Below are 70959 nucleotides of genomic sequence, written 5' to 3'. Positions count from 1 at the left end.
TAAAATTAGATTAGCTAATTTATTGCCTATTGTTATTCAATTCCAAATAAGTAGATGATTTTTTTGCTGATTTGTTGGGATAATAGAATACATTCTAATTTAAATACCTTATGTCAAGGGATATTACCGATTTCATTAAAGAGATATGAGTGGGAAATCATATCATACATACTTATAAAACTAGCATTTTTTCTTGAATCTCATGCATTTGAAACCCCCTTTTTTAAATTCCTTTCACCACATTTATTTGAAACTCCCATGACTTTTCAATTTCTTTACAATAATATTATAAATAAGTTAAATAATGTTCTATAAACAAGAAAGGGTGTTTTATTATAATGCCTTCATTCCACATCGATGGTGAGAGTAAACAAGAGAATGTTTCATCTTCTATAAATAGGAAAGGTTTTGAAATGTTTCAAATGGGACCAAACCATGAGAACTTCCTCATGCCTACCTTTGTAGGATTTTGAAGGTATTATTTGGTGAGATTGTCTATATTGGCAAATGTCCAGTTACTTTTAGAATTCCAAAAATGGTTTTGAACCGAATTTTTTCAGGTTTAAATCGTGTTTCAGTTAGAAAAAAAATTATGTAGTTGAGTATATTGAGTTGAACCGGAGTTGGATCAATTTGGACCGATAAAGGAATCATTTTCCTTTCACAACAAACATTTGAAACTCCCATGATTTTTCAAATTATTTCTAATAATATTATAATTAAGTTACATAATTTTATATAAATATAAAAAAGCATCTACCTAAACCTAAAATTATAAATGTTTGAAAAATCACTTGGATTTAAAAGCACGAAATATATACAAACCGGGTTTCACAAGAAAAAAAATATGTAGTTTGGTATATTTAGTTGAATCGGTCCAAGTTTGATCTATTTGGACCATAAAAGAAGAATTTTCCTTTCACTACATACATTTGAAACTCCCATGATTTTTCCGATTGTTTCCAATGATATTTTTAAAAAGTTACATAATGTTATATAAATATAAAAAAACATCTACCTAAACATAAAATTATAATTGTTTGAAAATTCGATTTGATCAAAAACACGAAATATATACGCAGATTATATTTTATAAATGAATTCTTTTTATAATGAACTTTTGAATCTTGAAAATACATATAAACAAACTTTCTATATTAAGTACCTAACTAAATTTATGATTTTAGAATTGAACAAAAAGTTATTCAATAAAAACATACTTTTTTGGATAGCAACTTATGAGATTATAGAAAAATGGAACTATTGAACAATAAAGAAAGGGTAAACAAGGGAAATGGTGTTTTACTAAATAAGTTGAATAATGTTTTATAAACAAGAAAGCGTGTTTTATTACAATGTCTTCATCCCATATCGATGGTGAGAGTAAACAAGAGAACGTTTCCTCTTCTATAAATAGGAAAGGTTGTGATATGTTTCAAAGGGACCAAACCATGAGAACTTCCTTATGCCTACCTTTTTAGGATGTTGAGGGTATTCTTTGGTGAGATTGTCTTTATTGGCAACTGTCCATTTAAGTTTTAGAATCCCGAAAATGGTTTTGAACAAGATTTTTTTAGGTTCAAACAGAGTTTCAGTTGAAAACTCGTTATGTAGTTTGGTATATTGAGTTGAATCAGTCTGAGTTTGATCAATTTGGACCGATAAAGGAAGCATTTCCTTTCAGCACATACATTTGAAACTCCCATGATTTTTCAAATTGTTTCTAATAATATTATAAATAAGTTACCTTAATATAACATTATAATTGTTTGAAAAATAAATTTGATTCAAAAACACAAAATATATAGTCGGGTTTCAATAGAAAAAACGTTATGTAGTTTGGTATATTAAGCTGAATCGGTCCGAGTTTGATCAATTTGAACCGGTAAATGAAGCATTTTCCTTTCACCACATATATTTGAAACTCCCATGATTATTCAAATTGTTTATAATAATATTATAAGTTACATAATGCTATATAAATAAAAAAAATCTACCTAAACATAAAATTATAATTATTTGAAAAATCACTTTGATTCAAAAGCACGAAATATATACTCGATTATATTATATAAATTAATTCATTTTATAATGACATTTTGAATCATGAAAATACATATAAACAAACTTTCTATATTAAGTACCTAACTGAATTTATGATTTTAGGATTTAAAAAAAAAGTTATTCAATAAAAACTTAATTTTTTATAGCAACTTACGAGATTACTGAAAAATGGAACTATTGAACAATAAATTTTTGGATAACGTTTTATTTTTATTATTTAATATTTTATTTAACAAAATGAAATTATATGTAAATAAAAAATGAGTTTAATTAAAATGTCTTCATCCCACATTGATCATGAAAGTAAACAAGACAATGTATTCTCCTCTATAAATAGGAAACGTTGTGAAATATTTCAAAGGGACTAAGCCATGAGATCTTCCTTGCATCTAACTTTGTACGACATTGAGTGTATTCTTTGGTGAGATTGTCTTTGTCGACCAGTGACCAATTAAATTTTAGAATTTCGAAAATGATTTTGGACCGTATTTTTTAGATTTGGATCGAGTTTAATATGGATTCGAGTCTCTTCTGGCTGAGTTACCCAAACTCGTTTCCATTGGCGGCCGAGTTTAAGTAACCTGTAGAGTATTTGGTTGTGTTAGCCAAGTTTTACAACCCTATATGTAATACAATTTAAAGTTTTAACCTTATAAAAGACGTCACTATTATTATATGTTCTACATAATTATATTAATATTTATGATACAAAACATTTTTTTTTTACTATTTAAGATAAAAAGTTGTCTCTATTATCATATGTTGTACAAAATGATAAAATTTAAGATAGATAAAAAGATGTCTCTATTATTGTATTTTCTACATAATGATAATATTTAATATAAACGTTTTAATTTAATATGAAATTATTATTTAATAGATAACAATAACGATTTGTTTATTTTTAAAAATTATTTATTTTCTATTTTAATCATATAACTTTGTATATGCAAAACAACTTCAAGTTCCAACCTTATCTCTTATAATATAGTTCAACATAATAACAATACTAAAAATCATATTTTATATTTTTTATGAAATTATTATTAATTGTTAATAACAATGATTTAGTTATTTTTAATATAAAACATTTTTTATATCCCACGCAACGCGCGGGCATTCGCCTAGTATACTTATAAAGCTAGCATTTTTCCTTTAACCTCATACATTTGAAATCCCCATAAAAATTTGCAAACACCTCATGCATTTGAAACCTCTTATTTTAATGAATACCACTCCAAAGTCTTTTAATAATGATTAACAATTCAAAGGTTTTATAACATATATAATATATTTAATAAACAATTAATGGATACTCTACTATAAAAAGGCCAATCTTTTTTAGTAGACACACAAATACAAATCACATACAAAATTCACAAAGAAAACAAGTTTAAAGTTTTTTGTATTGGTTTGAGGGCTTTGCACAATTTTTCGAGCCATGTTATTATGTTGAAGTTTTCAATTTATAAGTTTGTTATATACCAATTCTTTTTTGTATTTTCTTGATTTAAGTATTCTTTTAAGAATACCATTGTATGTTGTGGTTGAAATTTTAATGTAATTAGATTAGATTCATGTTATTGATCATATGTTATGGAATGTGATATATATATATATATATATATATATATATATATATATATATATATATATATATATATATATATATATTCAATTACCTATTATATACATGTTTGTATGTTCATGTTGCTTTAAAATAATAATTAATTAAAAATCATGGATATGTCATATTATCCATATTATCCATGTAAGCCTTTTTAAAAATGTAAATTGTCTATCTTATCACTTTATATTTTAGTATTTGTTTAACATTTTAATTATAATAATAAGTGTTTTTTAAAAGTTTCTTTCACTTATTAATAATAACAAGTGGTTTTAAAATTAATAAGCAATAATTATAAATAATAAAATCAAATTACATGGATATGTCATATTATCAATGCAAGTCTCTTTTGAAATACAAATTGTCTATCTTATCATTTTATTATTTAGTGCATGTTTCCAATTTTAATAATAATATTAAGTGTTTCTTAAAACTCATCTTTAACTTATTATCAATAATGAGTGATTTAAAATTAATGAATAACAATTTTAAATGATAATAACATCAAATTATAAATTACATTTAGCTATAAATAAATTGTAATTTAAATGAACATCATTATTGAAATTAGAAAATAATCGTATAAGTAAAAATATAATTAAAAGATAATAATAATTATTATTAAATATAATAATTAATAGATAATTATATGTAATTCTATTAATGAGGAACGTGGGTTGATGTCAATGAATATTATTGTTCAAACTAATAGAGATTATATATATATATATATATATATATATATATATATATATATATATATATATATATATATATATATATATATATATATATATATATAAATTAGTGTAAATATATTATCTCAAAGTTAATGTCAATAACATAACCATTTTTAAACATATATTTTTCAATATTTTTACAATATATTTTTAATTTTCGCTGCGCAACGCACGGGAATTCGTCTAGTTTTGTATAAAAATACAGGATATTGTGCCACGTGGCAAACCATAGTTGTAAAAATATGACATGTGGATAAAGAAAGAGTCTTTTATTAAGAATAGAATATATGTAAAAATATTCAATTTTTAGGTTCTTATACACTTTTTTTTTTGTTTCATTGATTATGTTATTTAAAATAAAAATAAAATCGCTACCCTCTGTGTAATCATCTTAGATTGTGTAGGATTAGGTTAATTTGATTTTATATATATATATATATATATATATGAGTTTCAGATAGTTTTTTTCTTTTTCTAAAGTTCCAAGTCCAAACCTACTGAGATAAAGTAAATATCGGTGAACATATGTCTGGGGCTAGCATATTATTCAAAAGAACAAAAGAATCGCTACCCTCTGCTTCATTTGAACATACCATGTCTCTCATGTTAAGTGTTGACCTCTGTATAATTTACTTGTATAGTTAATAGATTATTTTGCTATGAACAAATTTAGGTGTTTATTGAAGATTTAGGATTTTACTCCATCCTTTGAAGTAAAATCTATCTAATTAGTTTTATGGAGAGGATGATGATTTTACCTTACTGTTATCTTTTGTGATTCAACTATTTGGAACGGCAGAAAAGAAGATGAGTATTGGGTTGACTAACACGTAAGACCTCGATATTTTGGAAATCTCTATCTTAATATTGATTATTCTCCATGTGAATAAACCTTTATATGCAAATGTCATATAAGATATCTTGGCATTTCCAGTAGCATCTTGAAGATGGTATGGTCTATAATTATGGTTGGATATTCCTTTATTAAAACTCTTGTTATATTAAATTTGTTATTTATTAGTTTATTAAATATATTTTAACATGAGGGATGTAATGGTCTGTACACTTTTCTTTCTTTTTTAAATCCTATTATTAGACTAATGAGATTCAATAATTTAATAGGCTAATGTTGGATGCTCAGATCCGTCCATGTGAAGACCACAAAATATTGATGACATAAAAAGGGTAAAAGGGTAACAAAGTAACACATATGTCTTTATTTCAAAATATTTACTATATCTAGCTTCTTTACTTATGAATCTTTCTATTTTGGGTGATAGGTACAATATACATGGAGTTTCACTAAACTACCTGGGATAATCCTTACTTCTTTCATAGAAAAAGTTTTATCTTGTAACACCCGGTCTCAGGTACGCATTTAAATTCAAGTCAAATTCCATATTTTACTCTTGGACTCAGCGAGTTAGGGGTTCAACTCGTCGAGTAGGTGTTGGATATAGTGTCTAAGTCTATAACTTTATTTGGTATGTACTTGACCCGACCCGGCATGTTCCATTTAGGTTGCATGGCATTGCAATACTTGGATAGACTAAATGAGATAATATGGCACTTATGATTATTAATATATTATAAGTTCTAATATATTAATAATAGTGTTATTTAATTAGTATTGATCAAGTATTAATCTAGTATTAATTTGGTGATCAAAGTGAGACTAATTAAATATATAGGGTTGATTATGACAATCATCAATTCTTTTTTGGTGGATTAATGATCCATGGTTTGTGGGTTATGGATGTAACCATTTGGAGCTCCATGGATAGTCCATGGGAGTTACAAACCCATGGGTCATGAGAAATGAAGAGTCATGACAATTATGGGTCTTCTTAATGAAACCCTAATTGTGACACCACTATAAAAGGAACCCTTTGGCTAGCAAAATGGTGACCTAGTGTTACTAGAGAGGGCATAACCGATTTTGAGTGCTAGAAGTATTCTCTTAAGTTATTCCAAGTTTTGTGGTGTTGTGTGAATCATTAGAGGCACAACATTTGGGGTGCTAGGTTCACAAAGTCTTGAAGGAATCCAAGCAACATCAAGGTATGTATTTCTACTAGTTTTATATTTTATTTATTCCCCATGCCATGCTAGTTAGTAAATAACCTTGAAAAAGAAATTTGCATGTATATAGAGAAAACATAGATTCAAGGTTATTAGGGTTGCATGTACACTTAGGAAGTGTTAGAATGCTAAAAACCCATCAGTGGTATCAGAGCCTAGGATTGTTTTCTGTATACTTGATGCAAAACTGCTTGAAAATCGAAAAAACTGCTCATTGTCGACTGGACTCGCCGAGTCCATGAACAAATTCATCCTACTCGTCGAGTAGGATCATGCACTCGACGAGTAGGTGCGTGCTGGGCAGTCTTTTCGTGTTTTGTTGTTGGAAATGGATTAAAATCATTATCCCAATCTGTTTTGGACTTGTAAATCTGTTTTTCAAAATGATAATGATTATGTTAATCCATTTTGCATGACTTTTATCAATTTTCAAGTATTGTATATGTTAATATGATTCTTGAAATTGCTTGACATGAGTTTGTGTTCTTATGAGATTTTAGAAGATCATAGGAATTATGTGTAACCTCCATGTGTGTTTAATTCATGATCTTAATGACAATGATGGTGTTCATAACTTGTCCTCAAGTTATGGATAACCAAAAGTCACTTCTTTAAATTGTGATTAAAGAACTAAAGAGGTTTCATAAAATGAAGAGTCTTCATTTTTATGAACCATTAAAACTCATAAGTTACAAATTGAAGAGACTTGGAATAGTATCAATTCTTGCCCTCAAGTTTTGAAATTTGAAAAGTCTTACACTTTAATACTTTAATTCCAAATTAAACCTTAGATTTTTAAAAAGTTTAAAAATCAACACTTATACTATTATTATAATTTTACTATATAGATATGTATAAGAATATGTCATTCTTACCGTTAGTAGGCCTCATTCACGAAGCCGATCTATAAGGGGGGCATAAGGTTGTTGCCTATAAAATGGTGACTTAATGGGTGTCCACTCTCACCCACCGCTTCCTTGATCGGTGGAGGGTCGTTAGCCGAACGGGTAGAATATGACTTTAAATTCTCATTAAAAGTATAATGAATTATAAAGTAACTATACATTATTAATTCCCAATCTTAGTTACTTTAGGAAAATGTGAATTTGGTGTTAGCCCATAAAATTACACTTTGTACCTTACCAAGTCGTTAGTGGAGCGTGTGTGGTTAACCGGCACACTAACATGGACTAGTAAGAGTGGCAAAGGGTAACTTGACTTTATTATAGATCGGTGGAGCGTGTGTGGTTAACTGGCACATCGATTAGGTAATATTGTTCAGGGTACCAAGTCAATTTGTATGGTTATTCACACCTTGTTTGTGATCCTCGACATCCCAGTCACAAACTTGAGAGGGCACATTCGAGATTCAAACATGTCATTGAAAAGTTCAATGTATCTCAAAAGATACAGGAGTTTCAAAACCAATAAAACCTAATAATAAAATATTTCGTTCTTATGGTGGAAATTGGTAAATCGTCATTTACCTACCTTCAAATATTTTATAGTGTGGATTACGGCATCCCTCTTCCACCTATAAATAGTTTGTTGGATCCTAGCCTTAATATTTCATTTGGGTGACTTATTAAGGACTCTTAATGTAATGAAACTTATCTTCCTTTTATTCCGATGTCTTCCAATAACATTGCTGGCTCAAACCCGACAGGCTCCTTTTCCCTAATGAACTTGTGTGGTAAGGTCATCTTTGATGGATCCAACTTTAATGAGTGGATCAGAAACATCAGGATGATTACCCGCTATGAGGACAAAGAATATGTCCTTGACAGGGAGCTTAAGGTTGTTAATGAAGCCACTGCTACTCCAGAAGAGCTTGCGGAGTTCATTGCACATGAAAAGGATGTCACCAAGGTGTCCTGCATCATGATGGACACAATGACTCCGGAACTCCAAAAATCTTATGAAGATTTCTACCCCTATGAGATGCACCTAAATCTGATGGAAAGGTACCATCAGAGCACGCGTCAAGAGAGGTATGAAATCATTTCCTCCATGATAACTGCAAGGATGAAGGATGGTGAACCCATCACCGGTCACTTGCAGAAGATGCAGAGGTTCGTTGACCGGTTGCTAAAGCTCAATGTTGACTTCCCTGAGGAATTGGCGATTGACATCATTCTCCATTCCTTACCTCAAAGTTATGATCAGTTTCGTATGACTTATCATATGAACAAGGAGGAAGTCACACTTAGCAAACTTCAAGGACTCTTAAGGACAGCTGAAAATGGCCTTAAGGGTAAAGCGGTTGCTACTTCTACTCCTTTAACAGCCCCTGTTCTTGCAATTGGGCAAGGGAAGGGTAAGAAGAGGAAAAACCCTTCGAAGGGTACCAAGGGTAAGACTCTTGATGGTTCCTCTTCAAGTGGGACAAAGAAAGGTACCATTACTCCTTCTTCAAACCCAAAGGAAGCACAGTGCTTCTATTTCCAAGATAAGGGACACTTCAAGCGAAGCTGCACCAAATATCTGCAAGATGTAAAGGATGGGAAGGTTAAACCCACCCATGCAGGTATGTACACAATATTGTCTAACAACTCATCTAATGCTAATTCTTGGGTGCTTGATACAGGGTGTGGTATTCACATTTGTACTGATTTGCAGGCACTAAGAAGAAGTGAGCAAGTGGAGCACAGGAAGATAAACTTAGTCATTGGCAACAGGAAAGCGTCACCTGTTACCAAGATAGGAGTTTATTCTTTATTACTTAATAATGGGTTAATGTTAGATTTGAATAAGTGTTGTTACTCGCCCGAAATGGCGAGAAATATTATTTCTTTTCACGGCTTGTACAAACAAGGTTTTACATTTTCATTTGATAATAAAAATGGTGCTATTAATGTTTATTACAATGATGTATTTTACTTTAAAGCAATACCTTGTGATGGTGTATATGAAGCTGTGAATGTTGTAGACAATTTAGGAAATAATGTGTTGTATATTGATTCTTCTGATAGCTTGGATAAAGCATCCTTGTGGCATTATCGTCTTGGACATGTTAACAAGAAGCGCATAGGCCAACTCCAAAAGGCTGGAGTCTTGGAATCATTTGACCTCAAGTCAGATGATAGTTGCGAGTCTTGTTTACTTGGAAAAATGATAAAGTCACCCTTCACAGGTACTTGTGATAGGGGTGAAGGTTTGTTGGACCTCGTACACATTGATGTGTGTGGTCCCTTCAGAGTTGCTACAAGGGATGCTAATCGTTATTATGTGACTTTTACTGATGATTACAGTAGATATGGATATATTTACTTAATCAAGCATAAGTCATAAACCTTTGAAAAGTTCAAAGAGTTTAAGCAGGAAGTTGAGAATCAATTGGGCAGGAACATCAAGATGCTCTGATCCGATCGGGGAGGAGAGTATCTTAGCATTGAGTTCCTTGACTATCTTAAGGAATGTGGGATTGTCTCACAATTGACGCCTCCCAGGACACCAAAGTTGAATGGTGTGGCTGAGAGGCACAATCGAACCTTGTTGGATATGGTTCGTTCCATGATGAGTCAAGCTTCGTTACCAATCTCTTTCTGGGGGTATGCCTTAGAGACTGTCGCCCATATCCTTAATCTAGTCCCTACTAAAAAGGTTGCCAAAACACCTCACGAGATGTGGACTGGGAAAGTGCCCAATTTGGACCACATCAAGATTTGGGGTTGTGAAGCTTTTGTGAGGCGTGAGACTCATGACAAGCTTGAGCCCCGAAGCGAGAGGTGTATTTTCATCGGTTACCCATAGAGATCCTTTGGTTACCTCTTCTACAGACCTAGTGACAATGTGGTCTTTGTAGCAAGAAGATGAGTCTTTCGTGAGAGAGAATTCATAAGCCAAGGGGACAGTGGGAGGCAAATTGACCTTGAAGAGCTTCAAGAGTCAAGTGGTGAAGGAACCTCAAATGCTATCAGCCAACCTGAGGAGGAAACTCCTGTTGAGCCGATAGATGAGTCTGTACCTCCAAGACGTTCCACTACGGTGAGGAACACACCTGAATTTTATTATGGTTATCACATCACCACTGAAGGTGATACATTTATCAGTGATAGTACACTGATAGATTTGGATGAACCTAATAATTATAAGGAAGCCATGGCAGGCCCTGAGTTTGCAAAATGGAAGGAGGCTATGGACAACGAGATTCAGTCCATGTATGACAATCAAGTTTGGAACTTGGTTGACAATGTACCAGGCCGTAAGACAGTTGGGTGCAAATGGACCTTCAAGAAGAAGACCGACATGGATGGGAAAGTACACACTTATAAAGCGCGACTGGTTGCGAAGGGCTTTACTCAAACTCCGGGAGTTGACTATGATGAGACCTTCTCACCAGTAGCTAAGATTAAGTCGATTAGAGTATTGTTAGCCATAACTACATTTCATGACTATGAAATATGGCAAATGGATGTCAAAACCGCTTTCCTTAATGGGAAGTTGGCTGAGGATGTTTACATGGCTCAGCCAGAGGGTTTTGTCGATCCAAAATACCCTAATAGAGTGTGTAAGCTTGAAAAATCCATTTATGGATTGAAACAAGCATCTCGCAGGTGGAATCTTTGCTTTGATGAGAAAGTCAAAGAGTTTGGCTTTTCTAGGAGTGAGGATGAGTCTTGTGTGTATGTCAGGGCTAGTGGGAGCATAGTTAGCTTCTTGGTGTTGTATGTGGATGACATACTTATCATAGGAAACGACATCCCAACTTTGCAGGAGGTTAAGGCCTGGCTTGGGAAGTGTTTTGCTATGAAGGACCTTGGGGAAGCTGCCTATATCCTAGGGATAAGGATATTGAGAGATAGGAGTAAGAGACTAATTGGACTTAGTCAAAGTACTTATGTGGATAAGGTACTGAAGAGGTTCAGTATGCAAGATTCCAAGAAAGGAGAATTACCAATCCAGAGTAATGCCAAGCTAAGTAAGACTCAGAGTCCAAGTACAGAGGCTGAGATAGCTGAAATGAGTCAGATACCATATGCTTCCGATGTGGGCTCGATCATGTATGCTATGACTTGTACTCGCCCTGATGTGGCCTTTGCTTTGAGCATGGTCAGTAGATATCAAAGGAACCCTGGCAAGGCACACTGGACACCGGTAAAGAACATTATCAAGTATTTGCGGAGGACTAAGGACTGGGTCCTTACCCTCGGAGGCAGTGATGACTTGAGAGTGGAAGGATATAGTGATGCTAGCTTTCAAACTGATAGGGATAATTTCCGCTCTCAGTCAGGCTGGGTCTTTATCCTAAATGGAGGAGCCATTACTTGGAAAAGTTCCAAGCAGGAGACAGTAGCTGATTCGACTTGTGAATCAGAGTACATAGCAGCAAGCGAGGCAGCAAAAGAGGTGATATGGCTAAAGAACTTCATCGGAGACCTTGGAGTTGTAACAACTATAAAGGAGCCAATGGAAATTTTCTGTGACAGTGAAAGTGCAGTTGCTTTGGCGAAAGAACCAAGAGATCACGGGAGATCTAGGCACATTGACAGAAAATACCATTTCATCAGACATAGAATAGAAGAAGGACAACTCGTGGCAAAGAGGGTATCATAAGATGAGAACCCGACAGATCCCCTCATGAAGGGACTGAGCAGGGTTAAGCATTTACAGCAAGCAAGGCGCATTGGGCTGAAGGATGATATTAGTTTCAACAATTAGATTCCTGAAACTTGTAAAATGTAATTGACATTTGATGATAAATAAAAGTTGTTATTTATTTATGATTAAGGTGTTACTATCTTGTGTTGATTGTTTACTATGTTTCAATTTTGCATGTTTTTACTTCCAGAATAATCATGTTATTATTCAAACCATCCACAGTCGGTCAAACTTTGGAAGTAAGTATTGATTCAAGACTGTCATGAATTTGGCTTGTATGATTTGTCTAAAGTGCTTTAGACAATGCAATGGTTACTACAACATTCATGAGTACTCATAAGGGCTGAGTATTGGATTCAACCCACGCTCACTTGCATCACTTCATGGAATTTATCTCGAGTGATCGTGAGACGGTAATATCATATAAATCTTCTAACCTAGAGATATGAGTTGTTGACTGTGAGTTGGTTATTCATTGATTGTACGAAAACACATTGGTAACTCGATGTTATAAAACGTGCCTTTGTGAGTAATTCAACAAGTAGTTAGTACAAGCATATAAGTCGAAGTTTATCTGTTCCTTCTAGAAATAGAAGCGATATCTGGGCCCCTCGATGATTTGGTTTTGACCTATGTACCGGGCACGGTCAGAACCTAATTGATGTGATCACTTATCTTAAATGGCGTATCATAATCATCTCAGTTCCGAGAGACTTTGAAAGAGCTACGATTGCTAGTCGGATTTTGAAGTCATATTTGCAAATATAGTTATTAGACTTATCCAAGTGGGAGACTGTTGGATATAGTGTCTAAGTCCATAACTTTATTTGGTATGTACTTGACCCGACCCGGCATGGTCCATTTGGGTTGCATGGCATTGCAATACTTGGATATACTAAATGAGAGAATATGGCACTTATGATTATTAATATATTATAAGTTCTAATATATTAATAATAGTGTTATTTAATTAGTATTGATCAAGTATTAATCTAGTATTAATTTGGTGATCAAAGTGAGACTAATTAAATATATAGGGTTGATTATGACAATTATCAATTCTTTTATGGTGGATTAATGATCCATGGTTTGTGGGTTATGGATGTAACCATTTGGAGCTCCATGGATAGTCCATGGAAGTTACAAAACCATGGGTCATGAGAAATGAAGAGTCATGACAATTATGGGTCTTCTTAATGAAACCCTAATTGTGACACCACTATAAAAGGAACCCTTTGGCTAGCAAAATGGTGACCTAGTGTTACTAGAGAGGGCATAACCGATTTTGAGTGCTAGAAGTAATCTCTCAAGTTATTCCAAGTTTTGTGGTGTTGTGTGAAGAATTTGAGGCACAACATTTGGGGTGCTAGGCTCACAAAGTATTGAAGGAATCCAAGCAACATCAAGGTATGTATTTCTACTAGTTTTATATTTTATTTATTCCGCATGCCATGCTAGTTAGAAAATAACCTTGAAAAAGAAATTTGCATGTATATAGAGAAAACATAGATTCAAGGTTATTAGGGTTGCATGTACACTTAGGAAGTGTTAGAATGCTCAAAAACCATCAGTAGGATCGACTCCGGATCGGAGGATTAAGTGACCTACTCGACGAGTAGGAGCTGTATGGGTGAAACCCTAAATTAGAGTGTTTGCAACCTATTTAAACATCTTATGAGGCTTCCACACCCAGCCTCCATCACCTCCAGAGCATTACACCCGAAACCCTAATCCTCCATCAGTGAACTTGAGCTTTCTTGGTTGTTTTGAGTGTTTCTTGGTGTGTTTTGAAGATAAAGCAAGAAGTGGAAGATAGAAGACCCAAGGGAGAAGGAGTAGATCCAAAAGCTACACCTCATTTGCCGTCTTTTCTGGTAATCAAGCTTACAACTTGGTCTTCTTCCTCTTAGAACTATTTGTCCCTATATTAAAAGGGTTTTGGCTCAAAACCTTGGTCCTTGATGTTTGGGACGTCCCAAGTGGTTCATATCTACATGGCATAAAGATGCAAGCTTTATGGCCATGATATCCCCATGCATCCTATAGACCTTTTTTTTGGGTCCTTTAAGCTAAAAGTCCCATGCATGTACGTAAAGTTCATTACTTTACGTGTTATATCGACTTAAGGAGCCCAGATCTACCTTTTGGATGAGAGTTGTAGATTCTAAATTGAGTTATGGACTTGGAAAATGGTCGACTCGGCGAGTCTGGGGTTTGGTTCCCCAACCTGTTGCGATTCGCAGGAACCCAGTTAAGTTTAGAAGGGATGTAGATGATCCCAGAGGAAGGACTCAATGAAATAGTCATAGTTATGGACCTGGAAACCATGGGACTCGGCGAGTGCATGAATGTACTCGGCGAGTCCAAGGCAATCTCCCAACCCATGAAGACGGACTCGGCGAGTTATTCATACAACTTGGCGAGCCACAGACTAGTAGCACTTATAATGAAGATGAACTCGACGAGTTCAAGGTTGAACTCGACGAGTCAGTTGAAGATTGTCCCGATATCAGTTGAAGATTGTCCCGATATCAGTTGAAGGAGAACTCGTCGAGTTCTTGCTAGACTCGATGAGTAGAGTCAGCTTGGGGGTAAGGGAAAGAATAGGGACTCTACGAGTTGGCGGGCCAACTCGGCAAGTCGAGTCAACTGGATGTTGACTTTGACCAGGATGATTGACTTTGGCCAAGGGTAAAATGGTCATTTTACCCTAAGATCAGTTATCAGTTTTTGACTAAGTGTCTTTATGGAATTTATAGCCGAAGAGTCGCCGGAGCAGCAAACAAAGATTTCTCACCGAGAGTTGCAGCAGTCAGTCACACGAGGTGAGTTTTTCCTCCAGTAGGAACGGGTCTAAGGCACCCATTTAAGTAGTAGAGTATGTCGGGGTGAGCCTGATGCTGGGGTTAGCCCAATGCAGTTTATATGCTTCCAGACTTCGGTTTGATGCTAGGGCGGTCTCGAGAAGTAGTTATGTATGCTTGATGTCTTTGTGATTCATGCATGTTTATGTGTTATGTGTTATACGTTCTGGGCTTCGGTCCGATGCCGAGCAAGCCCGATGCAGTATACGTGATTATGTTATATGTTATGTGTTCTGGGGTAAGCCTGATGTATGCTAGTTTATGAGTTATCTGTTGTTGTTCCGGACTTCGGTCCTATGCCGAGGCAAGCCTGATGCAGTTTACGTGATTAAGTTATGTGTTTATGATATATATATATACACACACACACACACACACACATATATATATATATATATATATATATATGTTATGTTGAGTATGTGCTAGGGTAAGCCCGATGCCCGATGCGGTCGGATGCCGGGGTGAGTTCGATGCCGGACAAGAGTCTGATGTCGGGTAAGCCGATACCGGGATTCATCCCAATGCAGTTGGGAATTGTGACATCCCCATTTTCACGGCCAGAAAAGACCGATTTTGTTTATGCTTTATAAAAATCAGAGTACCTCTTTTAATAAAAATGTTGCGGAATTTGTTCCCAGTAATACATGATAAATACGTTATCAAAGCATTTCCGAAGAAAAGTATTTTTATTCATTTTAAAACATTTGGGATGTCATCGTCAATACAGAAACATAAGCATAAATAGAACTTACATTCTTTGTCATTAGTGATTTATATCTCCATAATCTCTCAGTGTAATGTGACATCATAACAACACCTATGACATAAATAAACTGAGTGGGTCAGGTTAGGAAACTTGGTGAGTACATAGGGTTTTCAACCCACAATAATATAATTATTATGTTTAAACAATCAAACAATCAACCCAATTACCCATCCCCATTATCTTCTTTATTCTTAAGGATCTACCCTAAGAATCAGCTATTCCTCGTTCATTTATTCCTAAGGATCATCCTAAGGAATCAACACGAAGTCCATCGTTGCCACAGTTTACACAACAGGCACTAAGTCTGCATAGTCGCCAGGAGTTAGGCATCAAGTCTGCATGATCGCCAAGGTTTACACAACGGGCACTAAGTCTACATAGTCGCCAGGGTTTAGGCATCAAGTCTGCATGATCGCCAATGTTTAGGCACCAAGTCTGCATGGTCGCCAAGGTTTAGAGTACACCGGGTGAACACATCGTTCACAACACCTACAGGTTGCGAGCCTGCTAGTGTTCCACTGGACTGTCTACAATAGTCTGTGGTTGTCATCCATACTTTGCTGAATGACGGGGCCACGTTTGGGAAAAGGATTCTCACATCGTCCACATCTCACCCTCACCCTCACCTCGTGGTCTATAACACCTCTCAACTCATCATCAAACTTATATTCCATCTATTTCATCTACCCATGTTTTACCCCAACATTATCGTAGATATAAAATACATATACAATTTAAATCATTTAAAACATGTATAAAATCGTTCATCTAGCATCGACAGCAAGTATTCACATAATATGCACACATATCACGTAATTTATATAAAATACTTCATATCTATGTGTAAGATGAAAGGGACCATGCACTCACCTGAAAGGTGGTGACTCAGCATTCGGACAGCGCTTCGATACTCTCAAAACAATTTTCCTTCGATAAAACCTAGTACCAATACCACTAGGGTTTAGTCTAACGATAACCGCGACAAATTAATAGTCTGACTATTATTATTATTATTATTATTATTATTATTATTATTATTATTATTATTATTATATAAGCGTTAAATAACACTCAACATAACTCATAATAATAGCCCAAATAATTATTTTAAGGACCTAATATTATTAGAAAGCTATATTAAAAATTGCGTAAGCGTAGCTCACTTACAGCGAATTTTAAAGAAAATCGCGCTTTGCTCGGAACAGCGTTTCCGAAACCGAAAGACCCTTTTTCTCGGGACTCCGGGAGCCTCGGGGCTTCCTTAGGGTGCTAGGGGTTTTATCTAGGGTTTAGGAATGGTTTGGAGCCTTATAGAGAGAAAGATTTTAGAGAGAGAATGAGAAAATGTGTGAAAAATCTGGAGACCCTCGCCCCCTTTTTATAGCTACGAGGCCTCGGACTACGTTGGGCGTAATCCTTGGCTACACGTGTAACACCCAAAGTTTTGAAGGCCAAGAAAGGAAAGAAAACCCTAAGTTTAGGGGTCGACTCGGCGAGTCCAAAGGGGGGACTGGCGAGTCCGAGCGGGATCCTGGCCGAGGAGTAAGTGACCGACTCGGCGAGTAGGCCAAGGTGACTCGGCGAGTCTGGTCTGTGCGTGGAAAACCCTAAATTCGGGACTTGGAGCCTATATAAACGTCTTAATCTTCTTCCTAGGGTTCCCTTACCGCCTCTTCAGCCCTGGATACCAAACCCTAGCCGTCATATCCTTTGATTGAACCATTTGTTGCCTTGGAAGGTGCATTAAAGCTTGGAGAAGGGAGAAGGAACTTGGAGGAGCAAGAAGGGACTATAGATCTGGAGTTTGTGGAGCCTTTCTGAGATATTGAAGGTAATAAGTCGTCCCTCTCTCCTTTAGATCTTCCATGGTTGTGAGATTTGGGGCTTTTAAGCCATGGTTTGTCACCCATTTGAGTTAGAAGTCGGATCTGGAGTTGCTACTTCAGATCCAAGTGTGTTATGGACTAGAGAAGCATAAAGTATCAGCCCTTGAGTCAATGTTGAAGCCCCTTGGCCTCAAACCCTAGTTTATGGTGTATTTCGCTTAGATCTCCTTCTCTACACGTAAAGTTTGCAACTTTACGTGAGGAATAGGCTTGGGAAGGGTAGATCTACAGATTTGAGCCCCTACATCACTCAAAAGTCCTCTGCATGTATGAAGGACCGGATGGCCTCGGCGAGTCCTTTGAGTGGACTCAGCGAGTAGCTTGAAGATGAGGAGGAACTCGACGAGTGGGATGAACAGCTCGTCGAGTCGGATGAAGTTGGCATGAACTCGGCGAGTTGGATGAAGATTGTCTTGGACCCGACGAGTCTGTTCTTAGACTCGGCGAGTCAAGTCGCGAAACCCCAAACCCTTCGAGTTTAGACTCGAATCAGTGAGTCGATTAGAGACTCGATGAGTTGGACAGGTCAGGACTCGGAAATCGGTAGACTCGGCGAGTCATGGACTGACTCGGCGAGTAGAGTCGCGAGTGGAAGGACTCTGGACTTATGAACTCGGCGAGTCGGTAGGGTGACTCGACGAGTAGGGTTGAGCTGGAAGGTTGACTTTGACCAGGACTTTGACTTTGACCTGAGTTGACTTGGTTGTCTTTCGGGGGTCAGTTAGACTCAGTGTTGCTTTGACATTGGTGGCTCAGGGAGCGAGTGGAGCAGGAGTTTAGAGAGTTGCCGGTCAGCAGCCAGAGGTTATCAGTAGAGTTCAGCAGTGTGAGGTGAGTCTCCTCACTGTTTGTATGGGTCTAAGGCACCAATGCCGGCCCATTTAGAATATGCATGAAAGACCATGGGGCGGCTCCTGGCACACAGTACGTTATTATGTATGATAGGAAGACCCGGGGGTTAGCCCTAGGCAATATGCATGAAAGACCAGGGGGCGGCTCCTGGTACACAGTATGTTATTATGTATGATCGGAAGACCCAGGGGTTAGCCCTAGGTAATATGCATGAAAGACCAGGGGGTGGCTCTTGGCACACAGTATGTTATTATGGATGACAGGAAGACCCGGGGGTTAGCCCTAGGCAATATGTATGAAAGACCAGGAGGTGGCTCCTGGCGCATTGTATGCTATTATATATGAAAGACAAAGAGGTGGCTTCTGGCACACTATATGCTGTTTAGCTAAGTAGAGTAGTATGTACGGTTGTCTTTGTGATTCTTGCATAAAAGACCAGGGGGTGGCCCTTGGCACATGTCTGTAAGACCAGGGGGTGGCCCTTGGCACTTGTCTGTAAGACCCAGGGAGCGGCCCAGGCTTGACCAGAAAGACCACGCGCGGCCCGTGGCATCATGGCAAGACTATGTATGGCACATAGCACCTTACTTGATTATAGATAAGTCGGCTGTTGGTTATGAATGGTTTGTATGGTATGTGGTATCTGGGGAACTCACTAAGTTTCGTGCTTACAGTTTTCAGTTTTGGTTTCAGGTGCTTCCGGTAGCGGATGATGGAGCTCGGGATGATCGCATGGCACACACCATAGATTAGTCAGCCTGGGAATGTTTTACTCTGATAATGAACATGTGTTTTGAAAACTAATACTCTGTTTATGTTTTGAAATGATGATTCTACTTTAAGTAATATTTTATTAAAAGAAATTTTTAATCTTGAATTTTGTGACGTTACAAGTTGGTATCAGAGCCTTGGTTTGAGGGATTCGGACATGCTCTCGAGCATATCTGAACTCAAACTGAGGGATTGATATAAGAGTTTTCAAAATGAAAAGACAGTTTTGTAAAAGAGAGTTTTAAGGAAGAAAACGGTTTTAGAAAAGCAAAAGAATTCAGAAAGAAAAGAACTTTGAAAAGAGAAATGAGGTGTGGTGCATGCAATCAGCCGAGCTTAAGTAAGTATCCCAAAATACCCGTACAAGTCTATGTTTTGATTATCAGTTAATAGAACAGCATGCTAGAATAGGACTAAGGATCTTGGGATGATGCCTTATGTGCCTGTTATTTGTGCTTTTGAGCTGCATAGTAGTGCTGATTAGACAGTAGTAGGATAGCCTGTTTAGGTTATGCCTAAGTTATGAGTTTGTGTTGCATGCTAGTTCAGATTTTTGCTATATGTGTATGATTGCTTGAGTATGTTGTGGTTAGATTTTCCCCTTGTCTGAATGTTGCTTGCTTTGTGCATTGTGGGATTTTGAGTGATGGGAGTTAGCCATTAAGTGGATACACCACGTCACATGTGATCAGGGTTGAATAATCTCAGAGTGCTGGACTTGGCCCTATTGCGCAACTCTCGTTTGAGTCTAACCGTTGTAGGGACGAGTCTTTTACTCGAAGGATTATCTGAGCCTCGTCACATGTGATGGTATCCAGGTGATGGCTAATTGGCATCGCGAGGAAGCCTTCAGCAGCTGAGGACTGGTTTGAGTTGAGTCAGAGGTTTCCCTAGGGTCAGCCTAGGATGAGGTAGTGCTGGAAGCAGAAGTAGTAGAAAGGGGCCTGGTGGAGTCAAGGCAGTTCTTGAGGAGAGTACGGATAGATGTGGAAGGTAGTATGGGCCCGTACTACTGAAAGCAGAGGATCCGTACTCGATTCGGGAAGGGTCGAGACAAGACCGGGAACCTGGTAGTGCGTGTGTTTGGCCTCGCAGCAGTGATCAGTATTCTGATAGTGGTTGTGTTATATTTTCAGCATGGTAACGTTGCAAGAGAGACCAGTGGGCGGGTCAGGATCCGGTTCAGGATCAGGTTTGGGCGCGGGATCCGAACCAGTTGATGATGGGTTGCACAAGTTCATCGCATCTGAGATTACGAGAGGCATCCTTAAGGCGACCCCGGTCATTTTCGGGACGATCAAGGAGAGGATCATTGAGCTGATGGAGGATCGCCTCCGAGCTTTCAGGAGTGATTTGGCGTCTGGCCAGGCAGGTACGCGCACGCTGTCCTTCAAGGACTTCAGAGGGTGTGGTGCACCGGATTTTCACGGGGTGAAGAACCCCATTGCTACCAGGAGATGGATCGCAGACATTGAGTATGCACAGTTGACGAGCTTCTGCCCGGATGGGTCAAAGGTCCGCTTTGCGGCGGCATGTTTGAGAGACAAAGCTAGAGATTGGTGGGAGTCAGTTGGAGACTCATTGGGAGCTTCGGTCGTCGAGGCTATGACCTGGTCGGACTTCGTGACCAGGTTTAGGGCGGAGTTTGCACTGGCAGTGGAGCTTCAGCAGCTGGCCAGAGAATTCCTACACATGAGACAGACGACAAAGTCAGTGGCGGAGATTACTGCCAAGTTTCGGGAGAGGGCCCTATTAGTTCCTCAGTATGCAAGGGATGATGAGATGCAGAGGACCTGCTATCATGACATGTTGAGAGCGGAGATTCGGGAGCATGTCAGATTCTCGGCATGCCCGACCCTGGACTCTATGATTGCCAGAGCTAGGGAAAGGGAGATCGATCTGGAGCACATTGCGAAGAGGAAGTCAGATCAGACATTCACTTTGGAAGGTCCCGGGAAGAGACCCAAGACTTTAGATCAGCGATTAGTGAGTCGGCAGGGCCGAAGTCAGTGCAGCACGTGTGTGAAACCGCACGAGGGAGTGTGTCGTTCCAGGGGTTCCGGCTGCTACAAATGTGGCAGTGATGGTCAGGTCAGCAGGGACTGCCCACGGGGGGCAAGCCCATTATGTTTTCACTGCAATCAAGTGGGCCACAAGAGGACCGACTGCCCGGTGATGAGGGGAGGAGCAGGGAGTGCGCCTGCCCCAATGACTATGAGGTTTACAGATGGGCGAGAGGGTAGTGCCTTGCAGTGACAGATGCGGAAGATCTGGATTACAGTAAGGAATGTTGCAGGTACGTATCTATGGCTATTTTCATTCCTATATGAATTAGGGAAGTTGTTACCCTGGACTCAGGCGATTTTATGTATGATTTGTCTCTCTGCTTGTATTTAGATTGTATTTTGGAGTTGTCGTATGCCAATTGCATACCAGGAGCTATTAGTAGCTAGTGTAGGTCATCTTTCACTTCGGGTTCGAAGTGCTGAGTATCATCTCGGTTACGGTTGAAAATGGTTCGGGAAGTGGTCGGCCACCATCATCGGGGTTTGATGGTTCTAATATGGGCGTTCGGGATGGCTTTCGGAAGCATCAAGGAAAGTGGCTTATCACCAAGGAGTCTGTGCCCAGTTATTCGGACTATAAGGACAGTAGTCAGAGCTTAGAGGATTTTTTTAGCATCAGGGATGCGGGCGGTGTTCATCTAGTATTCGGTAATCATACGGTAGTTGGAGTGGGCTAGGGGCGGATCGTTAGCAGGGATAGGGCGATGGTGGTTATCATGCCTATCGTGTAAGGAAGGAAGGAATGGAAATCTTCGGGTTTTCGCAGGCAGTAAAGACTTAGCTGAGGCTAAGTGAGGGAGAAAAAATCAGGTTATGGGAGTAGAAGGGTTTTTGAAACTAGGTTAAGTTTCGCTCTCCTGCTAGGAAGAAAGACGGCTCAGGTGACTGTATGATTGGAGGATAGTGTAAATTGGAAGTTTGGAAAACTTGCCAATTGTGAGACCTCATTCTCAAAATTTCTGGTCGCGGATTACATAGGAATCGGTTGGGAGTTCCATTTGGGACATGAGTACCACTTGGGAGTACTCGATTGTGATGTATGATCAACTATGGGTTAGTCGTAGCATCCACTAGCAGCTAGTCGGTGTGGGAAGGTGTTGTCAGACTACCGGATGGCCGTAGCATTCACCAGTGGCTAGATAGTAAGGGAAGTATAGTAAGACTGCGGTGTGGCCCGCGGCAATCGTATGTGAGTATGGTTAGGCTACGGTGTGGCCCGTAGCACTAATTTAGTAAGATTGCGGTGTGGCCTGTAGCATTAGATTAGTAAGACTGCGGTGTGGCCCGTAGCATTAGATTAGCAAGACTGCGGTGCAGCCCGCAGCAATCGTATGAGAGTAGGATTAGGCTACGGTGTGGCCCGTAGCACTGGTTTAGCAAGACTGTGGGGCGGCCCGTAGCCTTGGTTGGCTGGCAGCGTAGAAGTGTTGAAAGACTACGGGGTGGCCCGTAGCATTCATCGGTCCCTATTTGTTAGAGCGAATGTATCAGGTGTATGATTTAATGGCAGAGTGGATTGAGCGGTTATCGGTGAAGTTTCTTCGAAAGTCGCTGGGAGCGACTAGGAGTTGAGTTGGGGATAGCAACCGGTGGGGGCCGGTCATCCAGATATTGGTAGATTGGTAGGGACCAGGGTGGTCTCAGTTCATCCGGAAGGCAGATAAGGAATAGCAAAAATTTCCAGCCAGTAGCAGTGCTGGCAAGCGGTCTATGATGAAATTCAGATAGTTGGTCGTGGGGTGCTCGACACCAATTATAGTAGAAAGAATGCCCAGTGGATACTGGCGATAATGACCCGTACTGGAAGTAGCGGGAGTAATGGATTTGGTGAAGATAGGATCTTCACAGTGGCAGGGGAGATAGTTGTTTTGGGGCATCGCCTTGGGAAGGCAATGGAATCGCGTGAGGAAAGAAGGGGTGAATCCCTATGGGTTCAGTTGCAGTACTCGGTGAGTACCAGAAGGATTATCGGTTGAGTAAGTTGTGTTTTTGAGTTGTTCAGGGTCAGGTTTGACCTGAGGTTTAACCGTGAGGTTTACGTTAGTCAGAATGACCGGGTGGAAGACCAGCGAAGGTAGGCAGCTGGTGTTGGGATAATTGGTGGGTATTGAAGGCGGATCGCAGGCGGTGGGCCATGGCAAACTTCGAGGACGAAGTTTAATTTAAGTGGGGGAGAGTTGTAACACCCAAAGTTTTGAAGGCCAAGAAAGGAAAGAAAACCCTAAGTTTAGGGGTCGACTCGGCGAGTCCGAGCGGGATCCGAGCCGAGGAGTAAGTGACCGACTCGGCGAGTAGGCCAAGGTGACTCGGCGAGTCTGGTCTGTGCGTGGAAAACCCTAAATTCGGGACTTGGAGCCTATATAAACGTCTTAATCTTCTTCCTAGGGTTCCCTTACCGCCTCTTCAGCCCTGGATACCAAACCCTAGCCATCATATCCTTTGATTGAGCCATTTGTTGCCTTGGAAGGTGCATTAAAGCTTGGAGAAGGGAGAAGGAACTTGGAGGAGCAAGAAGGGACTATAGATCTGGAGTTTGTGGAGCCTTTTTGAGATATTGAAGGTAATAAGTCGTCCCTCTCTCCTTTAGATCTTCCATGGTTGTGAGATTAGGGGCTTTTAAGCCATGGTTTGTCACCCATTTGAGTTAGAAGTCGGATCTGGAGTTGCTACTTCAGATCCAAGTGTGTTATGGACTAGAGAAGCATAAAGTATCAGCCCTTGAGTCAATGTTGAAGCCCCTTGGCCTTAAACCCTAGTTTATGGTGTATTTCGCTTAGATCTCCTTCTCTACACGTAAAGTTTGCAACTTTACGTGAGGAATAGGCTTGGGAAGGGTAGATCTACAGATTTGAGCCCCTGCATGACTTAAAAGTCCTCTGCATGTATGAAGGACCGGATGGACTCGGCGAGTCCTTTGAGTGGACTCGGCGAGTAGCTTGAAGATGAGGAGGAACTCGACGAGTGGGATGAACAGCTCGTCGAGTCGGATGAAGTTGGGCATGAACTCGGCGAGTTGGAAGAACAACTCGGCGATTTGGATGAAGATTGTCTTGGACTCGGCGAGTCTGTTCATAGACTCGGCGAGTCAAGTCGAGAAACCCCAAACCCTTCGAGTTTAGACTCGAATCAGTGAGTCGATTAGAGACTCGGTGAGTTGGACAGGTCAGGACTCGGAAATCGGTAGACTCAGCGAGTCATGGACTGACTCGACGAGTAGAGTCGCGAGTGGAAGGACTCTGGACTTATGAACTCGGCGAGTCAGTAGGGTGACTCGACGAGTAGGGTTGACCTGGAAGGTTGACTTTGACCAGGACTTTGACTTTGACCTGAGTTGACTTGGTTGTCTTTCAGGGGTCAGTTAGACTTAGTGTTGCTTTGACATTGGTGGCTCGAGGAGCGAGTGGAGTAGGAGTTCAGAGAGTTGTCGATCAGCAGCCAGAGGTTATCAGTAGAGTTCAGCAGTGCGAGGTGAGTCTCCTCACTATTTGTATGGGTCTAAGGCACCAATGCCGGCCCATTTAGAATATGCATGAAAGACCAGGGGGCGGCTCCTGGCACACAGTATGTTATTATGTATGATAGGAAGACCCGGGGGTTAGCCCTAGGCAATATGCATGAAAGACCAGGGGGCGGCTCCTGGCACACAGTATGTTATTATGTATGATCGGAAGACCCGGGGGTTAGCCCTAGGCAATATGCATGAAAGACCAGGGGGTGGCTCCTGGCACACAGTATGTTATTATGGATGACAGGAAGACCCGGGGGTTAGCCCTAGGCAATATGTATGAAAGACCAGGAGGTGGCTCCTGGCGCATTGTATGTTATTATATATGAAAGACCAAGAGGTGGCTTCTGGCACACTGTATGCTGTTTAGCTAAGTAGAGTAGTATGTATGGTTGTCTTTGTGATACTTGCATAAAAGACCAGGGGGTGGCCTTTGGCACATGTCTATAAGACCAGGGGGTGGCCCTTGGCACTTGTCTGTAAGACCCAGGGAGCGGCCCAGGCTTGACCAGGAAGACCACGCGCGGCCCGTGGCATCATGGCAAGACTATGTATGGCACATAGCACCTTACTTGATTATGGATAAGTCGGCTCTTGGTTATGAATGGTTTGTATGGTATGTGGTATCTGGGGAACTCACTAAGCTTCGTGCTTACGGTTTTCAGTTTTGGTTTCAGGTGCTTCCGGTAACGGATGATGGAGCTCGGGATGATCGCATGGCACACACCATAGATTAGGCAGCCTGGGAATGTTTTACTCTGATAATGAACATGTGTTTTGAAAACTAATACTCTGTTTATGTTTTGAAATGATGATTCTACTTTAAGTAATATTTTATCAAAAGAAATTTTTAGTCTTGAATTTTGGGACGTTACAACACGGCGCGTACTCCTCGGATAAGGATGGAAGATGGCGAGCTTCGGATGGGGGAGACGTGGCTACTCCTCGGACCAAGCAGATCGACTACGCGCGACGTTCCCTCTTCGCACGCAGGGCGTACGTCGTACGCGAGGCGCTCCTCGGTTACACTGGACGTAACCCTCGCACCAGGTGTCATCATCCGAAGCGAGGCCTTGGCAGCAAGCAACAGTTGGGATCGTGCCACCTCAGCAATCTCGCAATCTCGCAACAGGTCTCGCAAATTTACTTCTAAAAATCATAACTTTCGCATACGAGTTCCGTTTTTGACGTTCTTTATATCCATGCGAAGGCGGGAACATAATCTACAACTTTCGTTTAGACTCCGTTGGCTAATTTTGACTTCTTCATTCGACGTCCGTTTTCGCCCATCTTTTTCTCATTACGCTACTCTTAACGAGATCTTCGATTCTCTTTTAGGTCGTGTCGGCTAAAAACCACTTGATCTATTATTCGAATTTCGGGTTGTACCCTTCTAATCTGAAACTTCGAAAAATCATAACTTCTTCATACGAAGTCAGATTTGGGTGTTCTTTTTATGGACGCTCTCAGTTTAACGTATTCTACGACTTTCGTTTAGGTCGCTAAGTCTAAATCTCGCTCTATCGTAAATTCACTATTTACGCTTCCCGGTATCGTGCCGATTCCGTCGCAAAACTTCGACGGGTCATAACTTCTTCGTTATAACTCGGATTTCGGCGTTCTTTATATGTACGGAAATCTTGTAACATATACTACAACTTGGTTAAGATTATTTATTCTAAATAATATTTTGCCGAAAAGTCATTTTTGACACTTATTGCCTCTAAATTGACTAGGGAATAGTCCTAGGGTTGTGTTATTTGTTGTTTGTGATTTGTACGGTATGTGGTAGTTTGGGGGAGCTCACTAAGCTTTGTGCTTACAATTTCAGTTTTCGTTTCAGGTACTTCAGCTAGTAAAGGGAAGGACTCGAGCTGATGGCATGGCACACACACCACAGTTGATTAGCCTGAGAGTTTACTCTGATATTTGTTATGAGACTGCATATGTTATCAGATTTTATGAGTTTTCGAGATACATGTTTTATGGTTTACACTATGACAATGATATCTATGTTTGATAAATGATTTTGAAAACGGAATTTTTGGCTTGTATTTTTGGGATGATTCATATCTTGTGAAGTTTGCATCTTTTGCCACTTTCCTATGACGATATTCAGTATATTGGTGCTTATCACTTTTATGAACGTACATGAAATTGGTTCGATCTTTCAATTGGTTTATAAATATTCTGAAATTCGTATACTTTTTTTTATTAAAAAATTTAGCATTTGCTGAAAATATGGTCCCATAAAAATCATTCAATTTTGATGAGTTTCCTTGTATACCCACACCATCGCTTTTAATGATTTAGACATTCCACATTATTTCAAATGTTAATTCTACTCTTTGAGCTTACTTTTATATTTTATTTTTAATATTTTTTTTTGTTAAATACAGAAAATAGAAGCAAACTTTTCTTGATTTGTGTAATATAGCATCATACTTGTATTTCTTTTTATTATTGTATTTTCAGTATGTTTTTTTTTCTTAAAAATCAACCAATTTATAACTATACTTAATATAATGTTCTTATTAAGATGTTAGACTTGAAAATCTATATCCATGTTTTATTATTAACATTGTTTATTGTGTATACAATATTCACATGGTACAGTCTGAACAGTTAAGTGGCAGAGGTGGCAAGAGTGTTTTTTAGTTTATAGTGTAGAAGACATGATTAATCAAGGAAACTCTGGACACATATAGCCTCGACCAAAAGAGAAGCATGTTTTATTACTATAGTATTTCTCAAATGATAATTTGTTTCCTTTTTTCTTTCTAATCAGATTATAATGCTAAAGTTTTTGTTTTTTCTTTTTTATCGTTTTGCAGCAATAGAAACCAAACCACAGGTTTGACTAAAAACCAATACGGTCTATTTTTACATAATTAGAAATACCAAGGTTTGTTCATTATTTGTCCATTTTAACAAAAACTAAAGTAGGATGCTAAAATTATCAAAGAAAAGAAAGTGCAATGTTTATTTATTTGATTAGATGCATGGTGGTAAATTGTTCAAAGCAATGAAAGTACAATGGAATTTTGGAATGGTCAAATGCAAGAAAGTATGAGTAGTTTCCTAGGTTTGTTTGTAAGGCTCAAATGCAAGAATTGAAAGTAAAATGATATTTCCTTGGTTTGTTTGTTGTTATGGGCGAAAAGTATATTGTCTATGCAGTAAAAATAATAAAATATGTTGGTTTCAAGTATTAAATTTTATTATAACAAGTTTCCTTTGCTTTCTTTTTAGTTTTCATAAAATGTATTTAAGATATGTTACTTTAATAGGGTTCAAAGCCCGATACTTAGGGTTTTAGCAAATCACAAAATTAACAATTTACTTTATGTTTTTTTTTAATATACACACCGTAAGGAATAATGTTAACTAGGTGAGTCACCCCGTGTTGCGGAGTCGGATGTGAGTTTTTTTTCGGTCTATTGTCTATTCTTTTATGAACTATTTTTTTATACTTTGAACGATGTCGTGGGGCAATTTTTTTAACATAATAGGCAGTTTTTATGATGATAAATAGAAGACGTATGAAACGCTATATAGTTGACATCATCATAAAGACATAGGAAATACTAAATAGTTCAATAGTTAAGTACATTGTTATTCTCTGTAATTTGCCATAATCGGATGAGTAGAAATGCAACAATAAATCATGATAGTAGAAGTATAAAATCAGTAATTCTAACAGTTTTTGATTTGTCCAAAAGCATGTTTTAAGTCTTCACATCTCTATGTACAATCTTTTGAGAGTCCAGGTAATTTAACATATTACAAATGTTGTTGATAATTCCGAAATTACCCTTATCAGCAAAAAAAAAACGTAGCATCAGAAGCAGAGGTTTCTGCTGAGACTGTAGATAACATCACACGTGTGGACATTTTTGAACCTGAAAGACAAGAAAGCTATGAAAAGCAACATGAATCCATTGAATGCAGTCAACAAAAGGAAACAGAATTAAACCAATTATTTATAGAAACGATAGAAAACTAACTGACTAATGAAACCAGTAAAAGTAAAAAAGAACCTTAAACGAAGGAAATGCAATAGTTTCTTTGTGAGGGGAAACTTAAGAAAACCTAAAAGAATCAAAGTCCATTAACAAATTGAAAACTTAAATATAAATTAAGATCGTTACACATCCCAAGGTCATTAAAGTCAAACAATCCGAAAAAATATTCACAATATTAGCTTAAACTAAAGTAAGCAATATTTGTAGAAGTAATTTCAAAAACTAAAAAAATTAAAAACTATAACAAAATGCTAACCTTTATGATCTCAAATAATTTTACTGTTGTTTTTTTCTAGTTTTGATTACGTCAAGTAGAATCATGTAATCGAAAGCTCTTAACCAAAGAAATATTTAGATAACTTATTTCCGTCAAACTCTATCATGAAGTGACACTATTCTGGTCCAAAATCTTCAAATAATGCCATTAATTGAGGGACAAAAAGGAACTAAGGTAATGTAGTTTCTGAGTAAAAAAAATATTTGGAATGTCTATATATTTGACATCAATTAGTGGATAAAGGGGTATAAAAATTATAGAAAATTGTAGAAAGATAAAACCTTAATTACGAAGTGGACCGGTAATTTCCTAAATTAAAAACTACATTGACCAAAACTGTAAGTTATTGAAAATTAAAAAAGACATGGATCAAAACTATATTTATTGCATTTCCTGCAAATTACTTTTCTTACCAAGTTTGCAGCAAAAGTCACAACAACTTAATAAACATTTTACACAGCATAGCACTTGATAAACATTTTAGATGACACCTGTTACACGAATAAATTCAAAAATATTTAAAATTATCTCTGTTTAACAATAGAACTTTCAATTCAAACTTGATAAACAATTTTTTTAGTTCTGGTCACATGATAACTAACAGAAAGCAGGAAACCAAATAAGTTTTGTAAAAAAGAATTAAAAGTAAAAACTCTAGGTAACAAAAGTACAAAAACTATAAGGGTCAAACCTGTGATTAAGTCATTTTAAGAGAATTAAATAAAAGGTATATACAATAACCACAAATAGAGACAAATAATCACACCTTTCTAACAGAGCACTTCGTGCATATATCCCAAACGAAAAGATGTACTTTAAGCAAAGTTCTCCACTTCCTTCTGGAACCAAAGTGTGGTATATGTAATCTTCATAAAAAACAACATCAATTATTAGATAACCAATTAAATACAGGAATTCAAAATTAATATTTAACATGGTTGAATTTTCAAAATACAACACCTTAATTTGAAAATAATAATAATGATAGAAGTACAATACTTTACACTTTATTAGAATGAAATGAAAGTAGGATGCCATAATACCCAAATGAATGAAATTGTGTTGCTATTTTGTTGGATTTAGCCCAAAGAATAATGAAGAATAAATTTGTAAAAAGTTAGGACATAATGAGAATTTACTTGTTTGCATTTAAAAAAAAAAAAAGAATCACTGGTATATATTTTTAACGGATTGAAGTAAAAAAGAAAATCAATTACCTATAAATAATATGGATTCTTTACCAGTCAACACTTCTCCACTTACATAGTCACGAAATCTTGCACTTATGTACCTGCGGACCAAACCTTGGCCCCACAAGCCTAAACCTCTGCATCACAGATCCCACACATCAAACATATTCAAGTCTATATAATATTATAATTCAATGTCATTAATAAGTAATTTAAGATTATAATCACTATATCACATGAGAACTTTCATTGGAGGAAAATTGGATTCCCATTAGTGGTTCATAACAACTCCTTTCCATGTTGCCCTGAATTTTGTAAGTCATTCAGATTTATGGTCAACTTCTGAGGTAAATCCAGTAGGTCCCACCAAAACTAGATGTTGTACATGCTCAGGATGCTTCATTTTGGTAAAAATGTGAAATCATTAGATTAATGTAACTTAGATTTGAGACATGAAAGTTGTTCTTCAATTGATCATAATCAAAATTTACCATCAATAAATAGAAAAGAAGAGTTCTAATATTGTTGTATGGAGTTTGCCATTTTCAGTATTATTTGTTTCTATTGTGTGGGCAGAATTGCACTTAATTCCTGCAATTACAGATTATGATGTTATAAGACATACTGATAAAAAAAATATAGATAAACCGGTTTTAGATCGTTTTTTGAAAAAAATTTATGTTTAAATAGTTGTTTGAAAATTTTTAAAATAATGCCGTCTATGATATGGTGATACAAAATGGAGTGTACCTCAACGGGGCTACTTCTTTCATCAAGTTGAATTGCTTCGATCTGAGAAAACAAAGCCCTGAGTACTTCTTTCTTCATATTTTCTCATGAAAACATAATTTTTTTTTCAAGAAATGTAATAATAAAAAGGAAGTATTTTATCGAAACAGGGTTCACATACCATACATTTTCCACTAAATAAAGAAGTATGTCCATTTGTATTCAGACATCAAGTGAAAATGGTCCCACTGTGAAAAAAAAAATTTAATCCAATCCGTAGCCAACACTATATAAAGAAAGTAATAATATTTAACATAAATGTTGGCATTGGTACATACCTCTGCAGGGAAATTCTGTTTCCATAAGTTCTCCTACAATAACATTAAAATAAACAGAAGATAAAATTATAAAACAGTGGAAAAAAAACTCATGTTCAGATGAAAAGCAAAAGGAAACGAAAGATGAAGATTAGTCATATGAATTTTGTTGAAATAAATATATAATTAACCTTCATCATGATAAATTGTTAATAAGATGGTTAGCATCAACATTCACCAGATTACAACCAATAGGAACTCCAAAACGTTAAATTTTGGGAAAACTGTACGAAATTTTTTAGCATAACTAAGCTTTGTAGGTAGAAAATTGAAACGATTGCTCACAGATTCTTGTCAGTTTGAATGTAAACGACACAGTTTGTGGGTGTGATTTCTCTTTAATCTATCTCTCCCTTGTCTGGTTTAATTGATCAAATGGCAACCCAAATGGATTTTGGGTGTGGTTACTCATCCATCGCCAATTGGAGTGTCAGTTGGATGTGAATCAAATAAGGGGATGATAAGGTGGCGATTTAGAATCTCGATCTGAACGGGATATATCATGTGTGTAGTTATCTCGGTGGTTGGTGATTGACCAAATAAAACAACGAAGTAGCAGAGAGAATTTTGAAAACACGACATACCTGGAGTGTCGACTATGATCTGCAACCGGAGGAAGACCACTACAGATTAGAAACAAACACAACCGAGAACGAAGAGGCAGTCGGTGAGTCGTCGTTTCTATGGTCGACGGACTCCCACAGTTCAACGTGTTTATGGGAGATTAGTGTAAACTAAGTGCATGATAGAGAAAGCCTCAAACTCATCGTATGTCTGATCTAAATTGGAACATCAACATACTGTTCCTCCGGCTACTCTGTTATAGTAAAACAAACAAAATCAAAAACCACTGTGTAATGAGACACGAACTCGAAGAGCAGCAAAATCAAATCGGTATTGGTCTGCACCTGGGTCGATTTCGGGAGAGAGAAGGGAAGGCGGTGACGGGTTCGTTTGATGTTGAAGATCGATGAGTCTGATGTTGAAGAGGTTATGAGGCGGTGGGTTTCTAGGAGAGTGTAATGAGGAAGGATCGAGATGAGGCGGTGGGTTATACCGGATGAGATGGGGGCGGTTACCATGGTTGAGGAAGGGAACCCGAGTAACAGTACCTGGTACTGTTCCTAAGGATTGTCCAACTTTAATATATATATATATATATATATATATATATATATATATATATATATATATATATATATATATATATAATTTGATTATTTTTGTGTTGAAATTGGATAAATATCTTAGTCTTTGATTGTTTTATTGTTCAAAAGTGTATTTTTTTTTTACTTTTATGTTTTTAGTGTTGAAAATAATTTTATTCTCAGTTAATTTTAAAACTTTAGTTTTTTTGGGTATATGTAACCCTATTAGTTTATACTATCTTTATTATGTTTATGACTCTTTATTTAAAAGAAAATAGTAGTTCTATAAACTTTATTAGCGATACAATTATGAAAGCTTTCAATGATATCTGAAGTGGTTATTTTTTATGATTAATTTAATATTTCATTATACAATATCATTTTTCATTAATTCACAAATAAAAATTATCTCACATATCTAGAAAAAAAAATTATATATTTATTTGAATCAACGATTATAATTTTACATAAACAAAAAACATAAATCTCTTAAGTAATAATATATTTAAAATAATTGATTAATAATTTTGAGTTTTTACTATAAAAAATTAATTAATTTTGTAGCCATGGTTCCCGCTGGTTATATAACCTGTTCAAAATAATCACAAAATGACATTTGACAAACTGAATGAGAGTGTGACATGTGGCAAAAAAAAAATATTCATTTATTAAAATAGAAGCACTGAATCCACACTGATGACACCCTTCACTTAATCACTTGATAACATGTTCAACTTGCATCATAAGACTAACAAAACAATGACTTTTAAATGTTTAAATAAAACAATGGTGGTTCTCAATATCTTGAAAAAAAAATGTTCCAACATATGCAAAGATAAAAACAAAGACAGGAGTGCTAACAAGTCTATCACTAATCTATGAGATTAACATTCAAACAATCATGGGGAAAGTACCGCATCTCTTCATAATAGAACGTATCTTTCCTAATGTTCTTAGTGTCTGCCCACGACTCTGGTTTAAAAACAGCAACACGCTCCAAGCTAGAAAAGAATGCATATTCTTCTCTTGTCTTTTCACGGTGCACCCAAATCATTTTACCAAAATCTAGTTCATGTAAATAGTACAATTCTCGTGAAATATAGTGCACCACATAAAGCTTTTCACCCCAACTAACAAACATCGGAATATATCTTCGTGTCAGAAAATTCTTTGTTTTGAGAAAAGTCAGGTTGGGATGTGGATGGAGTCTCATTTCAAATAATTGATATACATCTCTTGTCTTTTTATTGCCGATTAGGGTATATATCTTCCCCTTAAAAGCGTGTAAATCAATGATGCGGAATGTGGAGGAAAAGGAGACTTGATTCCATTCTCCTTTACCCGCTATTGAAAACCATATTTTACTTGCATAACGCTCTAAAATAACCAACAACCACCCAGATACTAAAGGTGAAAAGACCAGAATAGCCCTGACTCTTGAATATGGAAAATAATCAACAGCAAAGGGAACACAAGGGAAATGAAGTCGATGCCTTGTGATAGGATTCACAAGCCAGAAGTCTTTGGTTTTCCTCCCAAACAGGATCAAGTAACCACAAGTTAATCCAACACACTCCCTAGCAGCAGAATGGGGAAGGAGGGTTTTGAACTTTCTTCCTTCAAAGTCCTTTAAGTGGAAGGTTTTCTTATAAGCACGAGGAGATATACACATGGACATGGGTGAAAAGATACCTATGGACAGAGGTGGTTTGGATGCCATAAACTTCTTCCGGTTAGAGAGTGCGAAAGATCTCCATGACTTGCAAACTCCACTGAATCCAACAAAATCAACAACTCCAAGTTTCATCATAACTAAATAAAGCACATCATGGTTAAGATCTGACCATGGCACATCATAAGTTTGGTTTCTAGTTGTACTCATTGTCTTACCCATTGTTACTACACCTGCAAAAGAAAATAAATATTCAAGATCTTGGTAAATACAAATTCTACATGAGATTATATATAGATGCTGTAATTTCAAATGGCCGATATTTTACAGAATGTTGCAAGAAAAAGGGAAAACAAGCACATGAACAGGATCCTGAAGTGAAAGCAAACACAGAATGTATACAGAATATACAAAAATTAGCATCTCTGGATACTCTGAACAAATTTAGTATTTGGAAATTATATATCAACGGCATGGTAAAAATGTAAAAAGTGTTGAATGTTTACCACTCAACACTAGATAATCAAGTAATCAAACATACGAAGTTAAATTAATAATACAGAAATAAAAGCGTTTAGAAGATTTACCGGAATGTTGGCGGTTTACAATTTCGGTAGAGGAATCGGCTCGAGTTTGAATTTATAGGTTTAAAAATTACTCGGTATAAGTAGAAGTCTAACACTACTGTTATTTCCATAATAATGTCAATCGCTGGTAGAGGATGTTGTTTCCTCCTTTGCTAAGTTAGTAATTTTGGTAATGTTTCCATAACGATGGAAATCGTTGACGATATCTCCTACTACTTCGCAATTGTTGAATGCTGATCGTCAAATCCTATTTCCGTGGGCTCGGGCCGCAATAGGTCCTATTTATATTGTAAATTTGGGACGTTCGTCATGGGCCCAGGCTGGAACAACTAAACACCATCAACTCAAAAGATTTGAAGTGAAACAAAATGACAAAACTACCAAAATGATATATTATGTGGTATTCATTTTTTCTAAAGTTTGGTTTTTTTTTTTGGAACGGTGGTTCTTTTAGCCTAAGTTCAATGCGTATTTGGTCATTCGGTAAACTGAAATGACTGTAATGTCATATTGTACATCTTTTTAATTTTTTAATTTAATATATATTTATCTATTTTAATAATTAATAAATAAAGAGAGGGCCGTCTCTCTCTCTCTCTCTCTCTCTCTCTCTCTCTCTCTCTCTCTCTCTCTCTTCGAATTATCACTTTCGTCTCACCCTCCCACAAAATTCACCACGCTAACCCACCTCCTCCTGTAAGCCAATGCCACTACCAATCAATTGACTCTAACTCACATCCTCTCCTTTCCCTTTCCCTTTCTATCATGTTTTTACATCTTTAGATTTGAGAACCACCAAAGCATTTGAAACCCTTGATTACTCGTCCAAACCAAGGCCAAGGTTCTCGGCGGGTGAGATGGTGGAGCAAGGTTGATAATGGTGGTGAGATGATTTCTTCCCCCATTAACAGATAATGCCTCAATGATTTCTTCTCCCCCAAAATCCATTTCGATTCTCGATGTCAACAAAAATTATGCTATTCTTTAGTGATGAAATCAAATTTGCAAAGAATCTGATGAAACCTCTCCATCTTCGTCATCGATTTAATGGTGAATCCCCTCAATCTTCATCATCTTCGTACTGTTGCTCCTTCCTCTCATCTTTCATTCGTACAATCCATCAAATCCATCTAAATCCCTCCTAAGAATCATCACTATGTTCCCCCAAATCTCACATCTACCAACACCTTGAATATGATTATAAGTCCCATTACGAGTTAATTAGGGCTTGAAACAATTTCAACATGATAACTTTGGGTGAATGTTTTGTGTATGATGAGGAGTGAGTGAAACAAGGGTGAAGATGAAAGGAAGAAGGAGATAGGTCGATGAGTTTTTTTGGATCTAGAATCTTTGTTGATTGATTTTGGATATGGAATTGTGGGTTTTTTATCTAGTTGTAGCAAGTTGGAATTGGACATGAGGACTGGACATGGTAGGACGAGAGTAGAGAAACAGAGTTCCAACCACCACACTCTGACGCCGCTTCATCCACACTCCAGTCTCCTACACCACCGAATGAAAATGATGGTTTGACATGGTAGCAACCAACAAATCTAACCAAGAACAAAATGTGCATGAGGATGACGTATATGTGTGTGTGTGTATGAGAGAGAGAATGGTTTGACATTGTCCCTGAACCAATAGTCGGTGGGAAGAATTGGAGTTCATCTTCTCAATTTAGAGTTCATCAGTGGGTGATGGTTCATGAGAATTACATATAGGAGAGAGCGAGAGAGAGAGAGAGGGTGGCCCTCTTTTTATTATTAATTATTAAAATAGATAAATATATATATATATATATATATATATATATATATATATATATATATATATTAAATTAAAAAAAATGAAAGAAAAATGAAAAATAAATACATGAGGGACACTACAATCATTTAATATTACCGACGGACCAAATACGCATTAAAACTAGACCAAAAAGACCACAATCCAAAAAAGTCGAGGTTTAGACCAAAACTCAGAAAAATGCATACCACAGGGATCATTTTTGTAGTTTTGTCAAACCAAATTGGTTTTTGGACCATTCAGGATCAATCTGGTTTTCTTTGGTCTTTTGACCAGAGAATTTAAGGACATACTCATTCTTGTTTTAGACGGTTTTTTCTTTTACTCTTTGTCCACTTTTATATTAGTTTGGTCTAATAGTCTTTGCATTTCTTTTATGTATTTGGTTTTCTTAATTAGGTTTTGCTTTTAGTGATATACTAGTTGTGAGACTCATGTATTACATGAGTGTATTTTAAAAAAATAAACAAACATGAAGATCTAACAATTTAGAAAATTTATATTTATAAGATTAAAGTAAAATATTTAATTATTAAAATTGAAGTGTTTATTTATCTTTTAAATTTAAACTAATAATTTAAATAAATAAACAACTAAAATAATTGAATTCAATTTAGAAATTTAGAAATTATAAGAAAATTTGCATTAATGAATTGAATATATATTTATTATTACATTTATTGCATTTGAGTATTATATGAAATTTAATAAAATTGAAAAAACCATCAAATGACACATCTCCCTACTTAATAAAAGAGTAGCACATTTGCCACATGTCAATCAATTAGAGCTTCACATTAATTATTTGTCACTTGTCATTTTAAAGTTTTTCCTCATTAATTAAATTCCCACTAATTCACTTCTCCATTTTACACATATCAAACACGTCAACAAAAAAATTATTTATAATATCTATTGCCTAATTTATTAAATTTTTTTTTATCATAGCTCAATAATTACCTTATAATTTAATTAAAATTATTTTTACCTTTCTAATCCGTGGTGCCCACGAGTTATAAACTAGTATATATAATTTAATTTAAAGTTACTACAAAATGACACGTGGCATAATGCATAAAATGATGACAAGTGGCAAAATTATTTTAATTTATTATGGAGGATTGTGAAACTTCTTCATGTATCGTTTTTTGTACAAAAATAATAATTAACCGCTTGTAGTGTAAGGTACAGTAATGACTTTCAACAAAATCTATACAATGAAATGGCTACTTTTAACCAAATCACCTTAAGTTAGGATTCTACTAAGGCCTAGGACATTTTTATCACTTTAATTATTATTATTATTATTATTATTATTATTATTATTATTATTATTATTATTCTTTTTCATTAATTTAATCAAGGTTGGTTTAAGTCTTTAAACTTTACCAGAAATCCATTGACGATCAACGTTGCGTGATGAACTCACATGTCATTTAAACCCATGAGCACAATACTTTAAGTAAAAGTTGGTAATTAGGACTTGAAAGTCATTTACTCATAATCTAAATCCAAAGTTCTACATGACAATTTAACCCATGTTTTCTAATATTTAAATTCTCTACCTAGATTTATCTAAACCTATATTTGAATGAGCAAAATGTCATTAATTCACCACAACTTTAATTTATTTGTGGGTACATACACATATTATCAACCAAAATGCCATTAATATACTTATTCTCAAAACATGAATATTAAACAATCATTGTCACCCAATGGTTTTAAGCAAATGATTAATAAATATTAGGCTATTAGCTTACAAAGGCCAAAGTGGGTAGAAAACCAAAGTGAAAAGCATGTGAAAGACTCATATGAATGAAGGAAATGTGAGGAGTATCAGACAAGAAGCACCTATGTTTGAAGTTTGTGGGTGCCTCGGTGATCGTTTTTAGCTTGTATCTTATTAGTAATTTTAAAAACTTTGGTTAATTGGGTTTTTAGCTATTCAAGACTGAGAGTGACTGTTATGAAAAAGTGGAGACTGGGACTGCCGATCTATAAAAATGGAGACCGGACTGTTGATCTGGATCACCTTGCATGTCTTGTGAAGAAATCAAGCCATCAATGAAGCATGGAGACTAGTTTTTCGATTGGAAGGGTTGGAGGCTGAAGAGAATGCCCTAAACCTTGAGTTTAGGTGCTTAAATATGGAAGAAACCCTGAAAATCATGGGTTTGGGTTGCATCTTCTTCCATATCGTGGAATCCCTCTTGTCACGTCGTGGCAGCCATCTAATGCGCGTTTCATGCATTTGTCATCCCACGTCCTGGTGATCCATTCACCACGTCGTGGCGTTAGGTTTTTCCCAAAAAACCTTACATTTGATCCCTCTAAGCCTGATCTAAAATAGGAAATCGGGTGTTACAGAAACCCTTTTATCCTATATCTTATCATCCAATAGGCACAGAAAGGGAAAATGACTTAAAAGCCCAACAAAGTTTCCAAACCATTCAAAAAATCTCAATCATGTTTTGTATGTTCAAAAAAACCCAACGAACTTAACTTTTTGTCTAAAAAGTCCAACAAAATTCCAAATCGTTCAAAAAATCCCAATTTTGTTTTGTTTAAGTTCATTGTGTAGACATGTGAAGAAACGTATGATTACAACTGACGACGGAGTAGAATCTCTAAAGCCTTTGCATTGAATCAGATGGTGGAAATTAAATTTGATTATCCTTTTCAAGAGAACCATATAATTGCACTAATTACTGCAGTCCTTTCAACTTCCTTGCCGTCATACTTGACGTTTTGTTATTATCTAACCTTGTGGTAACTAGGTATTTAGGTTAATTGCTTAGTTGGCATATAACCTCGCATGTAGGGCATTACTTACCCATATAACCTGTAACGCCCGGGTTTCAGGGCTAAGCATTTTTGTCAATGTAATAGTCTAGGTCAACTCTTGTAACTCTTTTTGAAGTAATAAAGATGATATTTTTGAGGATTATGTGAATTATATGTGTTTATTATTTAATTATAAATGTATAATTAATAAAGAATAAAAATGAGCGTCAAAATTAAAGTGTGAGATAATCCCGATATCTCTACATAAAGTTGTAGAATATGTCTCAAGGTTTCCGTGCATATAAGGAACGCCGAAATCCGAGTTATAACGAAGAAGTTATGACCCGTCGAAGTTTCACGACAGAACCGGCACGATACCGGGAAGCGTGAATAGTGAATTTACGATAGAGCGAGATTTAGCCTTAGTGATCTAAACGAAAGTCGTAGAATATGTTAAACTAAGAACATCGATAAAAAGAACGCCCAAATCTGACTTCGTATGAAGAAGTTATGAGATTTTAAACAGACCAATCTTGTCCCGGCTTGTTAAAAATATAACTTTAAAAATAAAGTCAAAATTAGCCGACGGAGTCTAAACGAAAGTTGTAGAGTACGTTTTCACCTACGCGTGGATATAAAGAACGTCAAAAACGGAGTTCGTATGAACGAGTTACAAATTATAATAACATATTTACGTATTAAAATAAAGTATAAATCATGTATACGTACACATATATATACATATGTATATATCATTAGAAAGGTATCGACGATGCGGTCATTATAAGACTAATGTTGAGTTCTTTCAACATTAGTTTAGTACAAATATCATTAAATCCATTTATAATAGTATTATAGAGGGTGTTTAGTTGTTTATATAACTAAAAGGTCATTAAGTAATTATGAAGGGTAGTTTTTGAAAATTCAATTAGTATAAATAAGAGCCTTGGGCTCTCATATTTCTTGCACCATTCTCTTGATTCAAGAGTCTTTCTCTCCTTATCCCCCGAGCATTTCGGTCCCTCGTGATTCGACTTCTCTTTCTGTAGCTTAGTATAGTAAGGTGAGCACTGAAGCACTGCACGAATCTTTCTTAGAAAGATTCAGCGACGAAGTTCTGCCCCTGCAGAGCCCGACTCCTAGCTAAAACCCCCTTGTAAGTAAGTTATGCTTACCTTATTTTAATATAGCTTATATTTAAAATTAGTATTGTTATTATGAACTTATAATAAATATTTGAGCTATTATTATAACTTATATAAGTGTCGTTATAATATTTTTTTTAACTACTCGCGGTATGGGGAATCTGGTTTAAAGGGCCGCATAGGGTTGTTGGATTTCAGAAGTGCTATATGCCAAAATGGTCCTGCCCTCTGGTGTTTTATGTCTGGCCCCTGTCTGTACATAGTGGTTGGAAAATATTGTTTAACGCTTATATAATAATAATAATACTAAGACTAATAGTTGGTCACAGTAAATATTAGACTAAAATTTAGCGATAATAATGCTAGGTTTCGTCGAAGGAAAATAGAATCGTTAAAAGCAAGCGCTGCCCGATTTTGGAATCATCACCTTAACAAGTGAGTGCATAGTTACTTTCAACTTACACATAGATATGAAGTATTTTATATAAATTACGTGCTACGTGTGCATATTATCTGAATACTTGCTATCTATGCTAGATGAACGTTGTTATACATGTTTTCAATGATTTAAACTGTATATGTATTTTATATCTACGAAAATGTTGGGGTAAAACATGGGTAGATGCAATAGGTGATGAGTGATAAAATGATGAGAGGCCTCGATGTTGATGTTGTTGATTCTGTCATCTAGCGGAGTATGGATGACGACCACGGACTCTTCTAGACAGTCCAGTGGAACACTAGCAGGCTCGCAACCTGTAGGTGTTTGTGAACGATATGTTCACCGGTGTACTCCATCCCCCACATGGTTGCCTTTAGGACATTTATTGCTGAGGAATCCCCTTAGCAGTAGTGTCCGTCCCGATGATGATCCTTAGGCTAGGTCCCTTATGATAGGTGTTTAGGGACGTAAAGTGAGGATAACGGGAACGGGTAATCGGGTTATTGTTGATCGATGAAATTAATAAACTTATTTATTGTGGGTTGAAAACCCTATGTGCTCACCAAGCTCCCAAGCCTGACCCACTCAGTTTTATGTATTACAGGTAGTGGCGCATGAGCATAGGTGTGATGTTTTGGACGAGGGATTACGGATATAGGCCTGTAGATATGAAATAATGTAGTAAGGCTTATATTGTACTGTTTATGCTTTTGATCTGTACGAACATGACATCCCGAGTCTTTTAATGAAATACATTTCTATGGAAATGCTTTTGATAAATCTTTATCATATTTTTGTTTTGGGACAAATTCCGCAACACTTTCATTTAAAATGTAACTCTGATTTTTAAACAAAGCATAAACAAACCGGTCTTTTCTGGCCGTGATTTTGGGGATGTCAGATAACCCCTTTTAGAAACGGATTAGGGAAAGAATCTCCATAACTCTGAATGACTTATTCTTCTTTCATGGATTCTTCTTCCTCTAAATCTATGATCTCCAAGGCAAGCATCAACAATTCCAAATCAAAGAGGACACTTGAAGATGGAAAACCTTGTAACTATGGGTACATTTCTCGAATTTGGACATCAACCACCAAAGGTAATCATGGTCGAAAGTTTATGGTTTCTTCCAACTCTTCGGTAAGTCTCTTTAAAAGCTATATCATATCCTTTGCCTCAATAATTTCTTGGTTATGCGATATTTTCGGAATATGAAGGATCAAAGAAGAAAAGTTAAATTTTTGGCAATGGGTTGATGACGATCTACCAAACAAGACAAATGAAGTAGAACCATTAGCAAGCTCAATGGAATTGAAGATTTCGACATTGGAAAATGATTTCGAATTATACAAGATGAAGAAATATGTCGATTCTGTGAGTTTTAGAAAGCACTTTGATCAAATGAATAGGAAATTGGTGTTTCATAAATGGTTTTGTATTCATGCTATTTGTTATAGTTATAGTGAAAATAATGATGTAATATATCTCTATATGCTTTTGTAGGGGAAATGTACTTTGAACTGTGTTTGTTTGTTTTCTTTCGTTTAAGTTAGCCGAACAAACAAATGAACACGAACTTGATAAACGAACGAGTTTCTTGTTCATGTTCGTTCATTGAACAAATAACATTGTCCTTGTTCGTTTATGTTCGTAAACATGCTAAAAGAACATAAACAAACGAAGATAAACAAACATAATTGAACGTAAACGAGCATATAGTATAATAATTTAATCAAACACACTTTGAACATATATAAATATAAAAGGAACGAAATGAACGAACATAAACGAATAATATAAACGAACGTTCATGAACATAAATGAACGAACGAGACCATTATTCATGTTCGTTCGTTTAACTAAATGAACAAGAATTTGTGTCATGTTCGTTCATTTATTAAATAAACAAACATAAACGAACTTTTCGTTGAACGTTCGGTTTGTTTATAGTCCTACCCACCATCCGCTCCTCCACGGACCCGCTTTCCTTTTCCATTGTCCTCAACATAGCACAAGCCACCACCAACTCCATATCCATCTACCACATCAAGATGAAAAGGAACAAGGTTGCAATACCACCAATGAACAAAAACTATATTAATAAGTTTGTATTGTTCCCATGAACAACAAGGCAATCATGAATATGAGGGGATTCAATAAAGTTGCCTCATTTGAGGTTTTCCCTTGTTATCCAAAAAGAATTCAATTACTTAGTTGAATCAACCACTAAAGTTTATATAATATGACCAAATATTTCCAAACGCTCATGCAAGATTAAATACAAAGATTTGTATGGAATGATATATCTTACATACCCTTTGATCCATCGTACACGTTCATTTAAGTTGTATGTTCATATATGTGATATGTGTTGACCATGATGATGAGAGGAATGGAAGAGAAAGCAGAATCACTTTTTTATTTCTTGTATGTATGAACAAGCTTACGTACTGATTATATAGTCTATACAAAAAACTAAATAAGGAAAATACAATAAATTGCATTGAAAAGAATGGATGGCAATTAGCTAGGACCAGAAGTCAGGCTTGAAAGGTCAATGGTCTATTTTGGGAGATGATGGAGTATTTTAATTAAATATTTCAACATTCCCCCTCAAGTTGAGTAGTGGGATTTTCGATACTCAACTTGCCAAGACAATGATTAAAAATTTTTCCATTGACCGCCTTTGTTAATATATCTGTGAGTTGGTCTTCTGAGCGGAAAAACGGAAGTTCAATTATCCCTTTTTCAAGTTTTTATTTGATGAAGTGTCGGTCTACTTCAACATGTTTTGTGCGATCATGTTGGACTGGATTCTCTGAAATTTGAATAGTTGCTTCGTTATCGCACATAATTTTGCTGGATTGGGTTGGAGGGTACCCGATTTCTGTCAAGAGTTTCCGTATCCAAAGTATCTCTGCTAGACCGCGTGCTATTCCTCGAAATTCTGCTTCGGCACTTGAAAGAGCCACCACCTTTTGTTTCTTGCTCCTCCAAGTAACAAGATTCCCACCAACAAGGGTAAAGTAACCAGATGTTGATCTCCGATTTCCTTTATCCCCTGCCCAGTCCGCATCGGTATATATTTGGGTTTCTAGATGCCCATTTTTCTTGAACAGAACTCCATGACCAGGTGTCCCTTTGAGATATCTGATAATTCTCCACACAGCTTCCATATGGGTAACTTGAGGTTGATGCATAAATTGGCTCACCACTCCCACTGCGTGAGCAATGTCAGGTCGGGTATGTGAGAGATATATTAGTTTACCTACTATCCGTTGATATTTTCCCTTGTCGGCCAACTTAGCCTTTTCCTCCATATACAGCTTTTGGTTCACCATCATAGGAGTATCCACAGGTTTGCAATCTATCATCCCTGTTTCTGCCAGCAGGTCAAGGACGTATTTCTTTTGGCAGATAAAAATCCCCTGCCTGGACCTCAGGACTTCGATTCCAAGGAAATATTTAAGTCTTCCCAGATCCTTCATTTCGAATTCTTTGAATAGATTTATCTTTAACCTTTTCATCTCTTCCTCATCATTACCTGTGATTATCATATCATCGACATAAATAATTAAACATGTTACAAGTCCATTCCTCAGTTTAAGGAACATAGTATGATCTGAGTTACTCTGTTTGAAGCCATATTTTCTCATGGCTAAAGTAAATCTGCCAAACCAAGCACGAGGAGACTGTTTTAATCCATATAAGGATTTCTTCAAGCGACATACTTCTTTAGAGTCTCCCATGAATCCGGGAGGGGCTTCCATATAGACTTCTTCTTTAAGTTCTCCATGTAAAAAGGCATTTTTTACATCAAATTGCAGGAGAGGACAACCTTTATTTGCAGCTATAGAGAATAGGACCCTGATTGTGTCGATTTTGGCCACGGGAGAGAATGTCTCGGAATAGTCAATTCCGTAAGTTTGAGTGTATCCCTTTGCTACAAGTCGGGCTTTGTATCTTTCAATGGTTCCATCCGGCTTATACTTTATAGTGAAGACCCAACGACATCCTACTGGTTTTTTTCTAGGAGGAAGGGTACATTTTTCCCATGTGTCATTTTTATTCAGTGCATCCATTTCAGTTTTCATAGCCTTTCTCCAGTCCTTAGACTCAAGAGCTTGTTCAACTGTAGTTGGGATTTCTTCATAGCATAGAGATGTGGCAAAAGCCTGGGCTTCTTGTGATAAATTTCCGGCTGCCACGTTTGCCATCGGGTATTGAGAACTTCGAGCTTCCTTCTCGGGAGAGTATCTTTTTGGAGGAACTCCTCTGTTGGATCTTGGGGGTAGAACATATCTGGCTTGTTCACCCTGTGATGACTCATGTTCTATCGTATGGTTAGGCAAATCAGGAGCTTCAACATGCTCATGAGTTTCACAGTTAGTAGATGACTCGGAAACAATGGGAGAATCAACATGCTCTTGAGATTGAGAATTACTTACCTCTGACGTCTGGTTGGGAGGATCATTGTTAGTGGTACTGTCTTCTCGACTCGTGGATTGTGACATGGTTTGGGTTCCATGATTAATTTCTACTGATGATGGCATCCATTTTATCCAACCCAATGTGTCATCATACTCCTTTTCCCCCTGACCAGTATGTTGGATATTGTAGAAATATTCGGTTTCGAGAAAGTCACAATTCATCGTGGTGTACATATGACGTTTGTTCGGACTGTAACATCGATAACCTTGTTGATTGACTCCGTAACCGACAAACACACATTTCTCAGCACATGCATCAAGTTTGGAACGTTCTGATTTTGGTATGTGAACAAACACAGAACAACCAAAGACACGAGGTTCAAGGGTAAGGGTAGATGGAGGTTTGTGAAATTTAGACATGGCTTGAATTGGAGTTATTAAGTCAACAGCTCTTGTTGGAAGACGGTTCACAAGATAGGTTGCTGTGGCAAGAGCTTCGGGCCAAAAGGATTTCGGAACTTGGGATTCAATCATGAGCGCACGGGTTATTTCTAAGAGGAAGCGGTTTTTTCTTTCAGATACCCCATTTTGTTCAGGGGTGTGAGCACATGAGGTTTGATGAATTATTCCCTTTTCTTGACAAAACTGTTTCATGGAAGTATTAACAAATTCCCCCCCATTATCGGACCTAAGAATTTGTATATCACTTTTAAATTGGGTTTTAACCATGGCACAAAAACTTTTGAATTTTGAAAAAACTTCGGATTTATTTCTCAAGAGGTAAATCCAAGTCATGCGGGTGCAATCATCAATGAATGCAATGAAATACCGGAAATTTTGTCCCCCCTCAACTTTTGCTGGCCCCCACACATCCGAATGAATCAACAAAAAAGGAAAATCAACCTTAGTATCATTTGATTTGAAAGTGTGTCTATGACTCTTAGCCAAAAAACATGTCTCACAATTTAAGACTTTATTTGTTGGGAATAATTCAGGAAATAAATGATGCAAGTATCCACTGGATGAGTGTCCCAATCTTCGATGCCATAACCAAGCCTCCCTATCTGTAGATCCACGAGCTAGCATTACAGTACCTTGTCGAGTCATTTCATCCACATAGTATAGTCCTTGTTGCTCAGTACCACGCCCAATGATCTTCCCCGTCCTGATATCCTGTAAGATACAGAAGGTTGGATGCATTAGAACAACACAATTTAATTATTTGGTAACATGACTGATCGATAGCAATTTATGAGATATGGATGGAACATAGAGACAATTTTTTAATTTCATGTTTGGTGAAATTTGAATGGTCCCTCCTCCTTTGACTTGGAGAACTTCTCCATTTGCAGTATGAATTCTTGATTTTTGCGGTTTTGACATTGAGCACATGTCAGAAATTTCAAAAGTCATTATATCAGTAGCACCACAATCAAATATCCATGAGTCTTTATTTTTTATATTTTTTGTTGCTATGTTAACTTTCCCGACGTTAAAAGAATTTGTTGACTTGACTGTCATATTGGAACTATAGGGTTGTGAATGAAAATGTTGAGAGAGTGAAGGGTTTGAGGTGTAATTCTCAAACCCTATACCTGCGATGCCCCCTGATTCTTCTTCTTTAATTGCCGTCAAACAACAATTCCCTCCATGGTTTCCTTTTTTGGTGCTCTCTTGATTTCTGGCGGGTTTTGAGTGGTCGTCACTGCTATCGCCGCTGCTGGTAGATGATGAGCAGAAATGATTTTTGGATCATAAACACTGCTCTGATACCATGTTGACCATGATGATGAGAGGAATGGAAGAGAAAGCAGAATCACTTTTTTATTTCTTGTATATATGAAGAAGCTTACGTACTGAATATATAGTCTATACAAAAAACTAAATAAGGAAAATACAATAAATTGCATTGAAAAGAATAGCTGGCAATTAGCTAGGACCAGAAGTCGCTTGAAAGGTCAATGGTCTATTTTGGGAGATGATGGAGTATTTTAATCAAATATTTCAACAATATGTTGCATCACTCGCCTTTCATGAATTGAACCGTTGAAGATCAAACTTTGAAAAATAAATACAAAGTATAAATAGAAATATTTTTAATTCAGTTTGTGTTTAAGCAAATTCAAAATGTATTATGAAACTCTTATTCCCACATGGAAGATACTTTTATAGAAAGCACTACATACAGAGTCGCCGTCCCTGTTGGTGACACCATTCACTTGATAACATGTTCAGCTTACATCATAAGAAAAACAAAAGGCCCTTCATCACATAAAAGGGAGATATAATTGTTAGTTGTTGCCACTTGAAGCAAAGGGTAAGTGACAACAGAATGTTTTAAACAATAAATGTAAATATCCAAATCAAACAATGGTGCTTCTCAATTTCTTGAAAAAAAATTGTCCCAACATATACAAAGATAAAAACAAAAACGGGAGTGCTAACAAGTCTATCACTAATCTATGAGATTAACATTCAAACAATCATGGGGGAAGTACCACATCTTTGCATAATTGAACTTGTGTTTCCAACTGTTCTTAGTGTGAGCCCATGACTCTGGTTTTATAGCAACAACACGCTCCACGTTACAAAAGAATGCATATTCTTCTCTTGTTTTTTCAAGACACACCCATTTCATTTTACCAAAATCTAGTTCGTGAAAATAGTACAAATCTGGGGAAAAGTAGTGCATCAGATAAAGGTTTTCACCCCAACTTCCTAACATCGGATGATATGTTCGCTTCAGAAAATTCTTTGTTTTGAGCAAAGTCAATTTGGGATGTGGATGGAGTTTCATTTCAAATAACTGATATACATCTCCTGGCTTTGCACTGCTGATTAGGGTATATATCTTCCCCTTAAAAACATGGGAATCAATGATGTAGAATGTGGAGGAGAAGGAGACATGATTCCATTCTCCTTTGCCTGCTATTGAAAACCATATTTTACGGGCATAACACTCTGAAATAACCAGCAACCACCCGGATACTAAAGGTGAAAAGACCAAGATAACCCTGACTTTTGAATTTCGAAAATCATCGAAATCAAAGGGGAAATAAGGGAAATGAAGTTCATGCCTTGTGATGGGATTCACAAGCCAGAAGTCTTTGGTTTTCCTCCCAAACAAGATTAAATAACCACAAGTTAATCCAACACACTTTCTGCCTGCAGAATGAGGAATGATGGTTTTGAACTTTTTTCCATCAAAGTCTTGTATGAGGTGGCAGGTTTTGTTATAAGCACGAGGAAGAGATATACACATGGACATGGGTGGAGGAGAAGGAGATATAGACATGAACAGAGGTGGTCTGGATGCCATAAACTTCTTCCAGTTAGAGAGTGCGAAAGATCTCCATGACTTGCAAACTCCACTGAATGCAACAAAATTGACAACTCCAAGTTTCATCATAACTAAATAAAGCACATCATGGTTAAGATCTGACCATGGCACATCATAATTTTGGTTTCTAGTTGTACTTTTTGTCTTACCCATTGTCACTACACCTGAAAAAGAAGAATAAATATTCAAGATCTTGGTTGATGCAAATTCTACATGACTGAGATAGAAGATCTTGGAATATACTGACACTGTCCTTCTCAAATGGTCGATTTGTTTACAAAATGTTGCAAGAAAAAGGGAAAACAAGCACAATGATGAACAAGATCCTGAAGAGAAAGCAAGCACAGAATGTATACAGAATATACAAAAATTATCATCTTTGTATACTCTGAACAAAAATAGTATTTGGAAATTATAGATCAACGGCATGGTCAAGATATTCTTTATGACCTAAAAAGGGATAATCTATCTCTCTACCTCAACTCTTTTACACACTACACGACTAATCAAAGATAACAATGTTAGAACATGAAGACAATTGCTAAATCACAAAGCTGTAAACGAAAAAACAAACCTGCTTTTTACTTGAAAAAACTACATTCCTAATATACAATTGGCCAAATCAATTACTCAATTATAAAAGTAGAAAAACTGAGAAGTACCAACAAAATCAAATGACACCTAAAAAACCGATCTAAATACCAGATTTACACAAAACTAAAGGATCATGAATCAAAATAACGTGATTAATCACAAAGGAAAAAGCAGAAAACGTAATCTAGGTGTGAATTTGTATAGTTACGTACTTCAAAAAACAATGAAAAATTAAACTCTGATTTACTCGATAACAAAAACAGAAAACCCTTTTTTTACAGAAGCTGTAAACCAGCATTGAATCGCGTGAATAATAATAAAAACCCTTTTTTTACCACTAAACACTAAGTAATCAAACATATGAAATTGAAATAATAATAATAATAATAAAGGAAGCAAAGTGTTTAAAAAATTTACCGGAATGTTGGCGGTTTACAATTTCGGTAGAGGAATCGGCTTGAGTTTGAATTTATAGGTTTAAAAATTAATCGGTATAAGTAGAAGTCTAAAACTACTGTTGTTTCCATAATGATGGCGATCGATGGAAATCCCTGGTAGATGATATCTTAGGCCTCGGATAGTAAAATCCTATTTGGCGGGGGTTTGGGGGCCACGCCGCAATAGGCCCAATTTATATTGTAAATTTGGGCCTCGTGTGTTCAACAATAAACAAAATTTCTCATTGGACCGGTCTTCGCATGGATCATGTCCTTTTTAGTCTTTTTCCGTACAAGGCTATCCCGCGGTGGCAGAGTCAGAGAGGTACAAACATTTTCAAAATATATTTTAAGTAGTTATATTGTCTAGACATTAAAAAATATGATACAATCTTTTTAGTTGGCGGTACAATAACATAAACCATATTTACAAATATATTTTTTTTATATATAAAACAATTTTTGTGGGGGTATTGTAGTAACCCCATCGCCACATGTAGCTCTGTCGCTGCTATCCGGTATGGGATAGTAACTCACACGTGAGTTCCGTACTGGCAAACCAAGAGACGCGGGAACACCGCCCCATGGTTCGGTGGCTTGGGTGTGGAGTCTCTATGAAGACGGATGAAGAATACGAATAAGAAAGCAACAACAACAACGCCAGGGGCGCACCTTTTATGGGCCCAGGAGGGGTTGTGGCCCTCCCTGAATTTTGGGCTAGAAGTTGGATATATGTGTTTTATTTTCGGAATTATAGGCCCATCAATGTGAGTTTTGGACTATGGCCCCTCTTGGTCGATTGTTCTGAACGATTGCACAGCTGCAATTCTGGTGCAATCCCCAATCCCCATCTTGAAAAACATAGGAATTTGTTGCACCCCTCCAAAACAGGAAATGTTCACCTGCAAGTTTTTATCTTATGATGTTGCTTAAAGGTTATTTTGCCTTTCGACCTGGCTAGTCACTTCCAGTAGACGATTTAATGAGGATTGATCAAGAAACAATTTTAGACAGTAAACAATTCTTCCAACAGGGTCTCTTCCTATAAAAAAATTCATGCACGATGGAAACAAACTCTTAGGGTTTCGCCTTCCGGCGTATGCAATGATATGTTATGCGCAACTGCAGTTTTTTTGGTATGCTCTCCGTTCTTTATCAATTTCAGATTGCACAGCTGCAATTCTAGTGCAATCCCCAATCCCCATCCTCAATTCTTCGCTAATTAGTAATAAGGTATGCTTTCAGCTTTCAATTCGGTTGTTGTTTCAGCCTCAATTCTTGACTTCTTTCCTGTTTTCAGCCTTTCAGGGATTGAGAATTCTCTCTTTTATAATTTATAATGTTGCACTTGTTTAGTTGTTGGATACTTGTCATTAGAAAGTTGGAATTGTTCAGGACTTCAGAGCCTATTTTGTTGCTTTTTACTAGATTGAACTTATGAACATATGTTGGAATTTTAGGAATCAACTAATTTTAGGAGCCTGTTGTTTTATGAACTGATACTTTGATGGGTTTTGGTCATAAGACATCCTATGTGCTCATACAAACCCTAAAGCTTGGATCTAGGTTTCTCTATTGTACATACTTGGAATCCAAGACTTTGAACCCTAATTCTAGCATATGGAAATCAATATTAACATATAATTAGGTTTAAGAACATACCTTGATTGTTATGTAGCAATAACAATCCCAATTCCTCCTTAAATTGACTTTGGAAGGCTTAGAGTCACAAGTGTCACTCCTCTAATGGTTCACAAACACCATAAGCAAGAGGATGAAGAGGAGAGATGATGGAGGCTGCCCAAAACGTGTTCTAACCCTAGAAAAGAGGTTCCCCACGTTTTTGAGTCATAAGGGTCTTATATATAGTAAGGCTATTAGGGTTATCTAACAAGGAAACCCTAATTTGGTTGCTTAAGCCCTAAGCAACCCATGGAGCCCTTTCTTAAAGCCTTGGACGACTTCATATGGGCTTCCCCCATAGAATTCGTCCACCTTATAATAAAAGGCAATCCATGGCCCAAATTGCAATTATCTTATAATTACAATTCCAGTCCCTTAAGTTTAATTAATCTCTTTTAGTCACAAAACTAATTACTAATTAATTCTTGACTAATATTAATTAAACAATATGATTTCTCCTTTAATATATTATTCCCATAATATATTAATAAATCATATTTAATCCTTTCTCTCTATAATTCATCCTATCAAGTTGCTTTGGTGAAGGCAACCCAAAAGGACCATGCACCATCGGGTCAAGTACATACCAAAATAGTTATGGAATTAGACACTAATCCAACAGTCTCCCACTTGGATAAGTCTAACAACTATTCTGCGTATGACTTCAGATCCCAATCTGCAATCGTAGCTTTCCAAAGCCGTTGTCAACTCTGATCATATCAAATACGCGTGTCCTTAGATAAGGGATCATATATTCCTCCATTCTAGATATCATATGAGATATGATTTCAAATCATTCTCTTTGTACTATATCTCGATTCCCGGTTTATGACGACTGACTAATTGAACAAATCAAATTAGCCCTAGCCCGGCCGAGCATTTACGTTTGTCATCACTAAACCATCGAGGGGCCCAAAAGATATCGCTTTTATCCTACTTTGAATAAAAGGAATGGATAAACTTTGATACAATGCTCGCTTGCACTCACGCACCGAATCACACACAACAATATGTTTTATAACACCAAGTTACTAGTGCGTTTACATATTATCAATGTGCAACCGATTCGCAAGATACAACTCACACATCTCGGTTTCAAGAATATAAGATGTTATCGTCTCACCAATCACTCGTGATACAATTTCATGGAGTGATCCAAGTGAGCGTGGGTTTAATCCAATGCTCAAATCATATTCATAAGCACTCATGAACGTTGCAGCAAACATTTGCTTATGTCTAATGCTCGTTAGACAATCCACACACCAATTCACGACAGTCTTCATTCATATCTACTTCCAACATATGAACGACTGCGGCCCGTTCGAATAATTCGATTATTCTTAATAAACTCAATTATTCTGGAAGTCAAAACATGCAAAGTGAAACACAAGAATAATACTAATCCCATATGGCCTCAAACCTTTGAGTATAAATAAAACACCTTTTATTTATCACCATATCGATTACTCATTATTTGTCGTTTCGGTTAATCAACTTCTTACTTGAATTCCAACACTTGTCCCATGCTCCTAGCATGCACACAATGTTTACCTATGGTTCTTACTTTGTGAAATAGATCACATTGAACACATTTCCAATCCTTCTCATTTCACAACTCCAAATCCATTTTTTCATAAGTCAAAGAATATCAAATTCTTTCTACTTATAGAATATGCTAGATTCTAACATTCTATGCAACTATCCTTTCGTAATGTCACTGCACCAAAGTCACAAAGACTATTGCCAATGATATTACAAAGTCCTCTATCGGAGATTGTTACAAGACAATTCCATAGACGTGATGTCTCTCACTCAAAGTACATTCTTTGAACATCCTTTTGCATAGAAGTTTCCAATCTAGTCATAGATTTCTCAATATTCAATTCCCAATATGGACACACTTCCATATGTTCCATATGACAACTCATTCTTAATAGAATCTTATCTATTCGTAATGATGTCGATACGGTCTATCCAATATGGAAACATTTCCATATTTTCCAATACTATACTTCCAACTACTCACAAGCGACCAATCCTCGTCGAACTTTGGGTTGTCCTTTGATAGTTGTTTAATTGTTTTAGTCAAAACCAATTCTAGTCCCTTTTCCCTCTAAATGCGCTCGACATTTGGAAAATTTTAGAATGGTCAAACATTAAAGCATTTGCAATCGATCCTATACCCGAAGCTTATGGGACACGACGCATAATGTTTTATTTGCTATGTTCTCAAAATTCGAATTGTGAAGAGGGATGTCGTAATCATAATCGAAATTTTAAGAACACACTATGTACCTTTGACTAAATTTATTAACATTTCTCAACCTAATCCTTTAGATTTGAAATGAAACATAATATTCTCTCCCTTAATTATAGCAAAACAACCTTTCAACTCTTACAACTTTGCAAAGTATGACTCTTGTTTTCTATAATTAATATTGCTAACCTTGCAATACTTTTCTTAATAATCATACAATCATAACTTTTATGCTCCCACTATCATGATGATTATTATAAAACATAACACTTATGCTCCCACTAGCTTCGACATGTATTCATAAACATCTCAACTTCCAGAAAGACAATACTTATTGAATTTCTTAAGTTCATGTTTCTAATACTTAGTGCTTTGATAATCCTTTATCAATGCTTCTTGAACTTATATACCTTTGCCTTCGATAGTTCATATGTGTGTCTAAACAATTAAGACTAATTGCCAAACCTCACAATTCAAATTATGGAAAGGGATGCCGTAACCATGATTGAATTTGAGAATGCAATTTTACAATCACTATCTTCTTAAAATCTCTCTTAGTGAAAGTATTTCTTCACAATCATTTTCATGAAGGAAGAAATCTTATGACACTTAGATTTGAGCGGTGTATGTGTTCCTATCCATGTGAATTTGTTAAAACTAAAGTTTACGACAAATTCAAACTCATATGGACCGAACTTTCTTAATCTTGATTTCTTGCCTTATGGTAGCACAGCTGCCCACCATGTCTTCCAAGTAGTTAAGCAGCTCACATTTTCTTATCAATGTACCTTTCATTGATTAAGGTGCTTTGCCTTTTATGCGTTCAAAATGAGAACTCATAGAACTCTCATGCATAATTAACTCGATTGGATTGGCACATAATCAAAATAATGTCATCACGATAGGTTGTAAACCTTAACTCGTGTGCTAGTGATGATCGATAAGGTTTATTTGATTTGTTCTTGAGACCTTTCAAGACCATTAAGACTCCCACTGACTCCTTGACATATAAGGTTCTCTTGTCAATAACCATTTCTTGACAAACAAATATTCAAGAGTTAGTGTAGTTTTTATCAAAACTCCTCATAAATTGGTCCTAGTTGATCTTTGTCTTATCTAAGACATCACAACTTACCACATTTAATGAATGTTTTAAACCTTCTTAATACTTTTCACTCATTGTCACAATCTTAACTCTAAGACTTGTTTTGGAACGAAGTATGATTGACTTATTGATTTGACCATTTCTTCAATCTTTGATTCCTCTTCTTGGACATACAATTGTACCAAGACTCACTTAGAGGATCAGTTGAGATATGGTTCTTAATCATTAAGACCTATCATAAAGCATAAAAGGTACTCTCCCTTCTTCTTAGAATGGAGAAACTTTTATCTTTCTGCCTACTTGATTCTTGTTATTCGTTCTACTATTGATTTAAACCTTTTCAATCAATTCAGAATTACCCTTAATCTTATAAGTATAATCATATTTACTAAACCTTTAGTAAATCATGACAAATATCTCGTTACTCTTATGGTGGACTTTGATCACACAACTTTGTGTACTCGATCTCTTAGTCCTTCACTTGACACTTTGTCAATGAATTAGTCTAATTTCCAAATACGAAATTTCTCATTCATCGTGCATCCACGTTGCATGATTCCAAGTTTCTGTCCAATTGAAACTTGGGCGATGAGAAACTCTCCTTATTTGGTAAATTCTCGACTTTCCATAAATAACATAATAAGAACCAAATCCCATATTGCTAATAATAGAACCATTTTAACATCAATTTTTCATACACGCCATTGTAAGAATAAATAAATAAAATTTAAAATCAAAATTTATTTTATTGCGGAAAAAATTTGTCCTTACAATGCAACTCATTTGAAAACTTATGCTAATACATCTTTCTTAGCAATCTAATTCTAACTCTAAGTAGTAGCTCAAGAATCTAATCTTCGAGAAATGCGATCGAAATCCATTCCTTTACGGTTAGATTTTGCTCACTTCTTCCTTTAAGCCCTCTTTCTTTTCTTCGATCCTACAAAACATCAATTGTAATCTTATTACATTATGTATTAAGAATCTAGAATAGAAGCTTAAAAGAGTTAGTAAATGGATTTTACCTATATTAGAGCCATACGTTTCGACTCTCCCATCTCTTAGATCTCTTAGGTAAATGGGGCAGCTTCGTCTCCAATGCCCCTTCTCTTGGCAATAAAAGCAAATCGACTCTTTTGGAACAGGACATGCAACTACTTCAGACATCGCCTTTCTCTTATGATCAAACTTTTCGATCATAGCATGTCTTTCGTTTCCATTGTCTATATCCATAGAGGTCTCGAAGGCAGATTCACCAATCAACTTTGCTTTTCTATTGCGCCAAATCATTGCAGATTCAGCAGCAATAAGCATATAGGTGAGATCTATAAGGGTCACATCGTAGTTCATCATATAGTACTCTCTTACGAAGTCACTATATGAGTTGGGAAGTGACTGAAGAACCCAATCAACAGCCATTTCCTCACAGACAACGGATCCCAACATTCTTAACTTATCAATGTGTGACTTCATCCCTAGGACGTGTGCACACACGGACTTTCCTTCTTTATGTTTACTTGCCAAAAGGGCTTGAGTGATCTTGAACTTTTCAAGCCTTTGAACTTGTGGGTTAGGGAGAATAATTGGAGGAGGTAGAGGAAGTGAAGCATGATTTCTTGTTCCTCGATCGAATCGTGGAATATCATCTTCATGTGGAATGCTTGTTCCACGGGATTTGAGAAGACCATAGTTGTCGAACTTTGACATCTACAAAACGGGAGAAAAACGAATTCAAGTTAGTTGATAGATTGAGTCCTTGGTAGATCACCCAAATGAAATTCCAAGGCTAGGACCCAACACAATACGCTACAACCTAGAAAAGGGATGCCGTAATCTAGTTGCAGAATATTTGAAGGTAAGTGAATGATGATTCACTAATTTCCACCATGAAAAACGAAAAAGAAATTTAAGTTTTAAATCTATGAAAACTCCTAGATCCTTTGAGACACATTGAACTTTCAATGGCATGTTTATATCTCGATATGCCCCTCTTGTTTGTGACTGGGATGCCGAGGATCACAAAGCGGGTGTGAATAACCATGCAAACTACATGGTGCCCTCACATGTTACAGTCACCTATTCGATGTGCCGGTAAACCACACACGCTCCACCGAACTATGACAAACATTGAGTCACCCATTGCTACCTTTGCTTAGACCCATTTAGTGTGCCGGTTAACCACACACGCTCCACTAACGTCTTCGCAAGGGCACAAAGTGTAATTTCATGGAATTGCATCAATTCACTTTTGCCTAAGTAGCTAAGATTGGGAATTTCGAAAAACATTTAGTTACTTTAGTAATTCATTATACTTATAATGGAAGGTTTCGTCCTATCCTACCCGTTCGGCTAACGACCCTCCACTAGTCAAGAGTGCGGTGGGTAAGAGTGGATACCCATTCAATCGCCATTTTATAGGCAATTTCCTTAAACACCCCTTATAGACTAGCTTCGTGAATGAGGCCTACTAACGGTAAGACTGACTTTTACTCATACATATATATAATGTTAGACTTTTAATGTTATATATATAGTATAGGGTGTATTTTATACTTTTAAAATATTAGGTGGTCTAGTTTAACAATTATACTTTTAATTCAATTAAATTGTATACCTAAACTTTTATGGATTTATTAAATCTCTTTTAATTATACATCTTAATTAATTAATAAAACCATAAGGGTGTGATTTGAACTTTTTCAAAACTATACTAGTTTTAGAATTTAACATTCCTAATTAAACTTTTAATCAACTTTTAAATTCCAAAACTTGAGGGCAAGTTATGAAACATTTCAACACATTAGGGTTTAGAATTTAAATATACATCAAAATTAAACAATTAATCAAAATTTAAATTCCAAAACTTGAGGGCAAATTTTGAAACCTTTTTCAAAACATTAGGGTTTTAACTATTTAAATTTCAAAACAACAAAACTTTTGGGTTCAAATTTAAAATATAAAACCTAAAGGGATTAATTTGAAACTATTCCAAACTTTGTCAAGAATATTCTAGATCACATAATTCAAATAAGGCAATTAACTATAATTTGTGGTTATCTAATTAGATCTAGTTCAAATTCTTGCAAGATAATGATCAAATAATTTCCATAACTTAACATATATCAAATAAGGTAACAATTATCTAATTAGATGACCAAAATCTTTTATTTTGACAAGGATAATCATAAGGGATTAACAAAATTTGAATTTTATTAAGTTTAAACAATTATGGCAATTATCCTAAGTCATAATAGATCAAAATCCCGAAAATCCGCCTATCTGACGAGTTGACTCGTCGAGTCAGCCTTGGACTTGTGGAGTCTGCATGCACTCGGCGAGTTCAGCCATGGACTCGGCGAGTCCAGCCTCCAGAATCCAAAAAATCGAATTTTCCAGTTATATCAAGCATCAATACAATAGAAACCAATCTAGGCTCTGATACCACTGATGGGTTTTGGTCATAAGACATCCTATGTGCTCATACAAACCCTAAAGCTTGGATCTAGGTTTCTCTATTGTACATACTTTGAATCCAAGACTTTGAACCCTAATTATAGCATATGGAAATCAATATTAACATATAATTAGGTTTAAGAACATACCTTGATTGTTATGTAGCAATAACAATCCCAATTCCTCCTTGAATTGACTTTGGAAGGCTTAGAGTCACAAGTGTCACTCCTCTAATGGTTCACAAACACCATAAGCAAGAGGATGAAGAGGAGAGAGGATGGAGGCTGCCCAAAACATGTTCTAACCCTAGAAAAGAGGTCCCCCACGTTTTTGAGTCATAAGGGTCTTATATATAGTAAGGCTATTAGGGTTATCTAACAAGGAAACCCTAATTTGGTTGCTTAAGCCCTAAGCAACCCATGGAGCCCTTTCTTAAAGCCTTGGACGACTTCATATGGGCTTCCCCCATAGAATTCGTCCACCTTATAATAAAAGGCAATCCATGGCCCAAATTGCAATTATCTTATAATTACAATTCCAGTCCCTTAAGTTTAATTAATCTCTTTTAGTCACAAAACTAATTACTAATTAATTCTTGACTAATATTAATTAAACAATATGATTTCTCCTTTAATATATTATTCCCATAATATATTAATAAATCATATTTAATCATTTCTCTCCATAATTCATCCTATCAAGTTGCTTTGGTGAAGGCAACCCAAAAGGACCATGCACCATCGGGTCAAGTACATACCAAAATAGTTATGGATTTAGACACTAATCCAACATACTTGTCATTAGAAAGTTGGAATTGTTGAGGAATTCAGAGCCTATTTTGTTGCTTTTTACTAGATTGAACTTATGAACATATGTTGGAATTTTAGGAATCAACTAATTTTAGGAGCCTGTTGTTTTATGAACTAATTTTAATATATATATATATATATATATATATATATATATATATATCAATTTAAAAAACACACAAATTCAAAATTAATCTCTTATATATATATATATATATATATATATATATATATATATATATATATATATATATATGCACTTTACATATATTTTTACATCTAACAAACACACTTTTTCAATAATATGGATAATTTTTTAGGTTCAATTTCTTTTTCATCCGATGATAATGATTCTGATGACGAGTTGATTTTGCATACATTGTGGTCTGCAGCACACGACATGGTACGTCCAAGAGGCGAAAGTTCAAATGTCAAGAAGAAGCATAGAAATTGGATAAATTGGGATCGTATCTTGGCAAACGAACTTTTGGTACGTGACTACTTTGCCCGTGATAATTTATACGATCTATCGAAATTCGAAGAACGTTTTCGTATTAGTAGAAATTTAATCTTACGTATAGCTAGATATTTGGAAAATAATTATGAGTTTTCCCATTGATATTGGATGTTAGAGGTAACGTGGTTTTACTACAACACAAAAATGCACAGTCTCTCTTAAACAATTGGCATGCGCCATAGTTGCAGACGCATCTCTGAGTGTTTGAAAATGTCTGAGAGGAGGGGTCGAGAATGTGCATATCTTTTTTATGAGTGTATTATAGAGTTTTACGGTGATATATACTTGCAACATCTGACTAGAAGTGATGTTAAACAGTTGTATGTCATGCATCAAGCTAAACATGGTTTCCACGGATGCTTAGTAGCCTTGATTGCACACATTGGGAGTGGGCAAATTGTCCTAATGCATGGCTTGGTCAAATCAATGCGAGGTGATCATGGGGTGTCGATTGTTATATTAGAGGCAATTTGTCACACCCCCGAACCGGACAAACGGCGGAAATGTCCGGGGGTTGGATGACTTCATCTTGTAATATCATCAGAATGTATATAATTGAAACGAGACAACATCATCATCACACATACAATATTACAACAACACTAAGTTTACATCAGTGTACTTGGTTATAATAGTTACATCCCAAAAATATAAAGTGTATGATAGCAACAAAATACAACAAAAATCCACATGTTCTTGATGTCCACCTGCTTAACAATTTCTTAAGAATACAAGTTATTTTGAAAACGTCAACATATATAATGTTGGTGACTTCATAAGCATGTTGTAAGAAAAGTCTTGTATCACTGTGTAAACACCAAACATCCGATATTTTCTGTAAAATGGTTTGAAAGTTTTGTGTAAAATCTTGTGTATAGCATGTGTGTTTCTGTTTTGAAAATGTATAAAAAGAGTATTCCAGAAAATCCTATGTTTTCTGTTGTAAGTAGAAGGTATTGTATATTTGTAATGTTTTTCCAAAAAAATCGATATTTTTCTATTTATAAAAGTGTTGTGGTCTTAAAACCCAAAGACCGGATTCCAGTGTATGTATATATGGTTTTGTATAATCAAATTTGTATATGTATTCCGTAAATTTTACAGTGGATTTCATCTCAATGTGAGTCGTTATAACCATACTTGATAATGATTGATTCTCTTGTCTTGACGTTTTTCAGGCGCTGAATTGTTTAAGGTAAGGTTTGTCACCCTAGACTCGCCTAGTCTAACTGTAGCGAACAGCTCAGGTGTTAGGGGGTTCAACCCCGTATAGATCTATACACAAACTCTCGCTCTCCCTCTAGGAGACTCTGGTTATAACTACAGGCTTACGATTATACACTAGATAGGTATGAGTGAAAGGAATGTCTCACAAGAGTCTTAACTGAATTTACGCGAATATTGTATTACACTAAGTAACGCATTGAATAATGTTTCCGTGAGTGTTTTAAGTTCACTAGGCCCAACAAACATGGAAATGGGCCACAAAGGCTCAAATAATATGTAATGTATATTCTAGGCCCAGTGAGCATGAAATTGGACCACAAAGGCCCAATAGATATGTAGTGTGTATTACAAACCCAATTAAGCATGCAAATGGGTCACTAAGGCCCAATAAGCATGTAAGGTATATTCAAGGCCCAATTAAAAGTGTAAATGACGTGTTTGTTCCGTTTGTTATTACATTGATCATTTAATCTCAATTGTTTACCAAAATGACATAAAATGTCCATTTTTTGTAAAAAGACATTTTTGTCCATAAAACCGAAAGTTAACAATTAAGACACATATTTTGAAAAAAATGACGCGTTAGGTCCCTTAAGACCAAAAGTTTACATTTTAGGGCTTACTTCAAATAAAATAACATTTTTAGCCCATTCTTGTTAGAAATAACATTTGGGCCCATTTTTTATGAAAATTGACATTTTCAGCCCAAATATATAGAAATTTACTTTTTCGGCCCAAGTTTAACAAAATTGACATTTTCAGCCCATTTAACCGAAATTTTACATTTTTGGCTCAAATTTGTTTAAAATGACAATTTAGTCCACAAAAGTCAAAAGTTTACAAATTAAGCCCATGAAACCGTCAAGGCCGAATTTTAAGCCCATTTTGTGAAAATTAACACTTTTGGCCCTTTTTAAAACCATAAATATCCTTAAGACCCATTTTTATATAAAAATGACTCTTTGGTCGTTGAAAAACCATGAATGCCCTAAAGGCTTCACCTTTTGTTTATCTGTCATAAATGCCCCTTTCACATCATATTAAGTTGTATGTAATGATTTTAGCTTGCAAATATCACCATGTTTTGATTTTTATAATGTTTCAACAAGTTTTCATAGTATAAATCACAACACATAACATAAAACACACATATACAAGCATAAACACATAGATCTAACACAAAGCAACTTGTATCCTCCCCCAAAACATAATAAAACCGAAAATAGGGGGTATGAACTCACTTTGGGGTGATGGATCGGTTTTTGGTGAAAAAAATGAGAGGAGATTTTGGCCCTAGCAAGCTCCTTTGAGTAGATCTCATACTTATGGGGTTCTAAGAAACATGGATCATGAAATAGAGTGTTTATGAGTGAAAGGCTTAACATAAAATGAAGTTGAACACCTTGATTAGAAAGTAGCTTACCAAGAATGATGATCTTTGATGAAGAGTTCTTGATTTTCACACAAGCACCCACGAAATTTGAAGAGAAAGGATGGGTTTATTCTTGGAGTTCTAGAGAGAGTTCTGGTGTAGTTGTAATGAAAGAATATGAGGGTGGTGGGATGCACCTTGGCCGAGAGTTAAGAAGAGAGAAAGAGAGAGAATGGAATGGTTATTACATGAAGGGTTAAAGCTTTAGAAATATGAGATTTGTTGCTTGGATTACCACTAAACATTAGTGAGGTGGCAACACTCTAATTATCCACTTATTTTCCCTTTTTTTGTTTTAAAACCAAGAATGAGAGAGGGGTAGGAGAAAAGATTAAACATTGGGCTGGAACTTGATAGCCATCGAAAGCATGCAGCCCAATAAGAATTTTTCGGCCTATTGGGCCCATATACGCGTTTATGACCCAAAATGGCAAAGATATGGATTTTTCGGCCCAATGATGTTCATAATAATGTTTACGGCCCATTAAGTGGTTTTGTGGCCCAAAATTAATTACTTAGAGAATGTGGGTCCAATTAGGGCCCAAATGTGTATTCTGAATTCAAAATAATTAGGTTGTGGGTTTATTGGCCCATTAGGCCCAATAAATGATTCATGGCCCCAAGAGAGGTTTGAACTAGGAAATTAGGGTTACAACCCAAAGTAAAGTGAACATAGTGCAGATGAGTGAGTTTTGATTCGAATAGTGGTTTTTGAATGAGTAATATGTATAACCTTAAACTTGAAGCTACAAGATACATCAAGAGTTGATCACATACAGACAAAATGTCCTAGCCCAAAATGCCAGTTGTGACATCATCCCCCCGTTAGAGGAAATTTCGTCCCAAAATTCTTTTGAATGATAATACTAAGAACTAGAGAATAGGTGAGGGTACTTTTGTTTCATCTGGTCTTCGCGTTCCCATGTGAATTTCGATCCACACTTAGCGTTCCATCGAACCTTCACCAATTGATATCCGGCTTTGTTTTGTACGCTTCACTTCCATGTTCATTATCTCAACCGGCTCTTCGACGAACAGGAGATTCTCGTTTACTTTGATCTCATCCAGAGGAACGAAGAGGGTTTCATGTGATAAGCGCTTTTTCAGATTCGACACGTGGAACACAGGGTGTATGTTGCTGAGCTCCGCAAGTAGCTGCAACTTATAAGCCATCGGACCAATTCGGGCATGAATCTCGAATGGCTCGATGTATCACGGATTTAGTTTTCCCCGCTTCCCAAAACAGATCATCCCCTTCCATGGAGAGACCTTCAATAGCACCCGATCTCCGACTTGAAATTCCAGAGGCTTTCGTCGGTTATCAGCATAGCTCTTTTTTCGGTCTCGGGATGCTTGGAGTCGTGCCTTGATTTGAATTATTTTATCCGTCATTTCCCGGTTGATCTTGGGTCCTATAAGAGTGCTATTTGGTGTTTTTCCCCTTGCCAACTAGGTGTCTCCCACCTCATCCTAGCAAATAGGCGATCTGCATTTGCGACCATACAAAGCCTCAAAAGGAGCAACCTTAATTCTTGTGTGATAGATGTTATTGTACGAGAACTCAAATAAGGGCAAGTGGGTATCCCATGCCCTGCCAAAATCAATCACACAGGCTCGGATCATATCTTCAAGCGTTTGAATGGTTCGCTCGCTTTGGCCTTCGGTTTGAGGGCGGTAAGCAGTTTTCATGTCTAGTTATGTTCCCATTGCCTTCTGGAGTGACTGCCAAAATCATGAAGTAAACCTACAATCTCGATCCGAGATAATAGATATCGGTACTCCATGGAGTCTCATAATTTCTTTCATATAGATTCGTGTTAGCCTCTCTATTTTGTACGTCTCCCTTATTGGTAGGAAATGGGTGGATTTTGTTAGCCTATCGACAATCACCCAGATAGCGTCCAATCCGTTCGTTGTCTTAGGTAATTTGGTTATGAAATCCATGGTGATCCTTTCATATTTCCACTCGGGTATTACTGGTTGTTGTAACAATCCTGAGGGCTTCTGATATTCCACTTTAACCTTGGCACAAGTGAGATACTTGCCCACGTAAGTGGCAATTTCTGCTTTCATGTTGGGCCACCAATAATATTGTTTAATGTCCAAGTACATCTTATGGGAACCTGAATGGATGGAGTATCATGTTTTGTGCGCTTCGTTCATGACTACATGCCTGAATCCTCCAAATTTTGGTATCTAGATACATTCCACGAAGTAATAAGCTCTGACCCCCTTGACTTCCAGATTCTTAGCGGCATTTTCCGGCTTTAATGCCTCCAATTGAGCTTCCTTGATTTGTGTAGTTAGATAAAAGTGGATGGTTATCGATAATGTTTTCACCTGGCGACTCGAGTATTCTTTCCTGCTCAGGGCATCAGCTACCACGTTAGCCTTGCCTGGGTGGTACTTGATCTCGCATTCATAATCATTTAGCATCTCGACCCATCTTCACTGCCTCATGTTCAGCTCCTTTTGATTTAGAATGTGTTGGAGGCTTTTGTGGTCCATGAAGATGGTGCACTTTGTACCATAAAGGTAGTGCCTCCAAATCTTTAGGGCGAAGACCACTGCTCCTAGCTTGAGATCATGAGTGGTGTAATTTACCTCGTGGGTCTTTAATTGTCTAGATGTATATGCAATCACTTTTCCACGCTGCATCAGCACACAACCTAGCCCTTGGTTTGAGGCGTCACAATACACCACGAAGTCTTCTATTCCCTCCGGCAAGGACAACACCGGAGCACTACAGAGGGCTCGTTTCAAGGTTTGAAAGCAACTTCTTGTTTGTCCGTCCAGTTGAAGGGTACACCTTTTTGTGTTAGAGTGGTGAGGGTCTTGGCTATCTTGGAGAAGTTATGAATAAACCTTCGGTAGTAGCCCGCAAGACCAGAGAGTTGTCGGATTTCTGTAGGTATCTTCAGAATCATCCATCCTTCAATAGCCTTGATTTTGGAAGGATCTACATGAATTCCCTCCTCACCGACTGCATGACCCAAGAAGTTTACACTGCGAATCCAAAACTCGGATTTGGAGAGTTTTGCGTATAGCTTCTCGACTCTCAGAGTTTCCAAGATCTGGCATAGGTGTTGACTATGCTCCTCCTTACTTCAAGAGTATATGAGTATATCATCAATGAAGACAATTACAAAATTATCAAGGAATGGGCGGTAGACTTGATTCATGAGGTCCATAAATGTTGCGGGGGCATTTTTCAGACCGAAGGGCATAACAACGAATTCGTAATGGCCATATCGGGTTCGGAAATCAGTTTTTGGAATATCCTCTTCCCAGACTCGGAGTTGATGATATCAGATCTTAGATCTATTTTTAAGAAGTAACTAGCTCCTTGAAGTTGGTCAAATAGATCATCAATTCGTGGAAGTGGGTATCGGTTTTTGATAGTGAGTTTGTTTAACTCCCGATAGTCGATACACATTCTAAAGAATCTATCCTTCTTCTGGACAAACAAGACTGGAGCTCCCCAGGGTGAGAAGCTTGTCCTGATGAACCCTTTGTTCAGAAGTTCGCTTAATTGACTAGATAACTCCTGCATTTCGGCGGGAGCTAACCTGTAGGGAGATTTGGCAATTAATGTGGCTCCCGGTATTAGGTCGATTCAAAATTCAACCTGTCTCTCTGGAGGTATTCCCGGAAGGTCTTCAGGAAACACATCTGGAAAGTCGCATGCCACTGGAATATTTTTTATGTTTATTTCCTCTTTTGCCTTATCCACAACGTGAGAGAGGAAGGCATAATCTTTCTTGTGCATACATTTTTGTGCCTTGATGCACAAGATATGATGGAGATTGGCACCAGGTTTATCACCATAGATTATTAGGGTTTCGCGGTTGGGGAGGTGAAGGCAAACGGCCTTCTCGTGGCACATAATATCAGCATGGTGGGGGCTTAACCAATCCATGACGATTATCACATCAAAACTCCTAATATTTACTGGCATCAAATATATTTGAAACGAATGGTTGTTTAATGTTAATGGGCACCCTACGTAAACATCTTTGGTTGTTTCAGTTTTCCCATTAGCCATCTCCACCGTGAAGGCTTCGCTTAGCTTTTGGGGTTGTTGGTTTAGTAAGTGTTTGAATTTATTACTCACAAAACTCTACTCGGCTCTACTGTCAATAGAATACATGTGTAAGTGTTGTTGAGGAGGAACGTACAAGTGACTACCCTTGGGTCATAAACTGCCTCTCCTTGACCCAAGGTCAGGACCTTGCCCGATCCTCTTGCCCCTTGATTGTTGGCTTTAGGGAAATTGCGTCTAAAATGGTCAGTTTCTCCACATCCAAAACAAGTACGATTGGACCTAATGTTGTTGTTGTTGTTGTTGTTGTTGTTGTTATTGTTGTTTTTGTTGTTGTTGTTTTGCTGTTGGTTCTGTTGGGGTTGAGATCTGCAGTACCGGGCGGTGTGCCCTTTGCAGTTGCAGTTAGTACGTTGTATTTCTTTACACTCGCCATAGTGGTGGTAGCTGCATTTGTTACATTTTTGGTAGAGTTTCTAAGTATTATCTAGTGGTAGTTTTCGCAGTTGAGGCTGGAGCAGCCGGTGCTGGCGCAACTTGAGCGCTAGCAGCGTTGACTGCTACGGTTTGTTTCTTTTTGGAGGATCCCTGGTCCTGTCACCCTTTTCATTTGTTGTCCCCATTTTTCTTGCTATTCCCTTCCTTCCTGGTCTCAGCCTTAGTAGTTTTGACTCTTTTCTTGTTGCCATGGCCGTAAAGCTTCTGAGCTAACCTTTTCGCACTGTCGAAAGTCTTTGGCTTTTCTGCAATCACGTTTCCTTGGATTGGAGAAGTTAATCCCCAAATGAACCGCTCGATCTTCTTTTCTTTTGATGTGATCATAACCGGGCACAGAAGGGCTAGTTCACTGAACCTTGAGATGTAAGCGTCGATATCTGAGTTTTGTACTATGAGGTTCCATAACTCCTGCTCCAATTTATGTATGTCCCTACGGGGACAATACTCTGACATCAACATTTCCTTGAGCTCTTCCTAGGGCATGTCATTTGCTACTGGGAGTGTCTTAGCCTGCACATGACCATTCCACCACGAGAGCGCATGGTTGAAAAACATGCAAGCTGCGAATTTCACCTTGCATTCTTCATGGCATTCGTAGATCTCAAAAACTGACTCTATCTTTTCCCTCCATCATTTTAAAGTTATCACGCCTCCCGTCCCATTGAATGTTTGGGGTTTGGCATTTGAAAAGTCCTTGTAAGTGCAAAATTTTGTAGGACCTTGGTTCGTTCCTTGGTTCGAGCTTCTAGTCCCTTGACCATTACCGCCACCGTTGTTTCCATTATGAATATGTGCCAATGCTGCGATGACCGCAACCGATACTGCTGCTTGGAATGCAGCAGAGTCTACCTCCGGTGGAGGCGGTAGTGGTGGTGTCGTGTTGTTTCCGAGATTCATTCTTTGAGGCATCTTCTGTCATAGAACAGAAAGATGGTGAGTACATAGTAGTTTGCGGTTTCGAGTTCCTTCATCATCTAGTGGTTTATATTATTTGATTATGCATATAAGTGAATTCATACAATATCATGAAACAGAGAAAAAAAGACATAACAGATAACAATGTCACAAATAAAACATCTAACTTTTTCATTAAAATTAAACTTTGTAGTACAATGCGTGAAAATTTGCCTTGGAAGGCGTACAGTACACATAGACATATATGATCCGATAGCATAACGGATTTATGAGTAGTGTAGTCACATAATCATAAAATTGGTTCTACATACAATAGTACATAAAAGAGAACCATAACAATAGTGATGAGCGGTGGCGCTGATCCTAGTCGCGACGGGAAGTGTCAGATGCCAAAATAGCGCACCAAACGGTTAGCTAACTCACTCATCTCCCAAGTGATTTCGTCTCTCTCTCTTGCTCCGCCCGAACTGCTCTTGCTTCTGCTGCAAAAAGTTGTTGCCTGAGAATAGCAACTTCCTCCTCCAAGGAGCGTGTCCGATCTGTGGGGTCCTCCGGTGCTATGTGCGGATCTGATATCATCACTAAAGGGTGGGATTCACTAGGGACTTCCCCAACGCCCTCTACCTCTTCAGTCTCCTCATCAGATCCCTCGTCCTCATAGTCTATCTCTAGGTACTCCTCAAGTTCTTTCCCTGGACCTGCCTCCTGAACCATTTCAGGTTCCTCCTCGATCCAACCATGGGCCACCAGGGCCTGATAGTAAAGGTCACCTTGTTGGAATTCAGCTATGGTGTCTGCACGAGAAATGGAGGTGTGAGAAGCATGTAGGGGGTGTATGTATGTAGCATTCTAAAATACTTCTATAGTATTTTAATTGTTTTAGTTTAGTTCCTTAAAAAAATTTGGTTGCGGGGTAGGTTTCTAGATTCGTTGCCCACCATGATCACCCCCAAACACATGTTGGTCGTATTTTGAATAAATATAGTTGATCAGGCTCTATTTATCCCCAATATGACTACATATTGCCCGGGTTTAACCACCATGTTCAATTCCTCCAAAGACTCTTATTGTTATTGTAATGATGCACACATAGGTATGTATTTTAATTACTTTGTTCAGAGTAGTTTAATCCCAATGTATTTATAGTTAAATATCTTATATGATTAGATATGCCAGTTCACTATAAACAATGCTCTGGTACAACTCTGCCACACCCTCGAACCGGAGAAACGGTGGAAACGTCCAGGGATTGGGTGACTTCATCTTGTAATATCATCACAATGTATATAATTGAAACGAGACAACATAATCATCACACATACAATATTACAACAATATTGGGTTTACATCATTGTACTTGGTTATAATAGTTACATCCCAAAAATATAAAGTGTATGATAGCAACAAAATGCAACAGAAATCCACATGTTCTTGATGTCCACCTGCTTAACGATTTCCTGAGAATACAAGTTATTTTGAAAACGTCAACATATATAATGTTGGTGAGTTCATAAGCATGTTGTAAAAAAAGTCTTGTATCACTATGTAAACACCAAAAATCCGATATTTTCTATAAAATGGTTTGAAAGTTTTGTGTAAAATAGTGTTTCTAGCATGTGTGTTTCTGTTTTGAAAATGTATAAAAAGAGTATTCCAGAAAATCCGATGTATTCTGTTGTAAGTAGAAGTTACTGTATATTTGTAATGTTTTTCCCAGAAAATTCGATATTTTCTGTTTATAAAAGTGTTTTGGTCTTAAAACCCTAAGACCGGATTCCAGTGTATGTATGTATGTTTTTGTATAATAAAAAATGTATATGTATTCCGTAAATTTTAAGTGGAGTTAATCTCTATGTGAGTCGTTATAACCATACTTGATAATGACTGAGTCGCCTGTCTTGATGTTTTTCAGGCGTCGAATTGTTTAAGGTAAGGTTTGTCACCCTAGAATCGCCTAGTCTAACTGTAGTGAACAACTCAGGTGTGTGTGTATGTGGGGGGAGGGGGTTCAACCCCGTATAGATCTATACAGAAACTCTCGCTCTCCCTCCAGGATACTCTGGTTATAACTACAAACTTATAGTTGTACACTAGATAGGTCCGAGTGAATGGAATGTCTCACAAGACTTACACTTGTACACTAGATGGGTTTGGAGCATAGTTTTTGATATGTTTACCCGTTAACAACCCGTACCCACTAACCCTTTTATTAAAAGGGTCGAGTATGGATCATCACCGATCCGCCCCGTTTATAACCCGCCCCATATTAATTTTAGAATTATACATTTATAGTTTATATTGCCTAAAGTTTACATTAAATTCCAATTGGAAGTCCAAAGAGAAAAGGCCAGAGACTAAATTGTTTTTACATAGGACTCGAGGACTCAACTTTTAGACTTCCAGTCTTCTCTCAAGAGTCACGATTTCATTTCATTTATATTTCATCATGTAATCACCAATTTCATTTATAAATCAATAAGGTCATTTATCAATCGAAAGAAAGTTTGTAATTTCTTTTATCTATCAATGCAATCGACGGTCAAAAACCAATCGGAAGTAACTAAAAATAATGATTTTAATTCCAACAGAAAGTCCTCGAGTACATAATGTGTTTTCTAAATCAACACTTAGTTTTATTTAATAAATGTGATTTTATGATTTAAGTAAAATGTGTTTGATTATTCAAAAAACTTACAGGTTACGGGGCGGGTTTGGATATCTGCTGATTCGGTGGATAAGGGTATGGGTTTGATTATTCAAAACCCTATGGGTTACGGAGTGGTTTTGGATCGGATTTTGAAATTTGTTAAAAGGGTTTGGATCAAGGTTGATTCGCTCCAAACCCGCCCCATTGCCAGGTCTACATATAAAGTCTTCAGTATGACTGGACCGCCCTCACCGGGCCTTCGCCTTCGGTGTATCTGGCCTACTCTCAGAACCTTCAGCATGTCTAGTCTGCCCTACCGCACCTTCAACCTATCTAGACCGTTCTTCAGGCCTTTGGTCTGACTGGTACGCCCCGATGGGCCTTCAGTCTATCTGGGCCACCCTAGGTCTGTTGGCCTAGAGCACAAAGCTGGACCGCCTCAATAAACCCGCCATCACACAATCAACACATAAATATCATACGCTAGCTAGCATGTACAATAGTCATACAGATCTACCGATCACTATTTATAGCGTTATCCTATATACCAGGATACTGAT

The 70959-nt window shown here is 36.9% G+C and overlaps 2 protein-coding genes and 1 long non-coding RNA gene across 14 annotated transcripts; all 3 read right to left on the bottom strand.

The window, feature by feature from the left end:
* Positions 1–28371: 28371 nt before the first annotated feature.
* On the bottom strand, positions 28372–32511 carry LOC111879946 (uncharacterized). 12 transcript variants are annotated; one of them, XR_002846281.3, is made up of 12 exons: positions 32334–32507; positions 32010–32242; positions 31711–31911; positions 31387–31419; positions 31230–31296; positions 31070–31111; positions 30811–30910; positions 30347–30716; positions 29896–29995; positions 29543–29620; positions 28868–28919; positions 28372–28745 (listed from the first exon to the last, which is right to left on the bottom strand). It is a non-coding gene; the product is annotated as an uncharacterized LOC111879946 (long non-coding RNA). The 12 variants fall into 12 exon arrangements; XR_002846282.3 differs by having other exon boundaries at positions 28372–28729; XR_002846277.3 differs by lacking the exon at positions 28868–28919 and having other exon boundaries at positions 30347–30456; positions 30556–30716; positions 32334–32504.
* A 751-nt stretch (positions 32512–33262) lies between these two features.
* LOC111879972 (uncharacterized) lies at positions 33263–35072 on the bottom strand. Its single transcript, XM_023876396.2, has 2 exons — positions 34833–35072; positions 33263–34478 (listed from the first exon to the last, which is right to left on the bottom strand). Exon 2 carries the CDS (start codon positions 34465–34467, stop codon positions 33445–33447), a length of 1023 nt encoding a protein of 340 aa, XP_023732164.1. The 5' UTR covers positions 34468–34478; positions 34833–35072; the 3' UTR covers positions 33263–33444.
* A 12634-nt stretch (positions 35073–47706) lies between these two features.
* LOC122197644 (uncharacterized) lies at positions 47707–49943 on the bottom strand. Its single transcript, XM_042901845.2, has 2 exons — positions 49795–49943; positions 47707–48947 (listed from the first exon to the last, which is right to left on the bottom strand). Exon 2 carries the CDS (start codon positions 48934–48936, stop codon positions 47899–47901), a length of 1038 nt encoding a protein of 345 aa, XP_042757779.1. The 5' UTR covers positions 48937–48947; positions 49795–49943; the 3' UTR covers positions 47707–47898.
* Between the last annotated feature and the right edge of the window lie 21016 nt (positions 49944–70959).

The sequence above is a fragment of the Lactuca sativa genome, chromosome 4, assembly GCF_002870075.4.
Source record: "Lactuca sativa cultivar Salinas chromosome 4, Lsat_Salinas_v11, whole genome shotgun sequence".
NCBI classification, from domain to species: domain Eukaryota; kingdom Viridiplantae; phylum Streptophyta; class Magnoliopsida; order Asterales; family Asteraceae; genus Lactuca; species Lactuca sativa.
The sequence above is the reverse complement of the archived record's forward strand: the minus strand, read 5'-3'. Positions and strand labels throughout refer to the sequence as shown.

Excerpts from the sequence above, each read along its gene's own strand:
- LOC111879972 (XM_023876396.2), bottom strand. The coding sequence starts at position 34,467 with ATGGGTAAGACAATGAGTACAACTAGAAACCAAACTTATGATGTGCCA.
- LOC122197644 (XM_042901845.2), bottom strand. The coding sequence starts at position 48,936 with ATGGGTAAGACAAAAAGTACAACTAGAAACCAAAATTATGATGTGCCA.